The 72,089-nt window shown below is 42.6% G+C and overlaps 1 protein-coding gene across 2 annotated transcripts; it reads left to right on the top strand.

The window, feature by feature from the left end:
• The first annotated feature begins 36,602 nt into the window (after positions 1–36,602).
• AQP4 (aquaporin 4) lies at positions 36,603–50,320 on the top strand. Of its 2 annotated transcripts, XM_073583823.1 has the most exons (4): positions 36,603–37,010; positions 40,398–40,562; positions 45,401–45,481; positions 47,414–50,320. In XM_073583823.1, the coding sequence occupies exons 1-4, from the start codon at positions 36,630–36,632 to the stop codon at positions 47,672–47,674; spliced, it is 888 nt and encodes a 295-aa protein (XP_073439924.1). In that variant the 5' UTR covers positions 36,603–36,629; the 3' UTR covers positions 47,675–50,320. The 2 variants fall into 2 exon arrangements, with proteins under 2 accessions (XP_073439924.1, XP_073439925.1); XM_073583824.1 differs by lacking the exon at positions 45,401–45,481.
• The last annotated feature ends 21,769 nt before the right edge of the window (positions 50,321–72,089 follow it).

Below are 72,089 nucleotides of genomic sequence, written 5' to 3'. Positions count from 1 at the left end.
GGGAACCATTGGGGTGCCGCATAAGCCTGGCGAATAGGAGAGAGGAGGTAAATGAGGGCCCCCACCACCTCCTTACACCAGCTAAAGACCTTACTAAAACTCCCAACTCATAGCTGAGAGTTGATAATTACAGTTGTACTACCTTTGATTCAGACCTGTTTTTCAACTTTTACTCAGCCTTTTGATTCCCGTTATTTTACCCTGGACTGTGTTTTTATTATACTTCAGTATGACAATTCTCTTCCTGTGTCTTCCCTCCTGGTTCTGACCTGGTGACTTGACAATTTCTGCCAGCCTGCTTCACCTGCCAGTGCCTACTCCAAGGAAACAACCCAAGTCCCATGTGTAAGCCCACATGCCTGTGTAAGGGTTGAAGGATGAAGGCCAAGGCTTCTAGGGAACCGGAGTCAAAAAAGCTAGTAAAAAGCCTTTTGGTAGAAGCCCTTTTTAAGCAGCCAGGCTCCCACGAACATACCTGATTATGGAATCAACATTAAGAGATGGAAATGTATTTTTATTAAGTTACTTCACTTATGCAGATTACTTTAGTTAAATAGTTGTACAAATGCATAGCAATATCCATAAATTTTCATTAATACAAATATTTGACATATATATAGATATTACTTTATACCTGGAGCAAATAGCAATGTAAATGTCCACCCCTAGTCTTGCAAAACCCAATCAGACAGCTTGCTGTAATTTGACTCCTTGTGTTCTTCTGGTGTGGGCTATTAGAACATTTTATTCTAACCTAAGGAGGAATGAGTGACAGATCTGATTCCAGAGTTCGAGGGTAAGTGCTTGAATCTACGTGAAGTAGATAATTTCTTTAATCTTCAATCATTTACCTGTCTGAATGGGCACTTTTATACAAGTGTGCTCCCAAAACTTTATTTGCACAGTTTTATGATATGAAATATTTAATAATGACTATTGCAGATCATGTTAGACTTTTCTAACACTAGCATTTTTCAAAATTAATCAATGAGGTGACAACTAATTACAAGTTATCACACTTTTGTGTTAATTATGTTACATTTATCATTTATGCTAAAAAATATGCAGCAATGTCTTGTAAATACCCTGTGTAGTGTAAAACAAAATAACATTATCACCTATTCTTTTCAGTGGGAATTTGCAGGAGCTGGTGAAAATGTGCTATATTTATGTGTGTTAATGGCCTTTAAATCAAGTAACAAGCTGTCGGTTTTGTTTTTTCCCCACGTTATTCTATTTGTGGGCAGCTTCAGAGACATGTCACTTTATATGATTGCATTCAGTGTTTCTATTAAAAAGCTGTGTAATTAGGATCTCATATAGAAAGCATGTAGGTCCAAGGAGCCTATAAAAGAGACATCTTTTCTTATGTGAATGTATATATGGAGCAGCTGTCAATCAGCTTAGGACTCACAAGCTTGGATTAGAAATACTGGCAATACCTAGTAAGCAATGCTTTACATGAAAGTACTGAAAACTACAAATCCCCAAGCTCACTGTCTCCCTTTTTGACACAGAGAGACATGGAAGATCTAAAAAATCTGATTTAACTTGCTTTACTTCTTCATGGTTATTTTTCAAAGTAATTTCTTGTAATATAATTTCTAGATGATTATTACATTAAATTTAATAGCTTGTGTAAAGTATGCACTATAATGTAGCTTGCGCCAAAAATATATGTATGGACACGACTCAAAACTCAAAACTAATTCAGCTTTTTATGAGCTTTGATGCAAAACTAATTTAAATTTAATATTAGCAACACACATCATCTTTAACAAATCTAGTTTTATTAAGGCACAACCCAATCGCACTAATAGAAAAGTCCTCTCAGAGTATATACACAAAGAGTTTTTAAAATGTTTCTTGAAGTGACTTTGTTCCAAAAAAACAAATGAAAAATTGTGTAAAAAAATGATTGTTAGACTACTAATTTCTATTTTAAAACCTCTTCGCTGTTCATATGTTTACTGTTTTGGTTTTGAGACCGCTTCAGGTTTTGAAACACACCAGGTGGACATGTAACTTCTTTGAAGCAGCTCCTGAAGGAATATGCTCCAAATAGGCACTGTCCAATCAAAAGACTTGAAAAATATCTTCGGGAGAAAAAACTCTTCAAAATTTTTTAAAAAAATTCTTCAAAGTAACTTCAGGAAAATCTTCAAGAAATTAAAAACTTCTGCAAATCTCTTCAAAGGAGAGTATCATGAAGTGGTTCTCACCTGAAGAGCAGTGCCCATAATGTCTTTAAGAATCGCCAGAGTATCCACAGAGGCTTTCCTAGGCAAAGCCACTTTAGGAGAGAGCTGGCAGTCTTTTCTCTGAAGTGACTTCGCTTGAAGTTTCGCCCTGTCTTGGTGACTGATCTTCCGCATCTTTTTTTTTTATCACTTATACTATAACCAGTGATCAGCTTCTGCTAGGAAGAATGAACATGCTACTTCTTTTAAACACTTCACAGTTTCTAAAACTTGAAATTTATAAAAGAAGTAGTAAGAGACTGAACATGTGCACAGCAATGTCATGTTAATATTTGGTGGGAGTTTTGCGGTGCTTTTTCAGAAGCATGTACCCAAAAAGTTGTCTTCTTTGAAAGCGTAAAAAAAAACCTTGCCTGTACATTCCCTTAGGCTTCATTCACATTCGATATTTTTCACATATGCAAAAAATGGTATGTATTTCATCAGTGTTTTAGATCTGAGTTTCATTAGTGAATCAGTTTTTACCATCAGAGTTTCAATAGCGATTTTTACTTCTGAAAAAGTATATCAATTATACAAATAAATAAATGGCAAAGCTTTTCCTATCCATTGTAATGTTAATTAATGAAAGCAGACAGATTGTCCGTGGATGCATCCATGTGCTGTCCATGATTTTGATGGACCCATATACTTGAATAGATCATTTTGATTTGTGGCTCCAATCAAAAACAGACACGTCTATGTTATTTTTTTGGCAGACATACAACCATATGCAAAATTGTCCATTTTGCATTCAGAAAAAAATATATTTTTGCATCCATATTGTGTTTTCTCTATGTCCATTTTTCATATCAGTATTACATATGAATATCTGTTTTTTTAATATTTGTGCATCAATACGTCTATTTTGCACATCTGTATTGCATACAGTTTTATATGAACAATTAAATGAATAATAAAGGTCAAATCATATTTTGGAGTCTTAATTGTTCTTAATCTATAGAATATGCATTACATATGGATGTAATCTGTGCTTGTCCATTTTTTGTGCAGCCTTTATGTGCGAGTCTGATCTGGAATACAGATGAAAGTAGTGCATGCTGCGATTTCTTTTACACACTGACTTGTCGTGGCCTTTGAGCTGTCCCCTTGTGCTGTCCAAGCGCTACCTATTTTGTAATTGGACAGAAGATAGACATTTAATACATTTACCTGAACAAGCTCTTATTCTGTTTCATTTGAAATCAAACACTGTCCAAGGCCAAGTATGTTCAGTGGTTACATTGCAACAGGGGAGTTAACTCATAAGATACCAGCCAGCTCTCGCTATTTGTCATGATCTGCTTAGTTTGTGGGATTAGGTAGTTCAGAGGTTAATCTGGACGGCCTCACTCTGAGATTCTGGGAGGCTTTTCATAGCCTCATTGTAGGCTCATTCCTTGTCGCTTATACTCAGACCCTTGGCCGAGTGTGTGTGACCCTGGTGTGCTTTGTGACTGTGATACTTTATGCTTGCTTGGTTTTGATCCAGTTCCGTCCCTGTTATGAGTTCTGCCTGTCCCTCTTGTACTGTGCTGCTATCTGCGTGTATGACTCATTGCCTGTGACCTGACTATTCTCTGATTGCCCCTCTTGTACTGTGCAGCTATCTCCGTGTATGACTCATTGCTTACGTTCTGACTATTCTCTGCTTGCCCCTCTGGTACCGCGCCGCCCTCTCCGTGTATGACCCCCGTTTGTCTGACCTGAGTTCCCCTCGCCTCTACTCCAGGATTCCTGTAGTAGAATCCTACAGTCATCTCCCGCAGTGGGACGCTAAGCCCCACCCCCTGTGGTCAAATGATCGTAGGTCCTTGTACTTCTTACTACCTTCAGCGTCGCAGGTCCCATCTGTCTGAACTTTCCCTGCAGTATCTGACCCCGGGCCCTACCGCAGTGTGGGTGAGTCACCCTGCTCAGCCGTTGCAGTTTGCCAGCGCTGACAGGATCCTGATACTATCCCATTGATTTGTATACAGTAGTGTGCTCCTCATCTCCTTACCTCTTACCTCCTGACAAGCATCTGTTATAAATCTTGCTAAATCGCAATCCCAAAGCATTAGAATTAGCTTCCCCCCCACAGCAGCTCTCCTAATCATGGCTCTCACTGTCAAGATCTGTGTGCTTGTTCAAATGCCCTTTTATATCTATATGTAAACATATAATATGATAATAGTGTATTCTCTAAATTGAAACAAAGATATCTGAATGTCTTACATCAGAACTTGTGCTGCGCTCTATAGTTCTGCTAATACTGCAGCTCTGCTACTCACCAGAACTGTCAAAAGCAAGAGAGTCCACCCTGCCAAAAATCAGAAAGCTAACAAGACTGGAAAGCAGAGAGCTTCTCAAGAGATTTGATAATTATCCTTTAACAGATGTCAATAGCATATGAATTTCTATAAAGCTTAACACTGTTTTGGTTGAATCCTACATGCAAACAATGCCAATGATAAAATAAAATAAATGTTAATTTCATTTTTAAATACAGGAAAGATTATTATTTTTTGTAAGATTTAGCTTACATGTATTGTTCACATCAATGCCTGAAAGTTTGTTCGCCTTTGCAATCACCTCTTCTGAGAAGGGGCCTTCAAAAACAAGCTGATTACTACTATCTACTATAACCAAGTGGAGGGAAAACTTTGCAGTAAATGTTCAATTTCCCTGCAGCACCATCATAGGTGAAATTAATTTGAATTGTCTTCTTTTATTTTTTAAACTACCCCCATTACCTCTCCCTCCCAAAAAAAAAACCTACCACACAATCCCTTTAGTTTGGGTTTTCATTGTTCCATTGTATCACTTTGAAAAATATGTATTTTTCTTATAAATATTAGCATTACCCTAGAGCAGAAGGAGATAGTCCAATACTTGGGTATTTGTCATTTAATCTTAGAGAATAACCACTACACAGTGTACAGAGCTGAGTATTTTTGGCACACTAGACTGGTTACATTTGCCAAAAATGGTAGCTGCAAACAGCTGATCAGTATACAAGCCAGGTGTCGGACCTCAGGCTAAGGTCATCAATATCTAAGGTGTTGGACCCCAGTCATAAATATCAAAGTCCTGGAAACCCCTTCAAGCATATGTTTTAACACATATTTAAAAAGAAGCTATGTATTTGAGAGCCAAATATGCATACTGAACCAGGCAATGCCTGTATATATGCATTTCTATATGAATGACAGCTAAATAGTGTACATGAATGCACAAAACGGAGAAATTGAAAGTTGGCTAAATCTGCACATTTGTTCATTTCTTTTATACTAACCTCTGACTTATAGCGATTAGTGCGGTCATCAGCATGATTGTCTGTCATTGCTCCTTCAATAGTAACAAGTAGAGTTGAGCGAAACGGGTCGAAAAAATTCATGAAACGAAACCCGACCCTAGGATGAGGTCGGCCACGAGGTCGGCGACTTACGCGCCAAAGTCGCGTTTCAAAAGTTTGTTTTGCGCTCTTTTTCAGCCAATCAGGATCCACGGACACTGTGGGCAACGTGATGACCTAGGCACGGGTCACCACCATCTTTCAGAAGGGCATGCAAGTGATTGGCTTGCTTTGGTGGGCGTCACAGGGGGTATAAAAGGGCGTGCACGCCGACCGCCATCTTACTTCTGCCGATCTTAGTATAGGGAGAGGTTGCTGCTGATTCTGTAGGGAGAGCGTTAGGCAGGGAAGAAGACAAAAAAACTGCTTCTGCTGCTAGCGATTTGGCCTGCACAACACACAAGTCACTGTGTGTGCAGTGCAAGGGGAGGCTATATAGTGGTGTATCAGTGGTGTTGGTTGTTGGGCTGCCTTTTAAGGCTTCCTGACACGCTGGCATTGCTGTTTACCCACTGCTCCGCAAACTGCTTTTTTAAAAGCAATCCAATCTCCCTTATCCTCTAGTCACTTTTGTCACAGCTGTGCCATCGAGCGTGTCACATAGCGCTCAGATATCAGTGGGCCTCACACAATCCACAAGTGTCCAGTGTCCAAAAGTGTGCGCAGAGATTCAAAATCTCCATTATCCTCTCGTCACTTTGGTCACAGGCAGCTGTGCCATCGAGCGTGTCACATAGCGCTCAGATATCAGTGGGCCTCACACAATCCACAAGTGTCCAGTGTCCAAAAGTGTGCGCAGAGATTCAAAATCTCCATTATCCTCTCGTCACTTTGGTCACAGGCAGCTGTGCCATCGAGCGTGTCACATAGCGCTCAGATATCAGTGGGCCTCACACAATCCACAAGTGTCCAGTGTCCAAAAGTGTGTGCAGAGATTCAAAATCTCCATTATCCTCTCGTCACTTTGGTCACAGGCAGCTGTGCCATCGAGCGTGTCACATAGCGCTCAGATATCAGTGGGCCTCACACAATCCACAAGTGTCCAGTGTCCAAAAGTGTGCGCAGAGATTCAAAATCTCCATTATCCTCTCGTCACTTTGGTCACCGGCAGCTGTGCCATCGAGCCTGTCACATAGCGCTCAGATATCAGTGGGCCTCACACAATCCACAAGTGTCCAGTGTCCAAAAGTGTGCGCAGAGATTCAAAATCTCCATTATCCTCTCGTCACTTTGGTCACAGGCAGCTGTGCCATCGAGCGTGTCACATAGCGCTCAGATATCAGTGGGCCTCACACAATCCACAAGTGTCCAGTGTCCAAAAGTGTGCGCAGAGATTCAAAATCTCCATTATCCTCTCGTCACTTTGGTCACAGGCAGCTGTGCCATCGAGCGTGTCACATAGCGCTCAGATATCAGTGGGCCTCACACAATCCACAAGTGTCCAGTGTCCAAAAGTGTGCGCAGAGATTCAAAATCTCCATTATCCTCTCGTCACTTTGGTCACAGGCAGCTGTGCCATCGAGCCTGTCACATAGCGCTCAGATATCAGTGGGCCTCACACAATCCACAAGTGTCCAGTGTCCAAAAGTGTGCGCAGAGATTCAAAATCTCCATTATCCTCTCGTCACTTTGGTCACAGGCAGCTGTGCCATCGAGTGTGTCACATAGCGCTCAGATATCAGTGGGCCTCACACAATCCAAAAGTGTCCACTGTCCAAAAGTGTGTGCAGAAATTCTAAATCTCCCCTGTCCTATAGACACCTTGTACCTTGTTTTACATTACTATATAGTTTGTTGGATTTTGTCTACATTTCTACCAAAAATGAGGAAGGCTGGTGGAAGAGGCCGTGGAATTGGGCGGGGATTGGCAGCTGGTAATGATGGTGTTGGTGGTGGATCTGATGGTAGTGGCAAGAGCAAAATAGGACCGAATGCAGGAGGTGCTGACCCTGCGTCATCGTCTGTCTACATAAGGCCTCGAACGCTTAGTTTTCTAGGAGTTGGCAAACCGCTTTTAAAGGCAGAGCATCAGGAAAAAGTTTTGTCTTACATTGCTGACTCAGCCTCCAGCTCTATCGCCTCCTCTTCTTCAGTTGTAAAAAGTAAAAGCACTGAGTCGTCATTGGAGGCTCATGTTCATGAACCACACCTTTCCTTGTGTCCTTCACCCCAACCAAGATTGAAGGATGACGCAGGCCATACTACTGATTACTCCATGGAGCTGTTTTCACATACCATGCCTGGATTATCAAGTCAAATGGTGAATTACCCAGGCCAAGATGAATCTGACATGGAGTGCACTGATGCACAGCCGCTGATGAATGATTCTGCTGGTACATTCACTCAGAGCACTACATTGTCCTCGCAGTGTACAGAGCCAGATTTTGACCCTGATGAGACTCAGGTGCCCCTTCCCGCACACTATACCACCATACACGGTGACACAGAGAAAGGTGCACATGACATAGAAGAGGAGGTGATGGATGACCCAGTTGTTGACCCAGATTGGCATCCATTGGGGGAAGAGGGTGCTGCTTCCAATAGCACAGATGAGGAGCATCCACAGCAGACATCGACATCGCAACAGCTGTTATCTGGCAGGCCCGGAGCACTCCAAAGACAGGTTCCAAACATCAAAAGAGTTGCTGGACAGCTTGTCCAGAGGGTCAAAAGATCACAGCGTGCTAGGCCGCAAAATGTCTGCCAAAGTAGGAAGAGTGCAGTGTGGCACTTTTTTGAACAAAATCCTCATGATCAGGCCAAGGTTATCTGTAAGAAGTGCGCAAAGACCTTTAGCCGAGGGAAAAATCTGAAAAATTTGAATACCAGTTGCATGCTTAGACATTTAACCAGCATGCACTTGCAAGCGTGGACACAACACCAAACCTCAAGTGCCACATGTGCAACTTATCACAACGAAGGTAGTCAGCAACGCTACATTGTTTCCCCCACTGTAAGCCCACCGGTTAGCACAGCAGCAAATGTTGAGGTGTCGTTGCAAGGCCACAGCAGTCAGGGAATCCCACTGTTATATCAACGAAAGACTGATTCTAGGCCATCAGAAAGAACACCAACTCCATCACCATCATCAACCCTCTCTCAGTCCGCCCTGTCCACCGCTACTTCCACCATATGCAGCTCTCAAGTCCAGCTCACCCTCCCAGACACTATGAGTAGGTCAAGAAAGTACTCAGTCTCTCATCCGCGTACACTGGGTTTGAACGCCCACATTGCCAAACTAATCTCGTTTGAGATGATGCCCTTTCGGTTGGTGGAAAGCACAGCTTTCCGCGAACTCATGGCCTATGCAGTACCACGCTATGACCTACCCAGTCGCCACTTCTTCTCTCGCAAAGCCATCCCAGCCCTCCACCATCATGTGAAAGACCGCATTGTCCATGCACTCAAGCAGTCAGTGAGCGGAAAGGTGCACCTCACAACTGATGCATGGTCCAGTCGGCATGGCCAGGGCCGTTACGTGTCCATCACTGCGCACTGGGTTAATGTGGTGGATGCAGGGTCCACAGGGGACAGCGGTGGTGGGACAGTGCTGCCTAGCCCACGGTATAGGAAACAGTTGGCTGTAGGCGTTCGACCCTCCTCCTCCTCCTCCAGAAGCGAAAGCTCGTCCACAGAGCGCAGTCGTACGAGCACTCCATCTGCAGCTGCCACTGTTGCACACGATGTGTCCCCCTATCGAGCAGCTAGTGGAAAGCGTCAGCAGGCTGTGTTGCAGATGATGTGTTTGGGCGACAGACACACCGCCGAGGTGCTGGCCGAGTACTTGAAGTGACAAACTGAGTCATGGCTGGGCAGTGTACATCTTGAGGCAGGCAAGGTAGTTAGTGATAACGGCCGTAATTTTGTGGCAGTCATAGCCCTTTCAAAACTCAGCCACATACCTTGCTTGGCTCACACCTTGAACCTGGTGGTGCAGTGCTTCCTCAAAAATTATCCGGAGTTAACAGCCCTGCTCCAGAAGGTGCGAAGACTGTGCGCGCACATCCGCCGGTCGCCTGTACACTCCGTTCGTATGCAGAAGCTGCAGCGATTGCTCCACCTTCCCAACCACCGCCTCATTATCGACATTGCAACAAGGTGGAACTCCACCCTGCACATGGTGGAGCGGCTGTGCGAGCAGAGGCAGGCCATAATGCATTTGTGGGAGGATACACGGCCAGGCACTTTGAGAGCAGACATGGAGTTGACAGGCGTGCAGTGGTCGAAGCTGAAAGACCTTTGTAAAGTCCTTCAGTGTTTTGAGGAATGCACACGGCTGGTAAGCGCAGACGACGCCATCCTAAGCATGAGCATCCCACTTATGCGTCTGCTCATGCAAACTTTGACGCACCTTAAGGAGCAGGCATCTGCAGCCAATGTTGATGAGGAGGAAGAGGAGGAGGGAATCCTTGATGACATTCAGCCATTGTCTGCTCAGGGACCTCTCCTGGACGAGGTGGAGGAAGAAGAGGAGGAGGAGGATGATGGGGATGATTACTTAGGGGAGGAAAATGCATCTCGTGGGGCAAGTGAAAATGTTGGCGTGGCAAGGTCTGGTACAGGGTTTGTGCGTGACTGGAGGGATGTGGATTTGCCAGAAAGTGCTCCTCCACCCAGCACTCGCAGTGCATCATTGACACCGGGAACATTGGCCCACATGTCAGATTATGCCTTGCGGATCCTAAAAAGGGACCCCCGCATTGCCAAAATGATGAACGATGACGACTACTGGTTGGCCAGCATCCTGGATCCACGCTATAAAGGCAAATTACAAAACATCATGCCACAGGAGAACCTTGACCTAATATTGGCTAATAAACAAGCAACTCTGGTAAATCGGTTGCTTGAGGCATTCCCAGCACACAGCAGTGGTGATGGTTCTCACACGAGCCGTACGGGCCGGGGGCAGCTTGGCAGAGGTGTTCGTGGTGCACACAACAGAAGTGGCATTGGAGACAGGGGTTTCATGACAATGTTGTGGACTGATTTTTCAAATACCGCTCACACAACTGGTAATACTGCATCGATGGAAAGTGACAGGAGACAGCAGTTGTCAACTATGGTTACAAACTACTTTTCCTCCCATATCGATGTTCTCCCACACAGGTCATTCCCCTTTGACTATTGGGCCGCTAAACTGGACACCTGGCCTGAATTGGCCCAATATGCCTTACAGGAGCTCGCTTGCCCAGCTGCAAGTGTGCTATCGGAAAGAGTCTTCAGTGCAGCTGGATCAATCCTGACAGAAAAAAGGACCCGTCTGTCAACCCAAAATGTGGATGATCTAACCTTCATTAAAATTAACCACGCATGGGTTTCCAAGGATTTTGTCCCACCTTCCCCTGATGACACATAGGGTGACAGAAAAATGGCTTGCTTTGGTCCACCTCTTCCTGGTACTTCACCTATTTCGCCTTTTGCATCAGCTGAATGTCCAACATCAACATATGCCACTTTCTAAAACTCCCTAACTGTGCTGCCTCCCCCCCCATGGCTGGGGTCACCACCTAGCGCACGACACCGTGCGAGTGCCGTTGCCCTGGACAGGTGGGTATGCCGACTCTTGGGCGCGGGCACTGGCACAGGGTCCCTCATAGTGCAATCAAGTGTCTCTGACGGTGGTGGTGCACACCCGCCGTCAGACACACCGCTGTACTATGAGGGGCCCAGTGCCAGTACCGACGCCCACGAGTGGGCCCCCCTTGCTTGGGCAGGGCCCCAGCATTTGCAATCTTTACCTCTCCCTGCTCCTCCGATGTGTAATCTGGGCCGTCAAATCCATACTGTGCCTGACACCGTCTGAGCCTGCCTCCTGAGACATATATTTTGAATGTGTACGCTATCCATACATGTTATCCGGGGATACGGTACCCTTTCTAACCTTTGTGCAATCACGTGCAATCCATACTGGGCCTAACACCATCTGAGCCTGCCTCCTGAGACATATATTTTGAATGTGTACGCTATCCATACATGTTATCAGGGGATACGGTACCCTTTCTAACCTTTGTGCAATCACGTGCAATCCATACTGGGCCTAACACCGTCTGAGCCTGCCTCCTGAGACATATATTTTGACTGTGTACGCTATCCATACATGTTATCCGGGGATACGGTACCCTTTCTAACCTTTGTGCAATCACGTGCAATCCATACTGGGCCTAACACCGTCTGAGCCTGCCTCCTGAGACATATATTTTGAATGTGTACGCTATCCATACATGTTATCCGGGGATACGGTACCCTTTCTAACCTTTGTGCAATCACGTGCAATCCATACTGTGCCTGACACCGTCTGAGCCTGCCTCCTGAGACATATATTTTGAATGTGTACGCTATCCATACATGTTATCCGGGGATACGGTACCCTTTCTAACCTTTGTGCAATCATGTGCAATCCATACTGGGCCTAACACCGTCTCAGCCTGCCTCCTGAGACATATATTTTGAATGTGTACGCTATCCATACATGTTATCCGGGGATACGGTACCCTTTCTAACCTTTGTGCAATCACGTGCAATCCATACTGGGCCTAACACCGTCTGAGCCTGCCTCCTGAGACATATATTTTGAATGTGTACGCTATCCATACATGTTATCCGGGGATACGGTACCCTTTCTAACCTTTGTGCAATCACGTGCAATCCATACTGGGCCTGACACCGTCTGAGCCTGCCTCCTGAGACATATATTTTGAATGTGTACGCTATCCATACATGTTATCCGGGGATACGGTACCCTTTCTAACCTTTGTGCAATCACGTGCAATCCATACTGGGCCTAACACCGTCTGAGCCTGCCTCCTGAGACATATATTTTGAATGTGTACGCTATCCATACATGTTATCCGGGGATACGGTACCCTTTCTAACCTTTGTGCAATCACGTGCAATCCATACTGGGCCTAACACCGTCTGAGCCTGCCTCCTGAGACATATATTTTGAATGTGTACGCTATCCATACATGTTATCCGGGGATACGGTACCCTTTCTAACCTTTGTGCAATCACGTGCAATCCATACTGGGCCTAACACCGTCTGAGCCTGCCTCCTGAGACATATATTTTGAATGTGTACGCTATCCATACATGTTATCCGGGGATACGGTACCCTTTCTAACCTTTGTGCAATCACGTGCAATCCATACTGGGCCTAACACCGTCTGAGCCTGCCTCCTGAGACATATATTTTGAATGTGTACGCTATCCATACATGTTATCCGGGGATACGGTACCCTTTCTAACCTTTGTGCAATCACGTGCAATCCATACTGGGCCTAACACCGTCTGAGCCTGCCTCCTGAGACATATATTTTGAATGTGTACGCTATCCATACATGTTATCCGGGGATACGGTACCCTTTCTAACCTTTGTGCAATCACGTGCAATCCATACTGGGCCTAACACCGTCTGAGCCTGCCTCCTGAGACATATATTTTGAATGTGTACGCTATCCATACATGTTATCCGGGGATACGGTACCCTTTCTAACCTTTGTGCAATCACGTGCAATCCATACTGGGCCTAACACCGTCTGAGCCTGCCTCCTGAGACATATATTTTGAATGTGTACGCTATCCATACATGTTATCCGGGGATACGGTACCCTTTCTAACCTTTGTGCAATCACGTGCAATCCATACTGTGCCTGACACCGTCTGAGCCTGCCTCCTGAGACATATATTTTGAATGTGTACGCTATCCATACATGTTATCCGGGGATACGGTACCCTTTCTAACCTTTGTGCAATCACGTGCAATCCATACTGGGCCTAACACCGTCTGAGCCTGCCTCCTGAGACATATATTTTGAATGTGTACGCTATCCATACATGTTATCCGGGGATACGGTACCCTTTCTAACCTTTGTGCAATCACGTGCAATCCATACTGGGCCTAACACCGTCTGAGCCTGCCTCCTGAGACATATATTTTGAATGTGTACGTTATCCATACATGTTATCCGGGGATACGGTACCCTTTCTAACCTTTGTGCAATCACGTGCAATCCATACTGGGCCTAACACCGTCTGAGCCTGCCTCCTGAGACATATATTTTGAATGTGTACGCTATCCATACATGTTATCCAGGGATACGGTACCCTTTCTAACCTTTGTGCAATCACGTGCAATCCATACTGGGCCTAACACCGTCTGAGCCTGCCTCCTGAGACATATATTTTGAATGTGTACGCTATCCATACATGTTATCCGGGGATACGGTACCCTTTCTAACCTTTGTGCAATCACGTGCAATCCATACTGGGCCTAACACCGTCTGAGCCTGCCTCCTGAGACATATATTTTGAATGTGTACGCTATCCATACATGTTATCCGGGGATACGGTACCCTTTCTAACCTTTGTGCAATCACGTGCAATCCATACTGGGCCTAACACAGTCTGAGCCTGCCTCCTGAGACATATATTTTGAATGTGTACGCTATCCATACATGTTATCCGGGGATACGGTACCCTTTCTAACCTTTGTGCAATCACGTGCAATCCATACTGGGCCTAACACCGTCTGAGCCTGCCTCCTGAGACATATATTTTGAATGAGTACGCTATCCATACATGTTATCCGGGGATATGGTACCCTTTCTAACCTTTGTGCAATCACGTGCAATCGATACTGTGCCTGACACCGTCTGAGCCTGCCTCCTGAGACATATATTTTGAATGTGTACGCTATCCATACATGTTATCCGGGGATACGGTACCCTTTCTAACCTTTGTGCAATCACGTGCAATCCATACTGGGCCTAACACCGTCTGAGCCTGCCTCCTGAGACATATATTTTGAATGTGTACGCTATCCATACATGTTATCCGGGGATACGGTACCCTTTCTAACCTTTGTGCAATCACGTGCAATCCATACTGGGCGTGAGAACGGCTGGCGAGCTGTTAAGCAAGCTACAGCACCTGTCCAGACAAGTACAGGGATTCCCTAGCGAGGAGACTTATTTGATTGTTTTCAATGTTGGGACAGCAATTTTTGGGGAGCACTATACTCTGGAGAATGATAGATGGGGCCCACCATACACTGGAACATTCCAAAGGTGGACATCAGACACTGGAGCAGCATTTACAGGGCCCATTATACACTAGAGCATTAGAAATGGGGCCCATTATGTTTTGAGCTTTATTTGGGCCCATAAGACAGTGGAGCTTCATCCATGGGGACCAACATATACTGTAGCATTATGTGGAGCTCATCATATACTGTTTCAAACATTATATGGGACCAATGATTCTGTATGGAGAAATAGATGGGCCTCGTCATGAGATGTAAAAAGTGAGGTATTTTTCATTGTACTATACCGCTATTTATCTGCCGTATCGGAGCATGATGAGTTGTGGTATGTGTTAAAGGGGCGCTCTTTCGCCCAGGGCATATGAAAACCTGCAGCCAGCCCTCCCCCCCCACAACTTTAGCCAAATAACCCCCATTTTTCAGTGCGTAACTTATATTATGAAGTTAATTAAGGTTGACAAGCTTAAGTAAGAAGAATTGATGCTTTTGGCATTCAAATGGGCACTGTAGGTGTGTTTCCTGTCCTCCTCTCACTGCCGACTTTTATTCCCCATTGACTTACATTGGGTTTCGTGTTTCGGGACGACCCCGACTTTTCCCTATAATCGGACGATCTTGCTCGACCCGACTTTTGGAAAAGTCGGGTTTCACGAAACGAAACGCGACCCTAAAAAACCAAAAGTCGCTCAACTCTAGTAACAAGTGATCCAGAGTTAAGCTGGCTATACACATTAAATGGCTGTCAATGCTTCAGATAAGCGTTCTGCTGACAGTCATCTCAGCCATACATTGGAGCGCTTGCTCCACCGATCGTTCCTTTGTTCTTTATGAGAAAGCTGCCTGCTGACACATTGGCCAGGAGCTTACCTCAGAGAGAATAATGCAGCAGTCTGAAATCGGATATGCATGACAACTCTCCCAAACATGAGTCGGTCTGCTCTGCAATATACATTACATTTAGTCCAATGACTGAACCCATCAATATCGTGCGGGTCCATCTGACTTTAGTATAATATGAATGGGGAACTTTACTGAGACAAGTCAAAATTCAAAACTATTTCACGACAGAATGTAAACATCCATGCAGTAGAGCATGTATAGGGTAGAAGATCCTCTGCAGTACTGGTCATTATTAGCCGTTAGGTTTCTCCCTCTGCACAGGAGAAATCCCGAGCCTTACCTTCTGCGGTCTCCATTCAGTCCTGGCCACATAGGAGCCTGCTCAGCAAAGATGTCGTTCCCAGTGCCTTGCTCAAGCTAGTGCTGTTGGATTGGTTGCTGCTGCCATCCCAGGTTCAGCTATAGCAGCCTGCACTAGCCAGCGGCGAGCAGCTCCTGGGACTATGTCCCTTTTTCACTCCACTGAGCATGCCCGTGGCTCAACCTTCCATTGGAGTTCAGGGGTCACATGCTCCGATGAGACCACGGGGAAGGTCCCGGAAGGTCGCTGCTATAAAAGACTCGTATGGCCGCACAGCCATGCGCTAATATAGACTCAGATGGCTAGTTGTGTGTGATGAAGGATGCTTGTGAACCGCTGACTGACTCATTAAGACTCCCTCCCTCTGGTTTTGCTTGTGTATGGGGTTAGCGTGTAGAGTCAGCGCCGAGTAGTGGCACTGCCTAGCGCCACAGTGCTCCCAGCTCCTCTCACATGTTAGTGCCAGTGTGTGCCAATCTGCATATACAGCAGCGTCCATCAGTGCAGCGCTGTGCACAGACAGTGCACTTTCCAGCTCTAGCTTAGGCTGGTTAGTGGCGTCCGCCAGGGCAGCGCTGCATGCTGTTGGAACGGTTATCCTAGTCACTTTGTCCAGGCATCGCAGTTGTGGTGCTGATCGCTACTGGGGCTAGAGGGATTCTAACCTCGTGTCCTTGGGGCAGAGTCCTGTGTCTCAACACTAGCGCTCTTCTTGCTGGGCTCTGTGACTTACAGGCTCCGGCATTTGTTTCAGCGGCTCTGTGAAGTAACAGAGTTTGCCCCTGTACACACCGGGTCAGTGGTTAACCCGCCGTGTTCAGTTAGTACTCCACCATTATCGAGAAGCAGTTTACCATCTCTGCACTGTGGACCCCGTGTTGCGATCGCATTTTCTAATATTTTATATTTAGTGCAATCTCCAACCCTAACAATTAGCTTTATTTATCTAGAGAAGGGAGAAAGTAGTGCAGAAGCATCAAGTAGCATAGACAGCTGGTTGTCTAGTTGTGTATCCATACACACTCTGCAGATGCTCTATGTCAAGCATTATCTAAGGCTCTTTTTATAACAGTACACTACACTGTTATTGAACTATGTGGCAATTAATTTATGGAGACCCTGTGCAGGGGCATACTGATAATAACTGAAGACATTTGGGCCCAATGAAAATTGGGGCACAGTTTCAGTTGGTCCTATCCCATTTATCAACAAGTGTTGGTAACTTGTGGACGACCTCTCCTATGTACTTACACTGTTGACAATGATTGGAAAATTGTCCAAGGATCAATGGCAAACAATGATAAGGCTCCCATTGACTGAGTGGCAAAATCAAAACAAGCACTAAAATCAAAGGCCTATTTTGAGTTTTGCAATACTTCGTCTCTTCTTTGCATTTTGCTGGCTCTATAGTTAGCATTATCTAAGGACTGACATTTTATATGGGCTTTAGTTCTACAAAGTGACTGATGTTAAATGGAGGCTTTGTGGCTAGAACAGCATGGGGAACTGTGTCTAGCATTATATGGGTGTTTTGTGGATAAAACTAAACAGAGGAACTGTGGATGGTATAGCGGCCGTTAGGATGGCACTGTGGAAGCTTGACGGCACTGTGGAAGCTCTGAGACTGCTTCTGTATGAGATTTTACGGCAGCTCCAGTTATGAAAGAGATGTTTATGGCGGTATTACGTGAGTCCTATGGCTGAATCTGTTATGGTGCACTTGACAGCATTGTTATGAAGTCTCCACATTTGACTCCTTTATGAGATTTTGTTAGAAATATAATGACTAGAAATAAAATGTTATGGGTCAGCGAATGTGACAACTTTGTGCTTATGTGTCCACTAACCTCCTACATTCCTTATTCAAAATCCTGCCTATGCCACTAAACCAGTTGCCTCCTTCCTTCCTGTATGATAAAGGAGTTACCGTAGCAACTCAACACAGAAAGACCCTGTCATACAATCTTCATCTCAGCTTCCCAGACCACTAAATATAGAAGGTCCTACACTACAGTTAGTTGAAGTGACTAGACACAGAACCAGAAGACAATATAAGCTTCAAAAGTTTTCATCATGTCTCCAACAATACAAAAGTTTAAATTATGTGAAAGAAGTGATCATGCTGATTTTATGTGCTCCTTTGTCTAAAGATCAGTTTTAATGGGGCATAGGGCGGTAGCTGCAGGCGAGAAAATCATCATCCGCACCCCAGCCCACTACAGTAAATTGAGAGTTCTGGATGTGTGTATGCTGGCAGTGTTACTATAAGTACCTTCACCTTCAGGCCGATACAGCCCCACTCATGACCAGGTCCATTGGGCTTCAGGACAAGGACACCAGACACATTCATAAAAACAAGGGACTCTATACTTGTTAACATACTTAAGAACACAGGGCAGCACACTTCATGGTTTCTTCTGTCTCATACAAAGGTACGTTCTTATCGGTTTTGGGCAATGGCACTTTACTTGTGGATGGTAAACAAGCAGAGAAAATCAGATAAACCTTCATCTTCCCAGTGCAGGGACTCATGGGTCAATATGTTACGTTGGGAACCTTGCTCCCAAACAGCAGTCTGTGACCCCTTACCGTGGCTGCTCCTAGAGCCACTTTCCTCTTCTGTGTCCTCGGCTGGGAAGCACCTTTCATTATAAGGCCTCCCATGTCTGGACAACATTGGATTCACTACTTCCTTTATTTCTCCCAATAATAGGTTTCACCTACTTGCCTGTTGAACTGGATCTTAGTTACCTCTTAAGTTCTTTAGTGGTTCTTGCTGCCTTGTGCCTCCCAGCTCACACCACACTAATTTTGTTCTGACAAGAATACAGAAACCTTTCAATCCAGGTGAGCTCCTCTCCTATGGACTAGTCCCAATATTACCTCTGCCCAAGCAATCTGTTGCTGGGCAGACTTAACCTTTCGCCTACATTCTAGCCCCTAGCTTGCATTATTTTCCTACATTAACATTACATTATTACATTCTACATTACATTTTACATAACACAGTAGCATTGATGTCTTCAGGTGGGAAAACAGCAGCTGGTACAATATCCTCACATTCGCCCACTCTTATAGTCATCCTCGATCATCCAGGAACCTATAATAAACCAATGCAACACCAAGCATAACATTAGTGAACCTGACGTCTCTGTCCTTCTCCTTTCCAGAACACAGATGACATCTTCCCCTTTCGTATGCTACAGGACTGGTTCTACTGGGTTAAGACCCTAGATATAGAATGTCCGAGTTCATGGTCCCTTTAAGGGTAATCCATCACAACAATGGCTCGCATAGCACAGTCCACAGTTCCATTCTTTCAACCTAGCACTTCTTGTCGGGTTATTCTTCTCTGGGGGCACAGTCATTTAGCTGCACAGCCCTGCTTACATGGCAAGTACACAGTCCCTTGGGGGTAAAGTCCTTTTCTGGGATCTGGCTCAGTTCTCAGCAAAGGGTGTAAAACCCTCTTGCTGCTGCAAAGTACTCCAGTCCAGGAAGGAGGTAAAACAAGCAACATCAGTCATCCATGGTTAACAGCTATGGAGTCTTAGATGTATTTGGGTCTTAGATTCACTGAATCACGGCCTACCAGGAACTTCCAAAACTGCCTTGGTCAAGGGTGCAATAAACACAATGAGACCTCCTCAGTATCTGACTTCATTTTCCTCACAGATCATTTTCCTTCTCTTAGGAATGTGGAGAAGACTTCTCTCTGTCCTACACACGATCTCCATCTTCTTTTGTTAGGAGTTCCCTCTATGGGTTAATCCGTAGATCACCCGGACTCTGGTGGAAATGATATGCCCAGTCCACCAACAAAAGCCACAGCCCTCTCTGCCACCAGGACCACAGCAGACACTCGAGCAATCGAAAGTGCCTCCTGGACTGTCTCCTAAGCAACAGCTGCACCTCCATCTGATTTGCAATTGTGGCATCCATGCCAATGTCCATTCGCCACACAGACGGCTTTCCAGTCTGTCGGTCTCCGTGCGCCATCACTACACTATTTCTTATTCCCAGCTTCTGTCTTCCCTCATGCTGCAAAAAAAATGGGTGGTGACACTGCACATTTCCTGCTCACTTGGCACTGCTTCAGGTGCGCCCCTTCACTCTGCGATTCTCACCCAATGAGCCGCACTTCATTTTGAACTGCGTCCTCCTTTGGAACGCATCTCAAATCCTATGCTGAATGCTGGCTACACCACACACTCCTTTCAGGGCCAATGCTCCTGCAGGCCGAACTTCTTCTCCTCACACCCTGAGCTGTTGTTATCTTAGTGTCCATGTTGCTGGCTGCCATCTTAGGTCATTCAATTTCAGACAGCATCTTATGTACACCACCGTTCCATACTTTCCTATTTTCGGCATGTGAGGAACTCGCATCCTGTTGAGTACTCCAAATGTAATGTGGCCTGGGGTGGTAGCTGTGGGTAAGTGTTATACAGTTGTGCTAGAAAGTTTACATACCCCAGCAGAATTTTTGCTTTCCTGGCATTTTTCAGAGAATATGAATAACACCAAAACTTTATCTCCACTCATGGTTAGTGGTTGGGTGAAGCCATTTATTGTCAAACTAGTGTGTTTTCTCTTTTTAAATCATCATAACAACCCAAAACATCCAAATGACCCAGATCAAAAGTTTACATAACCCATTTCTTAAGACCGTGTATTGTTCCCTCTAACAACAATGACAGCTTGAAGCCTTTTGTAGTAGTTGTGGATGATGTTCTTTATTTTCTCATATGGTAAAGCTGCCCACTCTTCTTGGTAAAAAGCCTCCAGTTCCTGTAAATTCATGGGATGTCGAGCATGAACTGCCTGTTTGAGCTCTCCCCAGAGGGGCCCAACGATATTGATGTCAGGAGACTGAGATGGCCACTCCAGAACTTTCACTTTGTTTTGCTGTAGCCAATGACAGGTCGACTTGGCCTTGTGTTTTGGATTGGAACGTCCAAGTACATCCCATGCGCAGCATTTGGACTGATGATTGCAAATTTGCCTCCAGTATTTGCTGATAAAAGGCTGCATTAATCTTTCCTTCAACTCCGACCAAGTTTCCTGTGCCTTTGTAGCTCACACATCCCAAAATATCAGTGATCCACCTCTATGCTTTACAGTAGGAATGGTGTTTTTGTCATCAGAGGTATGGTTGACATCTCTCCAAATGTAACGTTTATGGTTGTGGCCAAAAAGTTCAATTTTGGTTTCATCACTACAAATTACCTTGTTCCAGAAGTTTTGAGGTTTGTCTCTGTGCTGTTTTGCATATTGTAGGAGAGATGCTTTGTGGCATTTGAGCAGAAATGGCTTTCTTCTAACCACTCAACCATGCAACCCATTTCTCTTCAAGTGCCTTCTTATTGTGCATCTTGAAACAGCCACACTGCTAGTTTTCAGAGAGTCCAGTATTTCAGCTGATGTTATTTGTGGATTTTTATTTGCCTCCCAAACAATTTTCCTGGCATGAAGTTTTTGTTGATCTACCCGACTGTGGTTTTGATTTTACAGAGCCCCTGATTTACCATTTGTTAATCACAGTTTGAACGTTGCTGACTGACATTGTCAATTCCTTCAATATCTTTTTGTATCCCTTTCCTGTTTTATACAGTTCAACTACCTTTTTCCATAGATCCGTTGACAATTCTTTTGCTTTCCCCATGACTCACAATCCAGAAATGTCAGTGGCTGGATGATAGATGCAAGAGTCTGTCTGGATTCCATAAACTCACTCAACTTTTATGCACACACACGGATTAAAAGCTAACAGGTCACAGGTGACGATTTTACCTTTAGTAGCCATTCAAACCCATTTGTGTCAACTTCTGTGCATGTTATTAGGACAAAAACATTAGGGTATGTAAACTTTTGACCAGGATCATTTAGATGTTTTAGGTTGTCAATAAGCTTTAAAAAGAGGAAACACAGTAGTTTGACAATTTATGGCTTCACCCAACCACTAACCTTGAGTGGAAATAAAGTTTTGGTGTTATCGTTCACTTTCTCTGAAAAAATGGCCAAGAAAGCAAAAATTCTGCCGGGGTATGTAAATTTTTGAGCACAACTGTATATTTAGCACCTTGGCACGCTACAGTAAATTGAATCATAGAATCGTAGAGTTGGAAGGGACCTCCTGGGCCATCTGGTCCAACCCCCTGCTCAAAGCAGGATTCGCTAAATCATCCCAGTCAGATGTCTGTCCAGCCTCTGTTTGAAGACTTCCATTGAAGGAGAACTCACAACTTCTCGTGGCAGCCTGTTCCACTCATTGATCACTCTAACTGTCAAAAAGTTTTTTCTAATATCTAATCTGTGTCTCCTCCCATTCAGTTTCATCCCATTGCTTCTAGTCTTTCCTTGTGCAAATGAGAATAAAGTTGATCCTTCTACAATGTGACAGCCCTTTAGATATTTGTAGACAGCTATTAAGTCTCCTCTCAGTCTTCTCTTTTGCAAACTAAACATTCCCAAATCCTGCAACCTTTCCTCATAAGACAGGGTTTGCAGACCGGTCACCATTCTGGTCGCTCTTTTCTGAACTTGCTCCAGTATGTTGATGTCTTTTTTAAAATGTGGTGCCCAAAACTGGACACAATATTCCAGATGAGGTCTGACCAAAGAGGAGTAGAGGGAAATAATGACTTCACGTGATCTAGACTGTATGCTTCTGTTAATACATCCTAGAATTGCATTTGCCTTTTTTGCTGCTGCATCACACTGTTGACTCATATTCAGTCTGTGATCTATTAGTATACCCAAGTCTTTTTCACATGTGCTGTCACTTAGCCCTATTCCTCCCATTCTATATATGCTTTTTTCATTTTTATTGCCCAGATGTAGTACTTTGCATTTCTCCCTGTTAAAAACCATTCTGTTAGTTGCTGCCCACTTCTCCAGTTTATTTAAATCTTTTTGAATCCTCTCTCTCTCTTCTCTAGTATTAGCTATCCCTCCTAGCTTTGTGTCATCAGCAAATTTAATCAGTTTACCCTCAATTCCTTCATCTAAATCGTTGATAAAGATGTTGAACAATACAGGGCCCAGGACAGAGCCCTGTGGTACCCCACTTGAGACATTCTTCCAACTGGATGTGCAGCCATTTACGACCACTCTTTGGGTCCGATCACTAAGCCAGTTATGAATCCACCTAACAGTTGCCTTGTCCATTCCATACTTAGTCATTTTTTCAATAAGGATTGTATGAGAGACTTTGTCAAATGCTTTGCTGAAGTCAAGATATACTATATCTACAGCATTTCCTTGATCCACCCAATCAGTGATACCGTCATAGAAGGAAATTAAGTTAGTCTGACATGACTTATTAGTTACAAACCCATGCTGACTCTGTTTAATCACTTCATTCTTATCCAGGTATTGACATACATGTTGTTTAATAATTTGTTCAAAGATCTTTCCTGGTATAGAAGTCAGACTCACCGGCCTATAGTTGCCTGGGTTCACCTTCTTCCCCTTTTTGAAGATAGGAACAACATTTGCTCTTCTCCAGTCTTCTGGCACTTCTCTTGTTCTCCAAGAATTTTCAAAGATTATGGAGAGGGGTTCAAAAATTTCTTCTGCTATCTCCTTCAGTACTCTGGGGTGTAATTCATCTGGACCTGGAGACTTGAATTCATTTAGGTTAGCTAAGTGTTTCCTCACTAGCTTTCTGTTTATAGATATCCTGGATTCTTCTATTCCCTTAATAGGACAGTGAATAACAGTTGGTGTTACATTTCCTTTCTGAGAGAAAACAGATGCAAAATAGGAATTTAAAAGTTCAGCCTTCTCAACATCCTGTCTTACCATTTCATCATTTTCATCCTGTAAAAATCCTATAGCATCTTTGACTTTTCTTTTTCTTTTGACATATCCCCAAAATCCTTTATTATTGCTTTTGACATCTCTTGCAAGCCTCAATTCATTGTCAGCTTTAGATAATCTGATTTGTGCCCTGCAGGTTCTGCAGACAGCATTATATTCTTCTTTAGATATGCCTCCCTCTTTCCATTTTATAAACATTTTTTTCTTCCTTTTTAGCATGTGCTTAAGTTCTGTGTTCACCCATCCTGATTTCCTTAAATGCTTCCTATTCTTCCCTCTTTTCGGAATTGTTAACAACTGCGCTTTGAGAATTTCATTTTTCAAGATTTCCCATCCTTCCTGGACATTTTTGTCTTTAAGGATATCCAGCCATTGGATCCCTCCAATTATCTTTCTGAATCCCTTAAAATCTGCCTTTCTGAAATCTAACCTTGACGTCTGAGTCTTCACAGGTCTTCCTCCTCTAGTTATCCAAAATTCTAAAATAGCATGGTCGCTCCTTCCTAGGGTTCCAGCCACTTTTACCTCATCCAGAAGGTTCTGGATGTGTGTGTATGCTGGCAGTGTTACTATGAGTACCTTCACCTTCAGGCCATCCCATTCCACGCCTCACCAGGTTAATTGGGCTTCAGGGCAAGGAGACCAGACAAATTCATAAAAACTTGGCACTCTTATCTTGGCAACACACTTAAGTTCACAGGGCAGCAGGCAGCACAATTCATGGTTTCTTCTATCTCATACAGAGGTACATTTTTTCGGTTTTAGGCAACATTCACTCTGTCTGCCAGAGCAATCTGTTGATGGCCAGACTTAAATTTTCACCTACACTGTAAAACAGCTTGCATTACTTTCCTACATTGACGTTACTTTATCACATCTTACATTGCATATTATATACCATATTAGCATTGATTTCTTGAGGGGACACACGGTAGCTGGGCCACCTCATCACAAGTTTATGCGGACTGAATGGCGGCACCAAATCACCACCAAGACAGGACCGGATGCATTATATAGAAGAGGGCCTATGTTCAATAATAGTGCATGGGCCTTTGAAACCTAATATCATCATAAAGCGAATCCTGCTTTGAGCAGGGGGTTGGACCAGATGGCCCAGGAGGTCCCTTCCAACTCTACAATTCTATGATTCTATGAAAGCACATCAGCTTTGGAGGTGGTTGTGAGGCCCTCTACCATTTGGGCCCCTATGTTTCTGCACAAGTTGCAACAATGGTATGTCTACCCCTGCCCCAAATGGTAAATAGTTACTGATCGGTGGTCGTTTAATAGTCTGATTACCCTGGCAGTTCACTCTTCAGATGTGCACAGATTGATCTGTTGTAATTGTTCAATGAGCATAGGCTGCCATAGTTCTTGGCAGTGTGCGACTTGTGAGAATTATTTCCTGCCGAAAACGATGATCTTTTGTGCTGCACAAAAAAATATTTCACCTGATGAACAAACATTTTGCTTTTTCATCAGGTGATTGACGGTCTGTTTTCACCAAAAGATTATAGTGAACTGAACGTTCTGAAGAATGATCCTTCACAATTATATTTCAGTGAAAATGCAGTTTTAGTTTAAAATTCTGTCTGATCTGCTTGCAAGGCTAAACTGAGGAAATCTAGTTTCTAGACATGTTTATAGCTATTCAAAGAACAATTTAATATTGTATAGCAGGAGAAAAGGAATGTTAAAAAACTATGCTTTGTACAAATATTTTATGTTGCAATTTACATATAGACGCTAATATTTGTTTTGAAGTGAGACAACTGGATAGACCATGGCATACTTCATGCAATTCAGAAAATACTCTACATTTCAATAGGAAGCATCACATTTATATCAATAAGGCTGGATGCAGACGATCGTACATTCTGTCATCCCAGAGAATCTTGCCGATTACGCAAATCACTCTGGTCAAACTCTGATCAGACTGTGATTATAGTGTGATCATAGTGTGATCCAAATCTCTCGGAGAACATGGAGTAAACAATGTCTATCTTCTCATTCTATCAGTTTGTAGAAATCGGACAACACTCATATATTTTTCAAGTGCAGTCCAAAGGTTTCCACGCATTCATTGACTTGCATGACCAAATGCAATCCAAATATTGGATCAAACGCAGGCATGCTGCGATTTTTTTTCATCTGTCTGAGGATAAAAATTGGTCATCTGCACAGCCCCATAGAAAAACATTGGTCCGGGTGTGACAAGATGTTTTGTTGGATTACACTCGGACCAATAATACGGCTATCTGCACCTGTCCTTGCACTGCACATTTGAAAAAAGAAAAAACAACAGAAAAAAACTAATTACCGTACTTACAAACAATAGAAAGTAACACAGTCCCATCAAAATAATAGACTGATCAATACATGTTACTCATATTACAAACCAAATATCACTTCAGGTACTGTATATAAATTCGTAGAGAAATAAAATACTTGACATTTTAATATACTGTATAAATAGGAAATGAAAAAACTCTGAATTTAATGAAAAATTAGCCATAGTTACAACGGCAGTGAGTTTTTAATGCAAAAGCGCCCTCTATTGATGATTATGTAGTATTAACATTATTTGAAGCTGGATAAGCAATATGAGAGCAATAATAACACATTCATTTCTGCTTTAATAATTTCTAACAAAATTACCGGTAATATAAATACAACTTGTAAATGCATGTATCTGTATAATTTAACCTTACTGTGCTGATATTGTCATCCTGCTGTTTGGGCTTTTGTATTAGCTTTTTATTGTTTTGTATGTTTTTATGTTCATTGTTGTCATTACATAAAGACACCTAATGATGCCTTATTCATGCTAAAAACACCATCAATGCAGTTTGTTTAAAGATCATATTTTCACAAACCAGATTCATCGCAGAAAAGGGAAGACAGGATCCTTTTAACCCTTTCATCACTGGGTCAATATTTTTTGCTTTTTTTTCACCCATTTTTCACCCATTTTTTTCCAAAGCCATATTTATTTATTGCCACTTGAGGGCTTATTTCATGTGGGCTCAGTTGCAGTTTTGAAATTACATAATTCACATACATTATACTGAAAATCAGGAAAAAAAAACTGGTAGAAGAAACCCCAAACAATTCCTCCATTAATTTTTGGGTTTTGTTTTTACAATAATCATTATGCAGTTAAAATGGCTCCTTGATTCCTCAGGTGAATATGATTCTGGTTGCTTTTATATTTTATTGCTTTTAAAATAGCTAGAACTTTAAATCAAAAAAATCAGTTTGTGTTGCTGTTCTCTAAGACCTACTTTTTTTTTACTTTCCTGCAAAATACTTTTAATCGCCTTATATTTCAATTTTTTTTTGGAAGGCAGAGACAAGATGAATAAACAAATCCAACACTGGGGGTTTTATTTTATTTTCTTTATACAGTTTACTGTATGGGTTAAAAAAATTTAAATTTTCAAATATTTTATTCTTTATTTTCAGATTGGGAAAAGTGATGTGATTTGAATTCTTAGACTTTTTAAGACTTTAAAAATTTGTAACTATTTTATTCACATGTTTATAGCCCTCTGGGGCTCCTGATCCTGCAATAATTTGATCACTTGTACAGTACACTGTAAAACTTTTCTGGTAATGTAGTGTATTTTCAGTTTGCCAAATTCCTATGAAGCCCATCTATCCTCATGGTGAAACCTGTGTTCCTCCACACATTTTCTATGTCTAACAGCATAAACCATGATGCCTTATCACACACATTGCAGGCTCTCTTCACCCTTTCTCCAGCATACTGTCACAATGATAGAAACTAGAAACTGCTCTCCATGTGTGTGTGTATGTAGGGATGTTATTTGAAATGGTCAGAGAACCATGTGCTGTCAGCAACCCCCTAGAGAATAGGTACATTCTGGATCATCCCACATAGAATTGCAGTCCTCCTATACTGACCCAAGCTTTCACTTCTGGTCATAGACTCTTGGGCTTGTTGCTCTTCAGCCTGTGTTGGTGATTTACAGTACCTCAAGAACTCCTTGTCCTACTGTTTTTACTTTTTTTTGTTTTATGGTCCACAGTTAGATGTGGGAGTAAACCACTCACTCGGTAAGTACCGTAGATATTTTATTTAGCTCATGATGGTTTCATACTTATGGCTGTGTAGATTCCTTTTGCAGTAAGTTAATTGACTTGTGATAGTAAATCTGTCACTTGTTATACAAGAAGTTTTGCACATACACTGTATATATTATATAGTAATGATATTACTGTATTTACTGTTCATAAAATGACATTCTCTTATATGACTTATATTGTTAGGGTTGCCGGATTGCACTGAATAAAAATAAATAATAAATTGCAGTCGCAACCCGGGGTCCACCGTGCAGAGATGAAATAACTGCTGCTAGTAAACATTGGCGTAACTAGACTGCGAGCGATGACCTTAAATGCACTGTGCTAACCGTCACACTGTGAGAACAGAACTCAGAGTACCCAGCTCAGTTACAGCACAGATTGGTAATAGTAAAAGTATGCAAGGCACTAAACCCTGTTAAACATCACAGGGAAGTAGCACGTGGGTTTGACTTGCTCTGTAACTCAACTGTGCTAACCGCACACAAGAAGGAAACCGATGCTAAGCCAAGGGGAAGTTACCTAGTCCTAACCCTACCTGCCTAGGTCAGTACTCTCAGTGTATAGCTCGACACATGCAAACAGAGTGGTAGAATACCTCTCACACACACCACACATAAGTGATACTAGCACGCTCGCGTGTGCCACTGGGGGACTTTTATACACAAGGCTCCACCCCAAATGCTCTCTCCCAGTCGGCCGAGACATCACTCGCGGACCAATCCAGCGCTGCCACCTCACCAGAGCACCAAACATCCTACCACCAATGAGCAGATGCCACATCACGGACATGCTCAGTCAGATGAACTCTGGACTTAGACTCCCAGCAGCAGCCTCTCGCTGGTTACCATAGACTTGGCTGAAGAGCCAGCAGTAACCAAATGAATCTCACGAGCCTGAGCAAGATGCTGGGACCGATATCTGTGCTGAGCAGCACTCACAGCGGCTGGGCCAGAATGGGAGATCACAGCACCAGGCAATGCCTGGGATCTACAGTTGTGGCCAAAAGTATTGACACCCCTGCAATTCTGTCAGATAATACTCAGTTTCTTCCTGAAAATGATTGCAAACAGAAATTCTTTGGTATTATTATCTTCATTTAATTTGTCTTAAATGAAAAAACACAAAAAGAATTGTCCTAAAGCCAAATTGGATATAATTCCACACCAAACATAAAAAAGAGGGTGGACAAAAGTATTGGCACTGTTCGAAAAATCATGTGATGCTTCTCTAATTTGTGTAATTAACCGCACCTGTAACTTACCTGTGGCACCTAACAGGTGTTGGCAATAACTAAATCACACTTGCAGCCAGTTGACATGGATTAAAGTTGACTCAACCTCTGTCCTGTGTTCTTTTGTGTACCACATTGAGCATGGAGAAAAGAAAGAAGACCAAAGAACTGTCTGAGGACTTGAGAAACCAAATTGTGAGGAAGCATGAGCAATCTCAAGGCTACAAGTCCATCTCCAAAGACCTGAATGTTCCTGTGTCTACCGTGCGCAGTGTCATCAAGAAGTTTAAAGCCCATGGCACTGTGGCTAACCTCCCTAGATGTGGACGGAAAAGAAAAATTGACAAGAGATTTCAACGCAAGATTGTGCAGATGTTGGATAAAGAACCTCGACTAACATCCAAACAAGTTCAAGCTGCCCTGCAGTCCGAGGGTACAACAGTGTCAACCCGTACTATCCGTCGGCGTCTGAATGAAAAGGGACTGTATGGTAGGAGACGCAGGAAGACCCCACTTCTTACCCCGAGACATAAAAAAGCCAGGCTGGAGTTTGCCAAAACTTACCTTAAAAAGCCTAAAACATTTTAGAAGAATGTTCTCTGGTCAGATGAGACAAAAGTAGAGCTTTTTGGGCAAAGGCATCAACATAGAGTTTGCAGGAGAAAAAAAGAGGCATTCAAAGAAAAGAACATGGTCCCTACAGTCAAACATGGCAGAGGTTCCCTAATGTTTTGGGGTTGTTTTGCTGCCTCTGGCACTGGACTGCTTGACCGTGTGCATTGCATTATGAAGTCAGAAGACTGCCAACAAATTTTGCAGCATAATGTAGGGCCCAGTGTCAGAAAGCTGGGTCTCCCTCAGAGGTCATGGGTCTTCCAGCAGGACAATGACCCAAAACACACTTCAAAAAGCACTAGAAAATGGTTTGAGAGAAAGCACTGGAGACTTCTAAGGTGGCCAGCAATGAGTCCAGACCTGAATCCCATAGAACACCTGTGGAGAGATCTAAAAATGGCAGTTTGGAGAAGGCACCCTTCAAATATCAGGGACCTGGAGCAGTTTGCCAAAGAAGAATGGTCTAAAATTCCAACAGAGCATTGTAAGAAACTCATTGATGGTTACTGGAAGCGGTTGGTCGCAGTTATTTTGGCTAAAGGTTGTGCAACCAAGTATTAGGCTGAGGGTGCAAATACTTTTGTCTGGCCCATTTTTGGAGTTTTGTGTGAAATGATCAATGTTTTGCTTTTTGCTTCATTCTCATTTGTGTTTTTTCATTTAAGACAAATTAAATGAAGATAATAATACCAAAGAATTTGTGTTTGCAATCATTTTCAGGAAGAAACTGAGTATTATCTGACAGAATTGCAGGGGTGCCAATACTTTTGGCCACAACTGTATACCAGTCAGCTGGAGAATCCCGACTCCTACCATATATTTTATTCACCTATTTACATTTTTTTCATTGCTGAAACTATTGTAAAATGTAATTCAGATGCTAACCTATACCTATATTTGATGCAGTAACTGTATGTTCAACATTTTTTTTTTACTTTTTGATATACACACATTTATTTCCTTTGTGTGCATTGGAACAACACAAAAAACCTTAAAAAATGGCAAATTTTACAAAATTTTCAACACAACCCTAACAATGGGCTGGACAAAATTGTTGGCACCCTCAACTTAATATTTAGTTGACATCGTTTGGAATAAATGATTGCAATCAATCACTTCCTATAATCATCAATAAGCTTCCTACATCTCTCAACAGGAATTTTGGACCACTCTTACTTTACAAACTACTCCAGGTCTCTCATATTTGAAGGATGTCTTCTCCCAACAGCATCTTTAAGATCTGTCCACAGGTGTGCAATGGGATTTAGATCTGGACTAGACATGAGCGAGAATACTCATTACTCGAGATGTCCTGAGCATGCTCAGGTGATCTCCGAGTATTTGGATGTGCTCTGAGATTTAATTTCTGTAGCTGCAGCTGTATGATTTGCGGCTGCTAGATAGTCTGAATACATGTGGGGATTTCCTACCAAACAGGAATCCCCACATGTATTCTGGCTGGCTAGCAGCCACAAATCATGCACCTATGGCAAGAGAAACTAAATCCCTGAGCACATCCAAATACTCGGAGGTCACCCGAGCATGCTCGGGAAATCTCGAGTAACGAGTATACTCGCTCATCACTGATCTGGACTCATTGCTGGCCATTTCATAATTCTTCAGCACTTTGTTTCCATTAATTTTTGTGGGCTTCATGAAGTATGTTTGGGGTCAATGTACTGCTAGAAGACTCATGACCTATGAAGCAAACACAATTTTCTGACACTGGGCACCACATTGCGACCCAAAATCTTTTGGTATTCAGTCAAGTCATCCAATGCCGTAGACAGCACAACAATCCCAAAATATCTTTGAACCTCCACCATATTTGGCTATAGGTACTGTGTTATTTTCTTTTTAGGTCTCATTCTGTTTTTGGTTAACAGTAGAATGATGTGCTTTGCCAAAAAGCTCTATCTTAGTCTCATCTGTCCACAAGATGCTTTCCCAAAAATATTTTGGCTCACTCATTTTAGCAAATGACAGTCTAGGTTTTTTATTTCTCGATGTCAGCAGTGGGGTCTTCCTGGGTCTCCTACCATAGCATTTAATTTAATTTAAATGTCGACGCATAGTTCGCACTGAAACTGATACACACAGAGCCTGCAGAACAGCTTGGATTTCCTTGGAACTTTCATACATTTTTCTCCACCATCTACATCCATGGATATCAGCTACAGTGCCATGGGTTGTAAATTTCTTGATTATTTTGCGCACCATTGACAAAGGAACATCAATGTCTCTCAAGATTGATTTGTAACTTTGAGATTGCTGATATTTTTCAACAATTTTGGCTCTCAAGTCCTCAGATAGTTCTCTTCTTTTTATGTTCTCCATGCTTAGTGTGGCACACACAGACACATAATGCAAAGATTGAGTCAACTTCTCCCTTTTTATCTGGTTTAAGGTGTTATTTTCATATTGCCCACACCCAGAAAGGTGCTAATAATTTTGTCAGGCCCATTTTGGGGGTTTTGTGTGAAACTATGTCCAATTTGCTTTTTTCTCAGTTTTTTTTTGTGTTGTTACAATTAGTGTTGAGCGATACCGTCCGATACTTAAAAGTATCGGATCGGAATGGATCGGCCGATCTAAAAAAAATATCGGGTATCGCCGATTCCGATACCGGAAGTCCCATTCAAGTCTATGGGACTTCCGGTATCGGAATAAGAAAAACCCTATTTTTGCCTTGTACAGCCTCTCTGGGGTCTGTACGGGCCTTTCGGGGGGCTGTGCCGGCCTGCCGGGGGTCTGTGCCGACTGCCCGGGGGTCTGTGCGGACTGCCGGGGGGCTGTGCTGGCCTGCCGGTGGTCTGTGTCAACTGTCCGGGGGTCTGTGCAGGCTCCAGGGGTCTGTGCCGACTGCCCGGGGGTCTGTGCGGCCTGCCGGGGGGTCTGTACCGGCCTGCCGGGGGGCTGTGACGGCCTGTCGGTGGTCTGTGCAGGCTCCGGGGGTCTGTGCAGGCATCGTCCGATGGGACTACAAGTCCCATAAGGCGATGCCTGCTACCATGACAGTGATTGACACATTAGCCAATGATGGGACAGTAGTAGTCCCATCATCCGGCTAATGTGTTGAATGTAAAAAAAAAAAAAAAAAATTACATGCTACATACATGCTACATACATACAACATGCATACTACATGTAACATACATACTACATATACTACATGCAACATACATACTACATACATGCTACATACTACATGCATACTACATACATGCTACATACTACATACATGCTACATACTACATACATGCTACATACATACTACATGCTACATACATACTACATACATAATATATATATACTACATGCATGCAACATATATACTACATGCATGCAACATGCATACTACATATATACTACATATATACTACATGTAACATACATACTACATATATACTACATGCTACATACATACAACATATATACTACATGCATGCAACATACATACAACATATATACTACATGCATGCAACATGCATACTACATATATACTATATATACATGTAACATACATACTACATATATACTACATGCTACATACATACAACATACACACTACATGCTACATACATGCAACATACATACTACATACATGCTACATACTACATGCATACTACATACATACTACATACATGCTACATACATACTACATACATACAACATATATACTACATGCATGCAACATGCATACTACATATATACTATATATACTACATGTAACATACATACTATATATATACTACATGCTACATATATGCAACATACACACTACATGCTACATACATGCAACATACATACTACATACATGCTACATACTACATGCATACTACATACATACTACATACATTTCCCACGCAGCAATGGCATAAAGTGAGACTAGGGACTTTTTTTTACAGTGGTGGAGGAATACAGTGCGGAAGGATACCTACCTTCCGTCATTGTATTCCTGGAGCTGGTAGAGAACGCTAGCATCAGCTGATGCTGCAGTTCTCCACGCAAGATCGACGTGGGACCCTCGTGGACTTCTGCGGATCGGGGTAAGTATATTGGTGGTTTTTTTATTTTGATATTTATTCCTCAGGCGACATGGCTTCGGGGATCAAAGTGACAAGTGACGGTGAATATGTACTCTATGTTATATGTACTGTATGTCTATATGTATGTATTGTATGTAGTATATATGTATGTTGCATGTATGTAGTATATATGCAGTATATATGTAGTATGCATGTTGCATGCATGTGGTATATATGTAGTATGTATGTTGCATGCATGTAGTATATATGTTGTATGTATGTAGTATGTATGTAGCATGTATGTAGTATGTATGTAGTATGCATGTAGTATGTAGCATGTATGTAGTATGTATGTTGCATGTATGTAGCATGTAGTGTGTATGTTGCATGTATGTAGCATGTAGTATATATGTAGTATGTATGTTACATGTAGTATATATAGTATATATGTAGTATGCATGTTGCATGCATGTAGTATATATGTTGTATGTATGTAGCATGTATGTAGTATGTATGTAGTATGCATGTAGTATGTAGCATGTATGTAGTATGTATGTTGCATGTATGTAGCATGTAGTGTGTATGTTGCATGTATGTAGCATGTAGTATATATGTAGTATGTATGCTACATGTAGTATATATAGTATATATGTAGTATGCATGTTGCATGCATGTAGTATATATGTTGTATGTATGTTGCATGCATGTAGTATATATGTTGTATGTATGTAGTATGTATGTAGCAAGTGTGTAGTATGTATGTTGCATGTATGTAGCATGTAGTATATATGTAGTATGTATGTTACATGTAGTATATATGTAGTATATATGTAGTATGCATGTAGTATATATGTTGCATGCATGTAGTATATATGTATTATGTATGTAGTATGTATGTAGCATGTAGTATGTATGTAGCATGTATGTAGTATGTATGAAGTATGCATGTAGTATGTAGCATGTATGTAGTATGTATGTTGCATGTAGTATATATGTAGTATGTATGTTACATGTAGTATATATGTAGTATGCATGTTGTATGTATGTAGCATGTATGTAGCATGTATGTAGCATGTATATAGCATGTAATTTTTTTTTTTTTTTTTTTACATTCAACCCATTAGCCGGATGATGGGACTACTACTGTCCCATCATTGGCTAATGTGTCAATCACTGTCATGGTAGCAGGCATCGCCCGATGGGACTTGCACAGACCCCCGGAGCCTGCACAGACCACCGACAGGCCGGCACAGCCCCCCGGCAGGCCGGTACAGACCCCCCAGCAGGCTGCACAGACCCCCGGAGCCTGCACAGACCCCCGGACAGTCGGCACAGCCCCCCGGCAGGCCGGTACAGACCCCCGGACAGTCGGCACAGACCCCCCGAAGGCCCGAACTGACGGAGCATCATGATGCGCACAGACAGCGCATCATGATGCGCACAGACAGCGCATCATGATGATGTCATTTCGGCAGCCAATCAGAGCCACAAAAGTGGCTCATTGCATTTTGGACTTCCGATTCCGGTATCTGATGCGAAAAAAGTATCGGTACTCGGTATCGGAATTCCGATACGACAAATATCGGCCGATACCCGATACTTGCGGTATCGGAAAGCTCAACACTAGTTACAATACAACCAAAGGAAATAAACATGTGTATAATAAAACATGTGTAATTGCAATAATTTTCTGGGAGAATTACTTCATTTTCTGGAACAATTTCAAGAGTGCCCACACTTTTGGACATGACTGTAAGTCGATAGTACAAGCGAATATGAACAATTTCACAATATATCTTATTTTTCCACTTACAAGACACTTCTTCCCCACCTGAATTTACCATGCACACTGAAAAACCATTCAAATTTGCATGTGTCAAAGTAAGTCAGAGTGAGAGCACAATGAGGGGTCAGATACAAATCCTATTGCACTCAATAAACATGAGAAGGGTAAGGAGCATAGTGAGAAAACAAGTAGATGGAGACACAGACAAATCATCTTGCTGAGTTATCTAACAAGTCATCTACCTTAATCCAGAGCTGGAATCAAATCTACACTGCTCAGTGATATTGTATAATATTCTCCCTGCTGCAGCTTCTTTCTGTGCTAATCAATGAAGGATCCCACTCTATTTGATGTGAAGTGTATTGAACGTGCATAGGAGCAGATTCATTTATAACGTGCTCACTACTGCTTTACAATTTCCTACATGCTGCTGCTGCTTCTGTCTTTGTGCCAAGGATTGGAATCAAGACACTTTCTGTGTGCTGTTCTGTGTATAAGAGACATCACATCACCTAGTCACCTCCCTCCAGCTCAAAGTGGATTTAAATTAAGAGAGAGATCCTACAAAGGAAGAAAACTTGTGGAAATACAGAATAGAAGTTATATAAATACATTTAACAACAAGTACATTTATATTTAACAAGAACTTGGATAAGCATCAGAAGATTTATACAAAACTTGTGTTTTAATGTGATAAATTTTGGTTGTTTCCCCCAAACTACACTGGTCTGGCAGGACTGCCAAGAGCATTTTGCAGGTAATACATGTGTCTAGTAACTATTAGAGTGGAGCAAATTGGGTCGGATTCGGTCGCTGAATCTGATTTTGACATATTCGTGCCATATTGGTTCGTGCCGAATTTATGCTTGATGATCGGATCAGAACATATTTGTTAATTTTTACTCCCATTTCCCCTAATGACGTTTGGCTGTGTCCGACGAATATTGCAAAAACCATATTCGCCGCCGATCGTAATTGGAACCGAATTTTGAAAAATTCGCTCAACTCTAGTAACTACACAGCTTCCTAATTATAAAAAGACGTGTACTTTAAACAATAGACTTTTAGCTAAGCTCTACACCTTTTACTTATTTTACTAATGTAGACAGTCTTTCATTGTAGAAAGTTCTTGAATGACAGTATGGTATTAAGTACAAGCTTATTGAATTCATTGTCTCTATTTCAGGAAGTGTGGTCCTCTGTGCAAGTGTGAATCAATAATGGTGGCGTGCAAAGGAGTCTGGACACAACCATTTTGGAAAGGGGTGGTTGGCGAATTCCTGGCTATGCTCATATTTGTTCTTTTGAGTCTTGGTTCAACTATTAATTGGAGTCCAAAGGAAAATCGCCAACCAGCAGACCTGGTCCTTATCTCACTCTGCTTTGGACTTAGCATTGCAACCCTAGTACAATGTTTTGGACATATTAGTGGAGGCCATATCAATCCAGCAGTCACTATTGCAATGGTGTGCATGAGGAAAATCAGCATTGCAAAGGCAGCCTTTTATATTGTGGCACAGTGCTTGGGTGCTATTGCAGGAGCAGGAATTCTCTACATTGTTACTCCATTAGAAGTTGCTGGTGAACTGGGTGTTACTAAGGTAATTATCACAACCGTTTCTTCTGGTTCCTTGTATTAGTTTTAACCTCATGGGCCCTGTTTCATCATTTGTGGCTTTTTTTAAAGTCATTTTCCTTTTTTATCTTGGGGTATTCATTGAGTGTTTGTAGCCAACTTCTTCAAAATGGCATACCTGATTCATGAATTTGGCACAAAGTCAAAAAGGGTCTTTTTTCTGTCTTAAATTGTTTTTGCAATGTTTTGGTAGCAAAAGTCGCACACTTAACCCCTTGAGCACCAAACCACTTTATAGGGTAATGACCAGGCCTCATTTTTTAAATCTGACAAGTGTTATTTTAGGAGGTAACAACTCTGGAATGCTTCAATGTATCCCACTGATTCTGAGATTGTTTTTTCGTGACATATTGTACTTTATAATAGTGGTACAATTTGATAAAGGCAATCTGTCACCCTTTTTTCGAATATGAGCTACCGGCTCGACATCAGGGGCTTATCTACAGCATTCTGTAATGCTGTAGATAAGCCCCAGATGTAACCTGAAAGATAAGAAAAAAGAGTTAGATTATACTCACCGGGGAGTAGTCCAGTCCAATGGGTGTCGCGGTCCTGTCTGGCGCCTCCCATCTTCATAGGATGCTGTCCTCTTCTTTCCTTCATGTCGTGGCTCCTGTGCAGGTGCACTGCTCTGCCCTGTTGAGGGCACAGCAGAGTCCTGCAGTGCAGGGTTAAAAGTTGATCAGCAATTGCTAATTTTTCCAACAGAATTTGCAAATCCATTTTTTTAGGGACCACATCACATTTGAAGTGACTTGGGGTGCCTATGATGGAAAATACCAAAAAGTGACACCATTTAAAAACTGCACCAATCACCACATATTCAAGAAGTTTATTAACCCATAAGATTAATGCAATGTGGAAGGGAAAAATGAGCATTTTAATTTTTTTTCACAAAAAATTTATATTGACCCCTTTTTTATTTTCACAAGGGTAACAGGAGAAATTGAGCCAAAGCTCAGAAGGAAAAGAGCACCATATTATAGTGCAGATTTTACAGTTATGGTTTGCTGGTGCCATTAACGTAGGTGCCAGAACAGCAGATTCCCCCCATAAGTGACCCCATTTTATAAACTACAACAGGCAGTGAAGAAAAAATAAAAAAATAAAAAATAGTTACATGTTTACTGCAAAATGGAGAAATGGCTAAAAATGTCACCAAAATTTGTCACACAATTTCTGTATCAATACCCCATATGTGGTGGTACAGTACTTCTTAGCCAGACGGCGAGACTAAGAAGGGACAGATTGCTATTCGCCTCCTGTTGTGCACATTTTCCAAAAATAGTTTGCGGACTACATATACAGAGACACCATTTAGGAAATGATACTCCTGCCAAACATGTGGATGCTAAATGTGGTTTAAGTACACTGTAAGGCTCAGCAGGGAGGGGGGCATTTGGATTTAGGAGTACAGAATTTTCTGGAGCCTTTGTACTACCAGTAACATGGATGTCCCCTATATTTCTGTTAACAGATGATGTACCTGACTGGGGACTTGCTTTTGGTGTATTTAGTTGAATCTTTTATTGAGAACATTTTACATAACATTTGTGATCACATTTATTCTGTGCTCTACGATGAGCACTTACATTGGGGTTTCCATCTAAATCTCCAAATGACGTGATTCAGATGAAACCCCTGAGCGATTTATTCACTATAATCAGGCAGCAGTGTTAGTCTGGACTCCATATGGCCTTTGTTCAGCCTTGTTCTTCTTTTCAGAGGTGCACAAAACTATGGTACACTGCTCTTCTATTCATGTCTACAAAGATGGACACCATTTGATCGAAGGCCAGACGTGGTCCACAATGCCTCCATCTGCCTCATAATTAGCACTTTTCCAATGATGTTTTGTCTGAATGACTTATTTCAGAGATTTACATGGAAGCCCCTGTGTAAGTGCTCAGCGCAATGCGCAGGATAAATGTGAACTGAGCCTTACTTTGATTTTTGGGAGACAGAATGAACAAATCAACAGCAGGTGAAAAATTGGTTTTATTTGTTTTTTTATGCCATTTCTCATATGGTATAATTGATTAGACTACCTTATTCTTCAGGTTGGTGCAATTACAGCAATACCAGATTTATATAGTTTTATACATTTGGATGCTGTCACACACTAAAAGATGCTTTTTTTTTGCAAAAATTAGTTTTTGCATCGCCATATTTTAAGAGCTATAATTTTTCTATATTTCTGCAGACAGAGTCATGTGAGGGCTTGTTTTTTGACATTTTTATTGGTACCAATTTCAGGCACATAACATTTTTTATTGCTTTCTATTTTGATTTTTGGAAGGCAGAATGAACAAAAACCAGCAATTCAGGAATTTTTTCGCCACTATGCATGTGGTAAAATTGATAAGGCAGCTTTATTCTTGGGGTCAGTATGATTACACTGATACCAAATTTATATTTTTTATGTTTTGGCACTTTTATACAATAAAAACTTTCATATAAAGAACTATTTTTGCATCACTATAATCCAAGACTTCAAATTTTATAACTTTTTCCACTGATGGAGCTGTATGGCAGCTTTTTTACATGCAGTGACAGTCTAAAGTCATGACAGACATAGCACATCATGGTGCAGAAACTTACACCCACTCATGACATTTTATGTCCATCATTGGTTGTAAAAGGGTTAACAAAATAGGAGAAAAATTACACTAAAATACTGATGTACTCAAAAATACCCCTGGAGTTGCGCCAAATTTTGCAACTTTTTAAAAAGTCGCAATTGATGAATCAGGCAAAATATCTGGAATATCTAATCTACACTCACAAACTGGACAACAACAAAAATAAACACAGACTATAAAATAGACTTAAAAAAGGTGCAAATAGACTAATGATTTGGTTAAAAAAAAGCTGCACAAAACACACAAATCCTAGACAGAAAAACAAGAGCAGAGGCAATAATGAATCGGGAACATAATGATTTTTGTTTTTTGGCAGCGTGCCACCTTTGGATCAGTATATAAAATAGCAGCTGTCCAAACTGCCTAAACCTTTGTATTACACACAATAACTTAAGAGCTAGAATGCAAAGCCCAAACTATGAAGCTCCTATAGCAGGAAAGCATTTCTGAGCACATGGATAACCCGTGAAAGGTTTTCATCCAATACTATTTATAATAAACATGAATTCAATTGATCACAGATTATTTTAGTTTTCCCAACTCATGTCAATAAATAATTCTAGAAGCTAAATACAGAATAGAAAATACTTTGCTTACTCTTGTACTACATTTTTCTAGAATCTGTCCAGTCATGATATGAATTCCTAATGCAATACTTTACCTTCTTTATAGTTTATGTGCAGTAAATTGACCTTACTTGATATCCATAGGTAAATAAGATGCTTTCCCCTGGCCATGGGATCCTTGTTGAATTGATAATAACCTTCCAACTGCTATTTACGATCTGTGCGAGTTGTGATTTGAAGCGCAATGACATTACTGGGGCTGTTGCATTGGCCATTGGATTTTCTGTGGCCATAGGACATTTATTTGCTGTAAGTATATTTTATGAATTTCTGTTAATTTTTAGGAATGTTTTGACACATTGCTACTTTAACAACAGACAATTTGTTTTAAGTCATACAGATGTCGAATAGAAAAGTCTCCATTAGCGGGAAAAGATATCTGTGCTATTCGCATCCTATTCATTTTGCTTAAAAAACGCATCATGACTGGTTATTTGCTCATAATGTATAAACAAGTCCTATTACATAGAAATGGCAGTCAATGTAATATACAATATATACAACTTAACGTGTCCACTACTTTTATAATGATGGCCTATCATTAGGTCATCAATGTCTGATCGTCCGGGGTCCGACACCCAGCACCCCCAACTATCAGCTTTTACTGGTGTCGGCGGCGCCTGCCACTGGCCAGACATAATCACTTGCCAAGCAGCTCCGTCTACATGTAGTGGCTGGGGCTCGGTATTGCACATCCGCCTCCTATTCAAATCAATAGGAGGTAGATTTATAGTACCCTGCGGCAGCCACGACAAGTAAACAGAGCAGTTTGACAAGTGAGTGCTTTTGGCCAGTGTCCACTGCTGCCCACACCAATAACAGCTTATCAGCAGGGGTGACGGATGTCGGACCTCCACCGATCAGACAATAATGACCCATCCTAAGGTTAGGCCATCAATGTAAAAATAGTGGACAACCTCTGCAAGTCCATTGGAGCTATAGCTTTTGGTTTATATTTGCTGTCCTCTCTATCTCAGGTAGGGGTCCCAATTGATGTAACATTCATGTACAACACCAGTATTCTTATCAGGACATATAGACAAGTCTTGTCAGAGTGAGACATCACGTTAAAAAAAAAATAGCTTCAGGAAGTCCCCTTGAAATGTTGGAAAAGCGCCATTAGAATGGAAAATAATAGGAGAGTAGCTTGGCAGCAATAAAGCTATGTCATTCTTTAGCTCCGCCAAGGCTGAAAGTGTAATTCCCCACAAATACAGGTGAGCAACTCAAATTGATGAGAATATAATTGATGTTGAATTTTGGAACATTTGCTATTCCTGGCAAATTCAAACAAGCTGTGATTTATTGCAATCGAATCGCAAAAATTGGCTACCGCCATTCTTTTGCAATTGAGAAGATAATATTAGCCAGAGAAGGCTCACGCAACCTTGGGCATGGCTGGATGGTCTTCTGCATAATGACTTGCAGCTACCATATCACATGGTGTGACAAAGTGAATCAAGATGAATTTTCAGAGCCCATATAAAAGGAGAAGCAGGATATGCAGCAGCCATTTTTATAGTGAATCTGAAAAGTTCACATCTTACCCATAGGGATAGTGAGAAAAAGCCATAAAACATAAAAAAAACTGTAAGGCTGCTTTTACACATTGTGGCAGAGTTGAGTTTTTTGGTAAAGAAGATTAGTGTAGGGGGAAAATAGAATAGCATTATACACATTTTTCAGGGCAATTGGAGATTTTGAGGTACCTTTATTAGAGTCTAAAGTTCTTGCCTACAAAGTGAACAGCAAGAGTAAAGCAGTGTACAGAGTGGTCAAAATTTAAAGTCTATGGGTCCACAGGGCCGGCTCCAGGTTTTTGAGGGCCCCGGGCGAAAGGGTCTCAGTGGCCCCCCCCCTTTAACACATACTACGATTCATGCCATGTGGCATCCGTGGTGCTGGCCAAAAAACGGACTTGTCTCTGTGTGGATCACACGGATATGCATGTGATCCACATGGACACACGCTCTGTGGCAAAACACATTCATGTGAAGGAAGCTATTGATTAGTAGTGTACGTATGAAGGAAAGATGAGAAAGAAAGGAAGAACAGAGAGAGAGAAAGAAAAAAAGAAAGAAGAGAGAGAGAAAGAAAGAACAGAGAGAAAGAGAAAGAAAGAGGGGAAAGAAAGAACAGAGAAAGAGAGTAAGAACACAGAGAAAGAAAGGAAGAACAGAGAGAGAGAAAAAAAGAACAGAGAGAGAAATAAAGAAAGATTAGAGAGAGAAAGAAAGAGTGGACAGAAGAAAGAACAAAGAGAGAAAAAAAGAAAGAGGGGAAAGAAAGAACAGAGAGGTAGAGAGAAAGAAAGAGAAAGAAAGAGGGGAAAGAAAGAACAGAGAGAAAGAAAGAACAGAGAGAGAAAGAAAGAAAAGAGAGAGAAAGAGAGGAAGGAAAGAACAGAGAGAGAGAAAAAGAACAGAGAGAAAGAAAGAGGGGGAAGAAAGAGAAAGAAAGAAAGATCAGAGGGATAGAAAGAACAGAGAGAAAGAGAAAGAAAGAGGGGAAAGAAAGAAAGAACAGAGAGAGAGAAAGAAAGAGGGAAAAGAAAGAAAGACCAGAGAGACAGAAAGAAAAAGAACAGAGAGAAAGAAAGTGTGGACAGAAAAAAAGAACAGAGAGAAAAAGAAAGAAAGAGGGGAAAAAAGAACAGAGAGGGAGAGAGAAAGAAAGAGAGGAAAGAAAGAACAAAGAGGACAAAAGAAAGAAAGTAAGAAAGAACAGAGAGAGAGAAAGAAAGAAAGATGGGAAAGAAAGATGGCAAAGAAAGAAAGAACAGAGAGAGAAAAAGAAAGAACAGAGAGAGAGAGAAAGAGAGGAAAGAAAGAACGGATAAAGAGAGAAAGAGAAAGAAAGAAAGAAATAGGGGAAAGAAAGAGAACAGAGGGAGAAGGAAAGAACAGAGAGAAATAAAGCGGGGAAAGAAAGAGAACAGAGAGAGAAAAAAAAGATTAGAGAGAAAGAACAGAGAGAGAAAGAAAGAACAGAGAGAGAGATAAAGAAACAGAGAGAAAGAAAGATTCTATAGAGATACCATAGCAGCCTAGCTCCTATTATAGTGCTCACCTGAGCCTCCCGATGCAGGACATATCATGATCCGCTCACATGGCCGACATCCCTGAGTCCAAGGCGATCCCGCTGTTCACGCTGTCGAAGGACGCGATGATGGATCTGAAGCATTCCCTGAAGTGCCTCCATGGTTCCGTCACAATCTCCTCCCAAAATTACCTCATTTCCGGTCAGTTTCCAACACGACACTTCTGGTAGAAAGTCACAAGTGAGTTTTAAAGTACTTCTCGGGGCTCCGCCGTGTACTCCTGTGTCTGTGGGAAAAGTAAACTCCCGGCTGGGGCAGTCTCTCTCTCAAAATCGGGACTGTCCGGCTGGACCTCGGACGGTTGAGAGGCATGAATGCTCCCCACCATACACCTCGTACACGTACGGTTCCGCTTAGTACACTTCCGGCTCTGCTCCCCACACCTTTTACACATGCGGCTCCGCTCCCCACACACACGGCTCTGCTCCGTACACCTCGCACACACGCTGCTCCGCTCCCCACACCTCCGCTCCCCACACATCGTACGCACGTAGCTCCGCTCACCTCGTACACACATGGCTCCGCTTCGTACATCTCGTACACACGCGGCTCCGCTCCATACACACACGGCTCCGCTCCGTACACTTCATACACACGCTGCTCCACTCCCCACACCTCGTACACACGCAGCTCCGCTCCGTATACACGTCTCCACTCTGTACACCTCGTACACACGCTGCTCCGCTCCCCACATCTCATACACACGTGACTCCGCTCCCCACACCTCGTACACATGCGGCTCCGCTCCGTATACACGGCTCCACTCCGTACACCTTGTACACATGCTGCTCCGCTCCCCACATCTCGTACACGCTGCTCCACTCCCCACACCTTGTACACACACAGCTCCGCTCCCCACATCTCGTACACACGCGGCTCCAATCTGTACACCTCGGACACATGTGGCTTCGCTCCGTATACACGGCTCCACTCCGTACACCTCGTACACACGCTGCTCCGCTCCCCACATCTCGTACACGCTGCTCCACTCCCCACACCTTGTACACACACGGCTTCACTCCCCACATCTCGTACACACGCGGCTCCGATCTGTACACCTCGGACACATGTGGCTCCGCTCCCTACACCTCGTACACACGCGGCTCTGCACCCCACACCTCGTACACACATGGCTCCGCTCCGTACACCTCATACACATGCGGCTCCACTCCCCACACCTCGTACACATGTGGCTCCGCTCCATACACCTCGTACACATGCTGCTCTGCTCCCCACACCTCCGCTTCCCAGACCTCGTATACACACACAGCTCTGCTACATCCCCCCTGTAAACCCCTCATGACCCCACACATAATAAACTTAACCTCATCCAGCAGCATGGCAACCAGCACAGCCGAGTCCTGCCTAAACTGAGGGCCCTGATCATGTGACCCAACTCCTCCCCTCCTGTGACCTTATCACAGGTTCTGTGCGTGCAGAGAAGCCCAGCAGGAGCGTTGTCATTGCTGGGATTTATCAGGGCTGCGGTGGCCGGTGGGGTCTCTGGCAGGGTGAGGATGGGGTCGGTACATGGGGGGCGTGGTGGCAGCCGCGGGTATCGATTCCCAGACAGCGTGAGTGGGCCCCCTCATCTCGCCAGGGCCCTGGCATTTGCCCAGGTGTGCCGGGTGCTGACGCCGACCCAGGGTCCATTCACAGCTCGGCTTGCATTTTTTAGGATAACGTGAAACCTTCTGAAACTTCCTTTGAGTTATCATTGGGATCCAATAGAAATAAATCTATTAACAGAGGCTATAATATATCAAAGATAATTTTATAAGTTTCCCCTTAGTTTTTTTAAAAGTTTACCATTCAATAAGATGTTTCGGGAAAAGTTTTATATTTTTATGCCACGTTAGCCAGCATATAGAACAATTATAAATTGAAAATGAGTACCAAACACTAATGACTTTCAATTTGTATTTTTTACTAGACATTCTGAATATTATTCTAACATTTTTATATATATATGCCCATCTTTTATTAGATCAATTATACCGGAGCCAGCATGAATCCAGCTAGATCATTTGGTCCAGCTGTCATTATGAACATATGGGAGAACCACTGGGTAATATCCGCTATATTGTGTATATGATTATTTTGTTGACTTACATGTAACTATATTCTTTATTTCAGAGGCATGAATTAAGAGTTTAGTTTCTATGGTTTAGTATAATTGAACAATGAGCATTTTGTGTGATACTGTATACTAGGGCTTCTCAATATTTCCACATTATTGTAATACCAGGGCCTCACCAGTGAATAAATACTACAGGCAGTGACTATATGTTCTATGTAACAATACCAACTACCACCATGCATCATAAATGACCTTCCCAGAATTAACACATACCACAGTGCAAAAAAACAGTCATTCTGGATCCTGTCAAAAAAAATATGAGGTCAGAGTTTCCGTTGATTTCAAGCAACAGAAAATGAGAGAGGGTTATATTGATAAGCATAATACCATGCAATCTAAAAGTATCATATGTGGAATCAAACTCATAAAAGTTTAATTCCCAAAGGGAAATGATGTGATGTATACTGACAGTGCTTCATCCTCCAAACCCAATAACCATATGATTGCTAAAAGTAGGAAAGGAGCAGGAGCCACTGTGTCATAGGAGATACAGTCATCTTTGTTGTGCAGCCTGGAAGCTGAATTTCTCCTGTAACTGGGGCTATTACATCTGCCCTAGTTACAGTGTAAATGCCCCCCCCCCCCGAAGTTTTTTTAAGACTTTACCTTGAGCACAATGCAGGAATAAATAAAGCAAAAAAAAATAAACAAAATTAAACCAAAAAAAGGAAACACTCCCATTTCAATATACTACTTATAGTCCCGACAATGAGGAAAAAGAAAATATATCCAATACATTAACAGAATTTCTATAGAAAAAAAGGAATACAATTTAAAAATGTTTTAAGCAAGCCTTTAGTAGAGAATAAAAGAATGTGAAAAAAGACACATATTTCCTATTTCTCCTATCATTTTCCCTAATATGAGCAAAAAAGAATATAAAAAAATAGAATAAAATTAAATATAACGTACCGCAAAGTATGAAGGCAAAAAGTATTTTAATATCCAAATGAGAAGCTTTTTTAAGTCAATAAATGCACATGTGTTAGCACCACTCTGGCTTCCCAGCATGTCAGTTCACTCACCCGCGCTTCAGTTGGTTCCTCTCCCCCTCATACTCCGCATGTTCCCAGCAGCACTTCCAGCCGGGCCTCTGGTCATGTTCTAAGGGCACGGGCACGCTCCCGCCCTCTTAAAGGGCCAGCACGTGCACTTGTTATTTCCTCCCCAGCCAATAGTTTTGAGGCATTATGTATATATTGCTTCCTCTCCACTGGGGAGGTGCCTGAGCAACCTTCCTGTTTCTGTCTATGTTGTGAAAGGTCACATACAAGTGAAAATCCCACCAGTTCTGCTCCAAGTAAAAATCCTGCCTGCTGTACTCTAAGTACAAATCCTGCCTGCTGTACTCTAAGTACGAATTCTGCCTGCGGTGCTCTAAGTGCAAATCCCACTTGCTGCACTCTGAAACAATCCTGCTTGCTGCACTCTGAAGCAAATCCCGCTTGCTGCACTCTGAAGTGAATTCTCCTTGCTGCACTCTGAAGCAAATCCTGCTAGCTGCACTCTGTCACAAACTGTCTCTCATACCAACTCTGTCTGCTGCACTCTGATACAAGCTCTGCCAGCTGCTTCATCCAGTCTGTTCTTCGTGACTGGCGTTCATTGGGAGCCAAGTCTATCCTCACCATCAGAGACTCCAGTGAATAGTCAGGTGATCGCTTAGTCACGCTCCTCCAGGCTCTCCGCGGTCCATGGCACAGTGGTTCTACAAACCACGTTCGTGACAGCATGTACAATGAAACTAGAAAATGTGAAAGGCCAGGAACATGGTAAACAACCTGGTCTTTAACTGGTTAAATAAGTTTATATGCCCTATTGGTCAGTGTTAATATTAATAATCTATTTATCTTTTCCTAGGTTTACTGGGTTGGTCCAGTGGTAGGAGCAGTTATGGCAGGATTGCTCTATGAATATATCTTCTGTCCAGACGTTGAACTCAAGAATCGCTTAAAGGAGGTCTTAAATAAGGCAACACAATCCAAAGGGAAATACAGTGAAGTGGAAGAAAGCAAAAGTCAGATAGAATCAGATGACCAATTACTAAAACCTGGAATTGTCCATGTATTCGATGAGAAAAAAGGAAAGGATACCTCTGGTGAGGTGTTGTCGTCTGTATGACTAGAACCGGAAGCCAGAGAAAAGCCTAAAACATCACCAACATTTTTTCCAATCAAAGAAACCGATATAATATAAAGCAGCTGTATTATCTAAAAATACTTATATCATTCACAGTACTATCAAAGCTTGAATCCACCACAATGTAAAAACAACTACTATATGAGACATGCACGTATTCTTTGGACACTGTCCTTTTGGCAAATCTAAGGTAAATAACAGTGATCCTTAATTTAACAAGAAGTCAATACTGAGCCTCAAATCTGCCCGTTTAGCATCTAGATTGACAGTGCACATTAGTTTAAAGTGCCCACTGGCAAATTCAAACAAATGGTTTTTCCTCTGGCAAATAATTGGTTGCTGTCAGCGCTGATTAAGATATCCCCCTATTTAATCACTATCAGGAGAGCAGCAAATGCACAACAGAACTATCATTTAAGATGAAATATAATTATTACAATCTTTTTTTGTATTTTGAAAAAATATATATCTTTTTTCCACTTTGTTTTGTTTAATAGTAAACTTTTGAGAAAGTACTTTACAAATGAAGAAGCAGCCACAGAAAACATCAAATGGCTCGAGGAGAAGAAAAATCTTTAAGCACCATTTTTTTTCCTGTCTATGTATTTTTACCTTTGTTTAATCTGTTGAGTAGCTAGCTATTTATTAGGACCATGAAAAAAAAAGGTGTGAATTACACTCTAAAAATACACAAAGACCTTTCTCTTAGTTTTATGCATTTTCTTTGTATGATTCTTTAATTATTTGAGTGTTTAGTTGAAGATGTTTGGATCCAAGATATAATTGTTTTAAAGTTTTTTAAAGTTTTTTTCTCAATACCACTGTCATACCATCATACGTCCCATCATTGGCATCTTCTGTACACTGCTCTAGACTCATAATTTAACCCTCCATCAGGAACAATATTCGCACTAACTCGTAATGGAACAATGTGCCTGTCAAGCGCAGGCTAGAAAAATGCCTAGAATATCTAATTTTCTCAATTTCAGTGATCTAAAAGTGATCAGAGACCTTCATAGGGATGTAATAAAAGAGACTACACATTATCAGGTGCAAAACAAACCCATTTACTCAACATAAAAGTAATAACGTTGATATACACAAATTTCAAAACGCCTGAGAAGTACACTTTCATTTGTAAGAAAATCTGCCTTATTTATATGAAATATCAACAAACCTTTCTCTATCCATTCATAAAACAAGCTAAATAAACAATAGTAATGACTAAAAACATTACATACCAACCTTATAAAGTGTGATGTGTTTGGGACCAATGAGCCTGAGAAGCCAGCTCAGCTATATCTTCCTTCCTGAAGCTCTGCAGACCAACTGTGGTATCAGGTTTCACACAGCAGCTAGAGCCAGGAGACTATCTAGAGGGAGGGGGGTTTCCTGAAAATCTGGTGAGAAGGGAGAAATGAAAGTAGAAGAGCTGCGCCTGTCAGAGCCATTGTTCCTGACGGAGGGTTATCAACTCAATCCAAGTAGATATTTAAATATGGAAGATATTATTTTAAAGCTTGGAAAAAAATATTGTCCTGCTCACCTCTGCTCCTATTTGCTTTAAAATGGATATCCTGTCAAGGAATTAGTGAATAAATTAATGTATTTAAGCAAGTTATATTAAGTAAATGCATAAAAAACAGGGGCTCAGGGCATCATATATTTATATTTGAAAAGCAGCAAAAAAACTAAAGGCAAGCGAAACCTGGCAGAGTTGATGTTAATATCACATCTTCCAATGGAGAAAGATTCAGAGATCTGCTGGAATTCAGTACCAATTTTATTTCCACCAATGTGTCATAATAAAAGGCGTATTCCTGATATTTTCAGGTTTACCTATCAAGAAGAAAGATTGCTAGATTGGTGGGTATCTGAACTCTGGGACCCTCCAGTGTCTAGTGTCCTTTATGTAGAGTCGTAGTCTGACCCTCCATTCAAAGTCAATGAAACTGATGGCGATAGCCAACAGCTGTATATCTCCTCGAGTGAGGAAATTAGAGAATAAAAAATAGACCTTGTCCTGTGAAGGAATTAGAAAATAGACCTCATCAACAGTTAACATGTCTTATGATTTAAATAATGTTTGTATTCCCATTTGATTTTTATTTCATTTCTTCTGGAGTTTAAAGAGAACCTGACAGCAGCTACTTGCTGCATGATCTTCAGACAGCATTCATCAGACACTGGTTGTATGATTTCAGCCACATATATTTTTAACTCTGAAACACTGTTTCATGAGCATTCAGCCACAACATCCATGGCCGAGCTCTGCTAATTTTCAAAAATTTGGTAGCGCTAGCTGGGACTGGTATAAAAACATTCAAAGTTGCAAAATGTTTAATAACTACGCAAATATTTTGTGTCATTTCAACTTGAAAACTGCTTGATGATTCTTCCCCTTCCCCTTAGTATTTGGCGTTTGAAATGACAGAGGGTTTGAGTCACGTGTCTATGGCCCATCATCTCAACCCTTCCATAGGTAACACATGTATTGCTCTGAGTATGTAGTGTATTGCGGACATATTTTTTTAAACATAGCCCCAACTCTAAACTTACTCAATCTATTTTGTGCACCTACTCAAAATTAATGCACCCATTCTTAATGGAAACCTGTCATCAGGTTTGGCTGATATAAGATGCGACCACCGCCTTTCAGGGCTTATCTACAGCATTCTATAATGCTGTAGATGAGCCCCTGATCTGACCTGAAAGATAAGAAGAGTAATTTTTATTATACTCACCTACAAGGCGGTCTGGTCCGATTGGTGTCGCAGGTCCGGGTCTGGCACCTTCTATCTTCTTGCGATGCCGCCCTCCTGCTTGCTTCACAGGCTCCCCGGCATCGCGCTCCTGCACAGGTGTACTTATCTGCCCTGTTGAGGGCACAGCAAATTCCTGCAGTGCGCAGGCGCTGGGCCTCTTTGACCTTTCCTGGCACCTGCGCACTGCAGTACTTTGCTCTGCCCTCAACAGGGCAGATAAGCACGCCTACACAGGAGCACGATGTCAGGGAGCCATGAAGCAAGCAGGTGGGTGGCATCGCAAGAAGATGGGAGGTGCCAGACACGGACCTGCGACACTCATCGGACTTGACCGCCCCGCAGATGAGTATAATAGAACTTATTTTTCTTATCTTTCAGGTCGGATTGGGGGCTTATCTACAGCATTATTGAATGCTGTAGATAAGCCCTGAAAGGCAGTAGCCGCATCTTATATTGGCCAAAACAGGTGACAGGTTCCCTTTCAAGGTACCACAGTAAAATACCCCTTTCCAATACAATACGATGCCTCCCCTTGCAATACAATGACTTCACAATGCTCCTCCTCACAGTTTAAAGGCATCATAATGCATTTCCTTTACACACATAGTAGTGCCCTTGTAGTACATTCTCCCACACATAAGGCTACACTCACAGTATTATATTCCAAAGATCCCACATATGCTATATAGTACCCTCCATTGTACCCCACTCAGAATAGTGTGCTGGCTAATAAAAATAAATGACTTACCTAGTTCCAGTGTCAAAATAAGTGGAGCAGACCTGAGCTATGTATGGCACAGTGGAACAAACACAATGCAATGACATGATCGCACCTGCTGCACTGAGCTTCAGACCAATGTATGCCTCAGGACACTGAGACAGCTGATATCAGGATAGCTTCCCAAATTTTGGATTTTGGACAGTTTGGTGGTGTGCAGTTGGAAAAAAATGTATTTTAATTCATTTTTGGTTATGTATTCATATATAACATTTTGTTATATTCAAGTCTATTTCAGTCTATTTCCCAAGGTCTTAAAAAGTCTAAGTAATGGTTTAACAAAGACTTGTAAGCAGATGGAAGCTGTTTTCTATTCAAGGTAGTGTTTGTGCATAGGATCTAAACTACTATTAATCGGCTTTTAGTTTGCTTTTTTACAAATGTTAATCTGAAGTGTGAAAAATGACCGAAAGTGGAGAACATTAGAAATGTCACTTTGGAGTTGAAATAATATTTATTTTCTGTGTTGCAGCTATTGTACAATAATCATACATTACTATATACAGTATGTACAGTATAAAATCCAATAACGTGCAATTTATTTATTCACTAAATTACTATTATTATTTAGTTCATTAAGTTTAATAAAACTAAATGGAAAACACTAACAGAAAAATATGGTGGCATTATTGTAATTTACCTTATGTAACATACTGTATAATATATTGACTCAACATATCCACATTAAAGGGGTTGTCTTATCTTGTTTCTTCATTACCACACTGCTCCTCTTCCTCCGGACTTAATTTTTGCCTGGGGCGGTGTGTGCTTCAAGATTGACAATTCTGATAAGCAGCTTGGTCATTTGTAAAGGCCCCATCACACACAGCGATCTCGCTAGCACGATTGCTGATTTTGTGATGGCACAGTGATCTCGCCAGCGAGATCGCTGTGTGTGATGGGGATCAGCGACCGACCCCCCAGCCGGGTATCGTTGATCATGCTGGATCGGCCTGGGCCGTTCTTCGATCGCTTGTCTCCCGCTGGCCAGCACGCATCGCTACGAGTGGCAGTGAGAGACCAGCGATCAGCGACGCTGGATGCTGGTTTCTAATGTAAACATCGGGTATCCAAGAGCCGCGGCTCCTGGATACCCGCTGTTCACCTTGGAAACCGGCGTACACGCTGGTTTCCAAGGTAAACAGCGGGTATCCAGGAGTCACGCGGCTCTTAGATACCTGATGTTTACCTTGGAAACCAGCGTGTACGCCGGTTTCCAAGGTAAACAGCTGGTATCCAGGAGCTGCAGTTCCTGGATACCTGATGTTTACATTAGAAATCAGCGTCCAGCATCGCTGGTCCTGATCGCTGGAGGGGCTGTCTTGTGACAGCTCACCAGCGATCAGCCTAACGATGTCCCAGCGATCCCATCATGTCGGATCGTTGGTGGGATCGCTGGGACATTGTTATGTGTAACGGGGCCTTTACGGGGCCTTTAGTCTGAACTTTCATACTGCTAGCAGAGGCAGTCCATTAATATAACAGCTAATATAAATTGTAGGTGGTGCTAGTAACTACAGGAAAAGAGGGGGAACACTTGCTCCAAATCAGGAACACACACCACCAATGTGGTAAATAAAATATAAATTAAATAATTAAAAATTTGCTCTTAATAATGAACCCCTTTATCTTCTGGTGCACTTTGAATTATACACAATTAAATTAGATTACTCCTCATTGAGTGGTTATTACCTTAAGGTGTAGACGGAGTAGATATCTGAGCTCCTATGGATCAAATTTGGCGGTGAGCGCTGTTTTGCCAGTAGAACGTGGGTTAATACTACAGATCTTCCAGAGTGCTGTCCCGGCCAGTGACAGACACTCCATGTTACCCTCTTCCAGTGGCGCGCCGGCGTGTAGCGTGCACAATATGAAGATGACGTGTGGTAAGCCGACAGGACCTTCATGACGTCACCGATCACATGATAGATTACAGGGAGCGTGGTGGACCAATTCCTCTTCGACTAGTTTCAGAAAAAACATGGTTTCCTTCATTAGTTCCAAGGCATTGGCAAGCAGAGAATTTAAGAAACGGTTGTAGTGGCACAAGTGGATCCTCTAAAGGGAAAAAGGATACGGAACTGTAGGTTGAAAAATAGGAATTTTGCTTACTGGTAAGTGGTGTTGGAAAATACGGAAGTTCCTGAAGCACTGTGCTGAAAGGTGGGGAAGCTAGAGAGAAAGGCTAAAGGACAGAGAGAGGGGCACAAACTCAGAAAGGAATGGAATGTGTGCAAAATCATATGTTCTAAGAGAAACCCCCACAAGTTTTTCACCCAATATCCACAGTACATTGTTCTCCCTTTGATATTGTTCAATAAAAGACAGCTTATTTTTAAGTGGTGTTCTCCATCATGAAACTCTGCAACATCTGATCCTGGCTATATGAATTCACCGGCATCATGCGTAGCTGCCCTATATCATAGAATCGTAGAGTTGGAAGGGACCTCCTGGGCCATCTGGTCCAACCCCCTGCTCAAAGCAGGATTCGCTAAATCATCCCAGACAGATGTCTGTCCAGCCACTGTTTGAAGACTTCTATTGAAGGAGAACTCGCCACCTCCCGTGGCAGCCTGTTCCACTCATTGATCACTCTAACTGTCAAAAAGTTTTTTCTAATATCTAATCTGTGTCTCCTCCCATTCAGTTTCATCCCATTGCTTCTAGTCTTTCCTTGTGCAAATGAGAATAAAGATGATCCTAAAGTCCACACACCCAACCAGGACCCCCATTTTCATGCAGCGTACCAGGGCATGGAAGACGAGAACCTCACTCACTGCTACAGAACCATGCCCCATTAAACTTATGCAGCCAAACATACCCTCCATGCTTTACAAAATAAAATGGTCTTCCAGAGGGCCACCTAGATTGCGATGTCGCAACCCACTTGAATTTGATGCTGTAAATGTTGCAGTGTTTGCAGGGCTACCACTAGGAATTTTGGGGCCCCAAACTGGCAACATTTTCAGGGCCCCCTTGAGACTCTACCCAGGCTCCACCACTCGAACTGTCCACAGTCCCACCGTTCTCTCTTGGAAAAACTCCACTTCTCACTAATCACACATTAACGATTCCCATCACCAGATCGCATACATAGCCAGCAGCTTTTGTTTTGGCCGAAAGATTTTTTAATCTGCCACCATGACAAGGTAGTTTATTTTGGCCATGCCCTACTCTACTGTAACTTATTAATCATTTGTTAAAATATTCAATACAATTTAGCTAGATTTTTGTTTATTTTACAATTTTTAAAATGACCAATAATATCACATACTAAGGACAAATACCACCGCACCATGACGAGGCACCATATTACTATCACATAGATGTAGGGGAAGTGGACTGACGTATGAACCTGTCTGCAGTGGAAAGGTAAAGGTATAGTGTGCTTTAGGTGGACTGTTGCATATATGGATGGGAGACAGCTGGAGAAAGGAAAGATGGGTATAGTACTGCAGTTTGGCCACAAGATGGGAGTAGAGAGCTGTGAGAAAAGGACTTAAGATCAGCTTATGGCTACGAAAACGCACAGTCATGGGGGCGGGGTTACAGGAACTCTAGAGGGGAATTCCCAGTGAGAGGGAATATAAGAGGGGAGAGAGAGTTCCAGAACGGACAGTCCAGAGAGGGGAGCTCAGAAGAGAAGACTAAAGGAAGAGACAGGAGAAGCTCCAGGAAGGACTGTTGAGGAAGACGGTCAGGGGAGTGACCCTGACAGGAGAAGCCGCAGACAGAGAGAGAGCCTGGGGGTACCACAAGATGGACAGACTCGGGCAGGCGAAGCGCTGTGGTGGTAGGCCTAGGGCAGCCACAGTGAAAGAGCCACAAAGGACATCATAGAGGAGAGGAGGCAAGTGAAGGTACCCGGGCCTGTGTGCGGAGTTGAGCAGCTGCTGTGTGGTGCTGCGGAGTTTGTTGTGCAGCTGCTGTGTGGTGCTGCGGGTCGTGAGAGTATGACCAATAAAGAGGACCTGTTGGACGCACCTTGGACTCTGTGTCAAGTCTGTTTGCGGCGAAGAAAGGGGTCACCCCCCAGTCGGCTCACCTACCTATATTGTAACCGAATACTACAATACTGATCATTAATAAAAAACACAGGAGATCTGTACTTGGTATGCAGTGTCCGTGTACAGGTAATACAGTGATCACCGGTGACATTATACACAGGAGCTCTGTATACAGTGTCAGTGTACTGGTAATATAGTGATCACTGATGACATTGTACCCAGGACTTCTGTATATATTATACAGTGTATAGTGTCAGTGTACAGGTAACACACTGACTCACCAGTGACATCTCTTGCTGAAGTCCTTCATCTTCAGTTTTCATCTTCATCCAGCACAGACCGCCATCACTTCTTCCAGCCAGGGCTTGTCTCTGCAGGAAATAACAGTTATCTAGAGTACCGCTTGCAGAGCACATTACTTAATTTTTTCCCAATGTCTACAGTACACCAGATCAAGAAAAAAAAGGCAACATAGTATCGCTGTGCACAGTAACAGGACCGCCCCAATTAAAAACAATATCCTCATAAAATAAAATAAATACTTCACTGAAAGTAATAATATCCATTAATTAGCCCCAATGGTAATAATATCCCCCATCCTGGCCCCCGTCTGTCTCATTCCTGGCTCCAGCCATATGTCCTCCCATCCTGGCCCCATATGTTCTCCCATCCTGCCCTCATGAGCTTCCATTCCACCTCATGTGATGTCCTATCCTGCCCCATATGAGCTCCCATCCTGCCCCATCTGTCCAATGATTCTGCCCCATCTTTTCCATGATCCTACCCCAGCTGTCCCATGATCCTACCCCAGCTGTCCCATGATCCTGCCTCATCTGCCCCATGATCCTGTCTCATAGTTACATATAGTTACATAGTTTTGAAGGCTGAAGGAAGACCTTATGTCCATCTAGTTCAGCCTATTTTTCGTGCAGCTGTCCTGCATTGTTGATCCAGGGGAAGGCAAAAAACCCACAGAGTAGCAGCCAATTTTCTCCATAGGGAAAAAAGTTCCTTCCCTTAAGCTGGGTCGACCATCTACCTATAATATTCTGTTATTCGTAACCTTCTATACTGTTACTCACAAGAAAAGCATCCATTCCTTTCTTAAATTCATTCAGTGAGTTGGCCATCACCACTTCCTCAGGAAGAGAATTCCAGAGTCTCACTGCTCTTACCGTGAAGAACCCTCTTCTATGCTGGTGCAGAAATTGTCTTTCCTCCAAACGAAGAGAATGCCCCCTTGTTCTTTTCACAGTCCTTGGTACAAACAGTTCATTGGAGAGATCTCTGTATTGCCCTCTGATATACTTGTACATATATATTAGGTCTCCCCTAAGTCTCATCTGTCTCCATCCTGTACCATGTCTCCATCCTGCACCATAATCCTGCACAATGTGTCTCCATCCTGCCCCATGTGTTTCCACTGTATGTTACAATGCATATGGAAGGACAAGCATATCCTTAACATAAAGCAAAGTGATGTCTATTGGCTAGCCACACTTTTAGATCCTTACCATAAAAGTGAAATGGGGACATTTTTCCAGCTTCCATATGCAAGAACGGTATGGGTTATTACCAACATGAGTTCTGTTACCTGCTCTGCAAACTTTTGCTAAGAAAATGCCTGCTATCCCCAAAACTGACCAGCAGACCCCTCTGCAATCCACACAGAATCAGCTTTCCCCCATTTTTGCCAGTGTTTTGGTTACAACAGTACAACCTACAGTATACTTGACATGATGGACCAGATATTTTGTCTCCCATTTCAATAACTCAGCACACTTCAGCAAACCCATATGCACCATCAAAACAGCCAAGATCAGTCGTACATAGATTTTGTTTTTTTTCAATTGGAAGATTCTCTGAGCTCAAATTTCAACCAGTGGCAAGAACAGTCCCAGCTTGCTATGGGCAAACTGTTATGTCCAGAATCCAGTGTAATGCCAAAGGGAGTACTCAGCGTGGCCGGTGAATTTGTCTCACCATTCTGGATTAGGTTATCTGCCACAAGTGTGGAAAACCTATCATTTTTCAAAATGAATCAGACATAGATCAGAGCAGACTTTCATGCACCAATTGCAGATGTCAATGATCAATTCAGCCATATCATCTATTGAATGTCTTCTACACTGTTCTGTTGGCATCAATGAAGAAGGACCACATTCAGCCAGACATTTACTCAGTATCTATCATGTCATCTATGCTGTAGTATTCCATCTGCTGGGACTGCTGTTCCTGGACCTAAACTGTCAAGCATCCCCTTGCCTACTGTGCTCTGACTATTGTGTGTGCTTCTACCACAGCAACTGCACAGCCATGCCAGCCACAAGTCTCCTAGGTGTGCTAGACTAAACTGCTGCTTACAGGGCTGCTGATGTTGGCCCTCAAATGGCAAAACAGAAATAGCACAAAAAGAGGACTTGAAAATCCTTCAAATTTCAAAAACACAGCCTGATCTAATAGTATGGGCTTAGCTAATAGGTTGTTAACCTGGATGCTGAGTATTACCATTGTCTGAACAGTGCCGCATACAAGTCTTCATTGTGCATTAATATACCAAGCAACCGCCCCCTCCATGGATTGGTAGGCTGAGAGCGATTGTCTCATCGGAATTCCTTCACCTGTGTTGCCGCCATCTTAACTATATGAGTCCACTGCACCCTGATAGTGCATTTGTTTGGAAGCCTGGGCAGGTAAGCCTCTCTGCCTTTTTGCTGTATTTTGCCCTCAAATGGCAAAACATCTCTTTGCCCGCCCCGTCCTAAGTCTCTAACATGCTCTTCTTCCTGACTTCCCAATGTGTTTCATAGTGCTAGACAGTAGAGCTGCTGCTGTTGCTAGCCCTACACTGCTACATATCTCCATGCCTCATAACAAAGACCAAACAACCACAATCAATTATCCCAAAATTATTTAAAATACAAGAAAATGTTGATTGAATGTAACAAAGGTACAGGCGTATGGGGGGAAGGAAAGAAACATGCACATACAAGAATCAGGGCGCAGATGCTGAAAGGGTATACAAAATATTATCGTGTATCACTTGAATTGTAAACTTTATGTAACCATTCATTATTGCACATTCCCTAGTGGTATCATCAGGGTATCATCTAAAGGTGCTGTATATACAGTGGTGGTATCTTATTGTTTACATTGAAACACTTATGCACTTTATTGCACACCTGGTTGCACTTTATATGTGAAAGATAACCATTTCTATATTCGAGGATGTCTACAGCTATATTTATTTCATGTTGAATGACCCTCAAGCATTAGAGATTTTCTATACATTACTAGTGAGATCACAGACAAAGTTCTATTGTGTGCATGATGGGGAATACTGGTATGGGTTTAATAGTAGGGGATTGCAGGGACCTTAAGGATAGCCGACGCTGAGTGGAGGCGCCACATCGATTCCTAGGGTGCCAACCTGTGCTGTTAGGCAGGCTATCAGTGTATTAGGGTACCATCAGGGTCAGTGTTAGGATTGTTGTACCACACTGTCTAATATCCTACCTAACTCCCTGGCAACATTCCCCTCATGTAAACACCTAGGAGGTGCTACTTCTGTTTTTCTATAAGTATATTCTTGTTGGAATTTTTTAATCCTATCATAGTAAAAGTTAAATTTTAAGGGCTTTTTTTTTTTTAGTTTATGAGCCTAATCACACCCACAATATTCCTGTTTTGGTTTGTTATGTGTATAAGCAATAGCAAGGTAGGCATTTGTCCCTAAGAAGGGATAATTTTTGAACCGTTTAAAAAATTTTATTTTGGGGGGAAATTTTATGAAGCCAGCAAATTGGAATTTCAAATGATCTGCTCAACACTACAGAAAATGTCAAAATATATTTAATAACTTATAAATATTGGTTATTATTTTCACTATTTACATAGCATGCATAAGTAATCATAGGGCCCAAAAGGTAGGACATGAGAGCTTCCCTAACTATAATGCTTTTACTGGAATTACAGTTCAACACTCCGACTTGAGATCCAAAATTCTATGCTAAAAAATTGTATAATATACATCTGCCTAGTGGAATGTTTTCTAATATAATGAATAATATAATTGTGGCAGCATGCAGCCATCACTTGACAGAGCTCATTATATCTGGATTTTTCACAGCTAGAAATTTGGATTTCTTAGAGCTATAACCAGTATTAAGCTCGATGGAAACTTTCCATAGATATACTTATTTAATGCCTCATAGCAGTAGCTGCTTTCAGCTACTCCCACCATTCTTGACACCCATCCTCCCATGCCCTGCTTCTATAAAAGCATAAAATGAACATCACAGGCGTGGCACCAGTCTGGAAGGTAAGTATGTGGGGGGGTTTATTTCAGGCTGGTCCCTTAAGAAATTAAGGGGGGTTTATTAATCAGTGGACAACCCCTTTAAAGAGTATCATTACTCTTAACACCATTTATGGCTATTGCCATAAGAAAGTAGAAAGTAGTGCCTTGAGAAAGTATTCATATCCTGGAAACCTATCCACATTGTTTCACATTAACCCACAAACTTAAATGTATTTTATTTGGATTTTATGTGATATACCAAAACAGATTAGCCAGTATTTGTGAAGTGTAAAGGAAATGATAAATGGTTCTCTATTATTTAAAAAATGTGAATGATACATGGTTTTTTAACTTAAAAAAAAGAATGTGACAATTGTGATGTCCATTTGCATTCAACCCCATGAGTCAATACTTTGTACAGTAGGTCCACCTTTCACTGCAATTACTGCTTCAAGTTTTTGGGGTATGTCTTTACCAGCTTTGCACATCTAGAGGCTGAAATTAATTTTCGCCCATTCTTTTGTGTAAACTAGCTCTAGCTCAGTGAAATTGGATGCAGAGTGTCTGTGAATAGCAATTTTCAAGTATTGCCACAGATTTTCAATGGAATTTAGGTCTGGACTTAAAATTACATTGTGGCTCTTCTGTTTGAGTCCTAATGTTCACAAACAATCCTGTGAGGGCCTCAGAGAGCTGTAGTTCCACCGAGAATAATTTACACACAGGTGGACTCAACTGGTCACTCTCGATTTTACTTAGGGGTATCAGATTTTTAGTGGGCTAAAGAGAAAATCATGTATTATTTCCTTCACACTTTACAAATACTTGCTACTTTGCGTTAATATATCCCATAAAATGACAATAAAATACATTTCAGTTTGAGGGTGTACCATGAAAAAATGTTGAAAAGTTCATGGAGTATGAATACTTTTTCAACACACTGTATCAAACTATTTTTGAGTGGGAGCATTCTAAAGAGACAAATTTTCAGAACTATGGATCTCTTCAGCCAGATCTGGAGAAACGATGGACACAACTAATTCTTTGGCAAGTATAAGAGCCTATGCAGAATCCTCTGTCATTTACATTGAAGCTTAGGGAGAGCGTATCTAATTTTATATTTTTCAATACCTGGTGTGAATGTCACCATAAAATAGTATTAACAACAAATAAAGACCAAAACACATCACAAGATACCCAACCAAGAAGCTGTAGGAGAGATAAGGGCAAATAGGGTCTTATCCGAGAAATACAGTAAGCTTTTCACTCAGATTAAACTCACCTGTTCAAGCTGTTAAAAACTGCATATAATGTAAAAAGTCAGCTGCAACTGATCTACGGGTCAGCAAGTGACCATCAGACAATTCAGAAGGTAAAAGGAGTTAGTGGACAAATTCCGACAGGATTGAGACTTATATCCCAGTGTGGTAAAGTAAACTGGTGGCATTATTTCAACGTGTTTCAAAGTACAGAGTGACTTCTTCTTCAGGAAAGACCACATGTATCATGTTTGTAGAGCAAGTGCGGTGCTGCATGGTGACAGAGGCAGAGGTCATTGGAGCAAGCCACTGAGGAATCAGGTTAGGTGTGTGCAGATTGAGTTAAACTTTCATGTATGTAGTTTGCATTGTGATTTTTGTCGAAAGATCCAATTTTTTTTTATAAAGCAAGAATAAGAATCCTTATATTCAGGAAGATAAATGCCCTTAACAAAACACTGATCCATAATATTGCAAGTCAATCAAAACTTGTTCACAAAAATACAACATCGAATGGCTTTTTTCATAAGCAGGTTCATTCACACAATTCTTTGTCCTTCCTCTCTATATTGTTTCAATTAAAATTTTACATCCTCTTCCTGCTGTTGAGATCTCATACTGCATATTGCAATATGCACAGCAGAGTGCAGTCTTCACACTTTTACTCACAGTTCTTCAAGTTACAATCCCCAGCCAGGGTGCTGTGTCCTCCAGGTGGGTGGTCCAGCCAGCTCTCAGGTAAATTGGGGTCCACTGTACCAGAACCCCCTTCTTATGTTGCTTTCTTAGCTGTCTCTCTGTGCTAGCTCCCACTTCTTCTGCCCTGCGCCTTCACACAGTGTCCCAAGCCAGCAGCCTTGGATCCTGTCAGGCGATGTACTCTTAGTCCCCTTGATCTGTCTGTCTTTTCAGCGAATGTGTATGGAGTTGGCTGTCGCACATACAGATACTACAGCCTCCGGTTTTCTAGCTGAGTCCTCAGTTTCTCCACTATTCTGCGACCTGGTCCCTCCACCCGACTACAGTTGGCATGGATTCAGGCATCACGGGTGGATTCTTCACTTCCCATGCCCCTAGGACCCCTTCTTTCTCTTCTCACACTTCTCTAGCCTAGGGACGAACTCCTCACTCCTCCAGTCCCTTCCACAAACTGTCTTCCCTTCCTGACTCCACTGTTGTGAGTTCATTTTCCCCTTCATTACTGAGGCCCGAGGAACTCCCTCTTCTGGTAAAGAAAGGTAGTGAGCCTGATTATCAAACACCTGAGGCTGATGATGATGACTGGCTGAGTGGAGTTACTGACTGGATATAAGGCTGCCGACGCCCTTCTGCCCTGCGGCTGATTTCTCTGTGGGATCCTTGGAGACCAGTCTGAATTCCTGCTCCTCTAAAGCTAAGTTTGCTGCTCGGCCTTTTGCATTTGTGCTTTGACTTTGTTTTGCTTTGTTTTTCTGGATTTCTGCCATTCCCTGCTGGGGTGTGCTGAATTCCTTTAGCTCTGTCTTCTGAAAATACCTGAGTGCTGATTTAGTTTTTGAAGCCTAGCTGCTTCAGGGCCTTTTTCATATCAGCTTGTTGGCTTATGTCTTTGATAGGGTTTTGGCAGATTGCAGACAGCAGCCTTCCTGTCCTTTCCTATCTAGGTAGTTTTGGGTCCCGTCTTTGCTCAGTCTATCTTTCTGTCTGTGTTAGTGTTTTCATCTTGCTTCACCGTCATTATATGTTGGGGGCTGCCTATTGCTTTGGGGTCTGCTCTGGGGCAGTTTAGATTTCCCCTTTCTTTCTTTAGGCCTATTTAATTCTCCGGCTGTGATCGAGGGGTCTAGGGCATCGTAGGAACCCCCCAAGGCTACTGCTAGTTGTGTTGATAGGTTCAGGGGTCTGCAATCTGATAGTTGCCAACTTCTCTGGTTTTCTGGACTTAGCTTGTATTTCTGCTTTTGCCTCCTACGGTGACTCATTCATAACAGAATCACCCGCCATACCGCAGATCTTAGGGTACTCAATAGCAGGAAAGAATTGTAAAAAAAAAAAAAAAAAAGGGTGTATATTTTTTCCTCTATATCTCTGAGGCCGTAGGGGGAATTTTTTTTTCTCTCAATGGAGATAAAGCAATTGTCTGATCGTGTGGAGCAGCTCGCTGCGGAAGTGCGGGGAATTTCCGCCTACCTTGCTCATTCACATGCTGCTGAACCAAAGATTCCTACACCTGATGTATTTTTTGGGGATCGGTCTAAATTTTTGAATTTCAAAAATAATTGTAAGTTATTTTTTGCCTTGAAGCCTAACTCGTCAGGGAGCTCCTCGCAGCAGGTTAAAATTGTCATCTCTTTGCTGCGTGGCGATCCCCAGGATTGGGCGTTTTCTTTGAAACCAGATGATCCTATTCTGACTAATGTGAACACATTTTTTCAGGCCTTGGGGTTGTTCTATGACGAACCTAATGCCATTGATCAGGCTGAAAAGACCCTGTTGGCATTGAACCAGGGTCGTGATTCTGCAGAATTGTACTGTCAAAAATTCCGAAAGTGGGCAGTACTTACTACCTGGAATGATAATGCCTTGGCTGCTCTCTTTCGGAAGGGGTTGTCAGAAGCCGTAAAAGATACTATGGTGGGATTTCCTGTTCCCTCTGGTCTTGACGATTCTATGTCATTAGCCATTCAGGTTGATCGGCGTTTGCAAGAACGCAAAGCTGCACGAGATGTGTTGCCACCTGTTGAACAAATGTCTGAACCTATGCCTATGCAATGTGATAGAGTTTTTTCCAGAGAGCAGCGTCAGGAGTTCAGAAGGCGTAATAAGTTGTGTTTTTTCTGTGGAGATGCCTCGCATATTATTTCTGTCTGTCCTAAACGAGAGAAACGCTTTGCACACACGTTTTCTGTTGGGGGTGTTCAACCTAAGTTTCTTCTGGCTATTACTCTGATCTGCTCCCTGTCCACATTTTCCACCAAGGCTTTTGTGGATTCGGGAGCAGCCCTAAACCTAATGGACTTGGATTTTGCAAAACGTTGTGGATTTCCGATGACACCTCTGCAGACGCCTATCCCTTTGAGGGGGATTGATGCTACTCCTTTGGCTAAAAATAAACCTCAGTTTTGGACCCAGGTGGTAATGCGGGTCACCCCAGACCATCAAGAAAATTGCAGATTTTTGGTGTTGCATAATCTGCATGATACTATTGTTCTGGGGTTTCCCTGGTTACAAATTCATAATCCAGTTTTGGATTGGAAATCTGTGTCTGTGGTGAGTTGGGGTTGTCGGTGTGCCTTTAGTGAGGCTCCGGTGTTTTCAACCTCTCCTCAGTCGCATGATGTTCCTGATTATTTGGCGGACTTTTATGATGTATTTAGTGAGAATGAGTCTGCGTCTCTGCCTCCTCATAGGAGTTATGACTGTGCAATTGAACTGAGCCCGGGGTGTAAATTTCCCAAGGGTCGGCTCTTCAATTTATCTGTACCTGAGCACGAGGCTATGCGATCCTATATTAAGGAGGCGTTGGAGAAGGGTCATATTAGACCATCCTCGTCACCCTTAGGTGCCGGGTTTTTTTTTGTAGCCAAAAAGGATGGATCATTAAGACCTTGTATTGATTATCGTGCCCTCAACAAAATTACTGTTAAATATCAGTATCCGTTACCCCTGATTTCTGATCTATTCTCCAGAGTTAAAGGTGCTTGCTGGTTTACCAAGCTTGACCTCAGGGGGCGCATAATCTTATTCGCATTAAGCATGGGGATGAATGGAAGACGGCGTTTAATACTCCGGAGGGACATTTTGAGTACCTGGTGATGCCTTTTGGGCTCACTAATGCCCCTTCTGTCTTCCAGTGCTTCATGAACGATATTTTCCGAGATTTTGTCGATAAATTTTTGATTATCTATCTGGATGATATTTTGATCTTCTCCATGGATTGGGATTCTCATGTGGAACATATTCGGACTGTGTTCCAGATCGTGAGGGAGAATTCCCTGTATGTCAAAGGATCTAAATGCCTTTTTGGAGTACAGAGGATTTCTTTTTTTGGATTTATTTTGTCCCCGCCAACTATTGAAATGGACCAGGCCAAGGTACAGGCCATTTACGATTGGGTTCAGCTCACTTCTTTGAAGGCCCTCCTGAAGTTTTTGGGTTTTGCTAATTTTTATCGGAAATTTATAGCAAAATTTTCTAGTATTGCCAAGCCATTGACTGATTTGACTAAGAAGGGTGCTGATGTGTTAAATTGGTCTCCGGAGGCTGTTTCTTCCTTTCAGGAGCTGAAGCGAAGATTCACCTCCGCCCCGGTTTTGCGGCAACCTGATGTCTCACTTCCATTCCAGGTAGAGGTGGATGCTTCTGAGATTGGTGCAGGAGCTGTTTTGTCCCAAAAGGATCCTGTAGCATCTAAAATGAATCCCTGTGCTTTCTTTTCCCGAAAGTTCTCTCCATCTGAACGTAACTATGATGTGGGGAATAGGGAACTGTTGGCCATGAAATGGGCATTTGAGGAGTGGAGACATTGGTTGGAGGAGCTATGCATCAAGTTGTGGTCCTCACTGACCACAAGAATTTGATTTACCTAGAGTCGGCTAAGCGCTTGAACCCTAGACATGCTAGGTGGGCCTTGTTTTTTACACGTTTTGATTTTGTGGTTTCTTTTCTTCCTGGAACGAAGAATGTCAAGGGAGACGCCATCTCTAGGAGCTTCTTTGCTGATTCTCCTGTGGTGACCAAGCCTGCTACCATCTTAGGCTAAGGGGTAGTTCTTTCTGCCATCTCGCCCGATTTGAGATGTGCTCTGGAAGACTTCCAGGAGGACAAACCTGAGCGTTGTCCCAGTGGAAAGTTGTATGTTCCTGACCAGTGGAAGAAGAGAGTGATGTCTGAGGTTCATTGCTCTGCTTTGGCTGGTCATCCAGGTATTTTTGGTACTAGAGATCTGGTGAGTCGGTTTTTTTGGTGGCCCTCCTTGTCTCGTGATGCCAGGAATTTTGTGGAGTCCTGTGGGACGTGCTCCCGGTCTAAATCGTGTTCTCGCTCTAGTAGGTTGTTGATGCCTTTGCCTGTCCCCAAGAGGCCATGGACCCATATTTCAATGGATTTCATCTCTGATATGCCTGTCTCTCAAAGGATGACTGTTATTTGGGTGATTTGTGATAGGTTCTCTAAGATGGTTCATCTTGTACCACTCCCTAAGTTGCCGTCTTCCTCTGAGTTGGTGCCCCTGTTTTTACAACAGGTGGTTCGTTTGCACGGGATTCCTGAGAACATTGTGTCTGACAGAGGAGTCCAGTTTGTGTCTAGATTTTGGAGAACTTTCTGTTCCAGGCTGGGAATTCAGTTGTCCTTCTCCTCTGCTTTTCACCCTCAGACCAATGGGCAGACGGAGAGAACAAACCAGACCTTGGAGTCATATTTGAGATGTTTTATTTCTGCTGATCAGGATGATTGGGTTTCATTTTTGCCCTTGGCCGAATTTGCTTTAAATAATAGAGCTAGTTCTGCCACTTTGATGTCACCTTTTTTTGTAACTTTGGGTTTCATCCTCGATTTTCTTCAGGGCAGGTGGAGCCCTCTGCCTGCCCAGGTGTTGACACTGTGGTGGAGAGAATGCACCAGATCTGGGACCAAGTGGTGGATAAGTTATCTCTCTCCCAGGAAAAGGCCCAGTGGTTTTCCAACCGACATAGGACCATTGGTCCCCAGTTTAAGGTTGGTGATATGGTGTGGTTATCATCAAAAAATATTGCTATGAAGGTGGCTTCTCCTAAGTTTAAGCCTAGATTTATTGGACCTTACAAGATTGTGGAGATTATTAATCCGGTCTCTTTTCGTTTGGCTCTTCCTGTCACATTTAAAATCCATAATGTGTTCCATAAATCTTTGTTGAAGAGGTTTGTTGAACCTGTTGTTCCAGGGGTGGCACCTCCAGACCCTGTATTGGTTGAAGGTAACACGGAATATGAGGTAGAGAAAGTACTGGATTCCCGTCTGGCTAGACGGAGACTCCAGTATTTGGTTAAGTGGAAGGGTTATGGTCAGGAGGATAATTCCTGGGTCTCTGCCTCTGATATTCATGCCAAAAGATTGGTGCGTGCCTTTCATCTGGCTCACCCTGATCGCCCTGGTGGCGTAGTTGAGGGTTCGGTGACCCCTCCTCAAGGGGGAGGTACTGTTGTGAGTTCATTTTCCCCTTCATTACTGAGGCCCGAGGAACTCCCTCTTCTGGTAAAGAAAGGTAGTGAGCCTGATTATCAAACACCTGAGGCTGATGATGATGACTGGCTGAGTGGAGTTACTGACTGGATATAAGGCTGCCGACGCCCTTCTGCCCTGCGGCTGATTTCTCTGTGGGATCCTTGGAGACCAGTCTGAATTCCTGCTCCTCTAAAGCTAAGTTTGCTGCTCGGCCTTTTGCATTTGTGCTTTGACTTTGTTTTGCTTTGTTTTTCTGGATTTCTGCCATTCCCTGCTGGGGTGTGCTGAATTCCTTTAGCTCTGTCTTCTGAAAATACCTGAGTGCTGATTTAGTTTTTGAAGCCTAACTGCTTCAGGGCCTTTTTCATATCAGCTTGTTGGCTTATGTCTTTGATAGGGTTTTGGCAGATTGCAGACAGCAGCCTTCCTGTCCTTTCCTATCTAGGTAGTTTTGGGTCCCGTCTTTGCTCAGTCTATCTTTCTGTCTGTGTTAGTGTTTTCATCTTGCTTCACCGTCATTATATGTTGGGGGCTGCCTATTGCTTTGGGGTCTGCTCTGGGGCAGTTTAGATTTCCCCTTTCTTTCTTTAGGCCTATTTAATTCTCCGGCTGTGATCGAGGGGTCTAGGGCATCGTAGGAACCCCCCACGGCTACTGCTAGTTGTGTTGATAGGTTCAGGGGTCTGCAATCTGATAGTTGCCAACTTCTCTGGTTTTCTGGACTTAGCTTGTATTTCTGCTTTTGCCTCCTACGGTGACTCATTCATAACACTCCACCTACAACTGACTCCTGTTGCCATGACAACTCTCCATTCCCATCTGTCAGCTTTCTCTCCAGTTGTCCTACCCTTATCTACTTCCTCCACCCACACCCTCTACCAAGTTCCCCCTTGGCCTAGAGGGAACTGGTGTTGGATGCGAGTGTGTGGGAACTGGGTAGTGTCCCCTCCTTACCCAAGAGTAGAGTACCACACCTCTGGCTGAGGTGCAGTACCTCTGTGGCGACTGGACCCTCAGAGGTGCCACATATGGTCCAGGGGTGCCAAAATCCTCTGGGAAAGCAGCAGTAAACATATGGAGCCACAATTCCATTTGCTGTCTATAAGGGTCATGTGTGTTATGAACGAGTCACCCTAGGAGGCAAAAACAGAAATACTAGCTAAGTCCAGAAAACCAGAGAAGTTGGCAGCTATCGGATTGCAGACCCCTGAACCTATCAACAACAACTAGCAGTAGCCGTGGGGGTTCCTATGGTGCCCTAGACCCCTCGATCACAGCCGGAGAACTAAATAGCCTAAAGACAGAAAGGGAAATCTAAACTGCCCCAGAGCAAGCCCCAATGCAATAGGCAGCCCCAACATATAATGACGGTGAAGTAAGATGAAAAAACACTCACACAGATAGAAAGATAGGCTGAACAAATGATGGGTCCCAAGCTAACTAAATAGGACAGAATAGAAAAGCTGCTGTCTGCAATCCGCCAAAACCCTATCAAAACAAGAGCCAACAGACTGATAGGGAAAAAAGCCCTGAAGACGCAAGGCTTCAAAAAGACTATATCAGTACTCAGGTATTTTCTGAAGACAGAGCAAAAAGGAATTCAGCTCACCCCAGCAGGGAATGGCAGAAATCCAGAAAAACAAGGCAAAACAAAACCAAAACACAAATGCAAAAAGCAGAGCAGAAAACTTAGCTTTTGAGGAGCAGGAATCAGACTGGTCTCCTAGAATCCCTCTGAGAAATCACCAGCAAGGCAGAAGGGCGTCGGCTGCCTTATATCCAGTCAGCAATTCCAGTCACCCAGTCATCATCATCCTGCTCATGTGCTTGGTAATCAGCCTCACTACCTTCCTTCACCAGAAGAGGGAGTTCATCAGACTTCAATGGTGAAGGGGAAAATGAACTCACAACAGTACCTCCCCCTTGAGGAGGAGTCACCGAACCCTCATCCACGCCACCAGGGCGATCAGGGTGAGCCAGATGAAAGGCACGCACCAATCTTTTGGCATGAATATCAGAGGCAGAGACCCAGGAATTATCCTCCTGACCATAACCCTTCCACTTAACCAAATACTGGAGTCTCCGTCTAGCCAGATGGGAATCCAGTATCTTCTCTACCTCATATTCCATGTTACCTTCAACCAATACAGGGTCCGGAGGTGCCACCCCAGGAACAACTGGTTCAACAAACCTCTTCAACAAGGACTTATGAAACACATTTATGGATTTTAAATGTGACAGGAAGAGCCAAACGAAAAGAGACCGGATTAATAATCTCCAAAATCTTGTAAGGTCCGATAAATCTAGGCTTAAACTTAGGAGAAGCCACCTTCATAGCGATATTTTTTGATGATAACCAAACCATATCACCAACCTTAAACTGGGGACCAATGGTCCTATGTCGGTTGGAAAACCACTGGGCCTTTTCCTGGGAGAGAGATAACTTATCCACCACTTGGTCCCAGATCTGGTGCATTCTCTCCACCACAGTGTCAACACCTGGGCAGGCAGAAGGCTCCACCTACCCTGAAGAAAATCGAGGATGAAACCCAAAGTTACAAAAAAAAGGTGACATCAAAGTGGCAGAACTAGCTCTATTATTTAAATCAAATTTGGCCAAGGGCAAAAATGAAACCCAATCATCCTGATCAGCGGAAATAAAACATCTCAAATATGACTCCAAGGTCTGGTTTGTTCTCTCCGTCTGCCCATTGGTCTGAGGGTGAACCGCAGAGGAGAAGGACAACTGAATTCCCAGCTTGGAACAGAAGGTCCTCCAAAATCTAGACACAAACTGAACTCCTCTATCAGATACAATGTTCTCAGGAATCCCGTGCAAGCGAACCACCTGTTGCAAAAACAGGGGCACCAACTCTGAGGAAGATGGCAACTTAGGGAGTGGTACAAGATGAACCATCTTAGAGAACCTATCACAAATCACCCAAATAACAGTCATTCTCTGAGAGACAGGCATATCAGAAATGAAATCCATTGAAATATGGGTCCTTGGCCTCCTGGGGACCGGCAAAGGCATCAACAACCCACTAGAGCGAGAACAAGGTTTAGACCGGGAGCAAGTCCCACAGGGCTGCACAAAATTCCTGACATCACGAGACAAGGCGGGCCACCAAAACGACCGACTCACCAGATCTCTAGTGCCAAAAATACCTGGATGACCAGCCAATGCAGAGCAATGAACTTCAGACATCATTCTCTTCTTCCACTGGTCAGGAACATACAACTTTCCACTGGGACAACGCTCAGGTTTGTCTTCCTGGAACTCTTCCAGAGCACGTCTCAAATCGGGCGAAATGGCAGAAAAACTACCCCTTCGCCTAAGATGGTAGCAGGCTTGGTCACCACAGGAGAATCAGCAAAGAAGCTCCTAGAGAGAGCATCAGCCTTGACATTCTTAGTGCCAGGAAGAAAAGAGACCATAAAATCAAAACGTGTAAAAAACAAGGCCCACCTAGCCTGTCTAGGGTTCAAGCGTTTGGCCGACTCCAGGTAAATCAAATTCTTTTGGTCAGTGAGGACCACGACTTGATGTTTAGCTCCCTCCAACCAATGTCTCCACTCCTCAAATGCCCATTTCATGGCTAACAGTTCCCGATTCCCCACATCATAGTTACGTTCAGATGGAGAGAACTTTCAGGAAAAGAAAGCACAGGGATTCATTTTAGATGTTACAGGATCCTTTTGGGACAAAACAGCTCCTGCACCAATCTCAGAAGCGTCCACCTCTACCTGGAACGGGAGTGAGACATCAGGTTGCCGCAAAACCGGGGCAGAAGTGAATCTTCGCTTCAGCTCCTGAAAGGAAGAAACAGCCTCCGGAGACCAATTCAACACATCAGCACCCTTCTTAGTCAGATCAGTCAATGGCTTGGCAATACTAGAAAATTTTGCTATAAATTTCCGATAAAAATTAGCAAAACCCAAAAACTTCTGGAGGGCCTTCAAAGAAGTGGGCTGAACCCAATCATAAATGGCCTGTACCTTGGCCAGGTCCATTTCAATACTTGACGGAGACAAAATAAATCCCAAAAATGAAATCCTCTGTACCCCAAAAAGGCATTTCGATCCTTTGACATACAGGGAATTCTCCCTCAAGATCCGGAACACAGTCCGAACATGTTCCACATGAGAATCCCAATCCTTGGAGAAGATCAAAATATCATCCAGATAGATAATCAAAAATTTATCCACAAAGTCCCAGAAAATGTCGTTCATGAAGCACTGGAAGACAGAAGGGGCATTAGTGAGCCCAAAAGGCATCACCAGGTACTCAAAATGTCCCTCCGGAGTATTAAACGCCGTCTTCCATTCATCCCCATGCTTAATGCGGATAAGATTATACGCCCCCCTGAGGTCAAGCTTGGTAAACCAGGAAGCACCTTTAACTCTGGAGAATAGATCCGAAATCAGGGGTAACGGATACTGATATTTAATAGTAATTTTGTTGAGGGCATGATAATCAATACAAGGCCTTAATGAACCATCCTTTTTGGCCACGAAAAAAAACCCAGCACCTAAGGGTGATGAGGATGGTCTAATATGACCCTTCTCCAATGCCTCCTTAATATAGGATAGCATAGCCTCGTGCTCGGGTACAGATAAATTGAAGAGCTGACCCTTGGGAAATTTACACCCCGGGCTCAGTTCAATTGTACAGTCATAACTCCTATGAGGAGGCAAAGACGCAGACTCATTCTCACTAAATACATCATAAAAGTCCGCCAAATAGTCAGGAACATCATGCGACTGAGGAGAGGTGGAAAAAAACGGAGCCTCACTAAGGGCACACCGACAACCCCAACTCACCATAGACACAGATTTCCAATCCAAAACTGGATTATGAATTTGCAACCAGGGAAACCCCAGAACACTGGTATCATGCAAATTATGCAACACCAAAAATCTGCAATTTTCTTGATGGTCTGGGGCGACCCGCATTACCACCTGGGTCCAAAACTGAGGTTTATTTTTCGCCAATGGAGTAGCATCAATCCCCCTCAAAGGGATAAGCGTCCGCAGAGGTGTCATCGGAAATCCACAACGTTTAGCAAAATCCAAGTCCATTAGGTTCAGAGCTGCTCCCGAAT

Source organism: Dendrobates tinctorius, unplaced genomic scaffold, assembly GCF_039654945.1.
Source record: "Dendrobates tinctorius isolate UK_male_01 unplaced genomic scaffold, ASM3965494v1 ptg000081l, whole genome shotgun sequence".
Classification (NCBI taxonomy): domain Eukaryota; kingdom Metazoa; phylum Chordata; class Amphibia; order Anura; family Dendrobatidae; genus Dendrobates; species Dendrobates tinctorius.
Note: the sequence above shows the minus strand (reverse complement) of the source record. Positions and strands in the feature narration are given on the sequence as shown.

Bases quoted from the DNA above. Each gene is read 5' to 3' on its own strand.
- AQP4 (XM_073583823.1), top strand. From the start codon at position 36,630: ATGGTGGCGTGCAAAGGAGTCTGGACACAACCATTTTGGAAAGGGGTG. The intron at 37,011-40,397 runs GTAATTATCACA...TGATATCCATAG, and splicing joins GTGAACTGGGTGTTACTAAG to GTAAATAAGATGCTTTCCCC. The intron at 40,563-45,400 runs GTAAGTATATTT...ATCTTTTATTAG, and splicing joins CCATAGGACATTTATTTGCT to ATCAATTATACCGGAGCCAG.